Here is a 72,089-nt window from a genome sequence, read left to right as displayed (position 1 = left end):
TAATATTTCACCAATGTTTTTGTTTTTTCAAAAACAGGAACCTCAATTATACATTTCAATTTTAAAAGGTGTGTGTGTGTGTGTGTGTGTGTGTGTGCATGCACTCATGTGTGTTTCTTGGTATAAACTGGGAATCCAGCACATCATATGCAAGTGCTTTCCTGCAAGTTATTCCAGCCTTGTGTTGTTTTCTGATTGCTCTTTTTTTCTTATACTACATAATTCTTTCTTTATGGAGACAAGAATCACTTCAATTTCTTTGATAATGTTAATTATATATGTAATATATAATTAATATATAACATATATTAGTTGTTTTATCCCTCAAACAGTGTTTTATTAGGCCTAATATTGCAACACCAGTTAAGCACATACAGTTGTCTTTGAGCAGCTCACAAAATGTGCTAACTATCCTACTTACCTGTCCAGAATGTTTGTACCAATTGCAGCAAAACTTCATGCAGATGAAAGATTGTGTTCATAGCAAACACAACATTGTTCTCTTTGTAATAGTTGTAGTAATCCCAGTGCTGACGTACAAAGAGAACTGTGTTTCTTATGGTCTTGGTAGAAGTAATTGCAGTATCGTCCTAATTTCACCAAGGCTTGTGATAGTATGATAGTAAGAAGTCTGGTATGTGTTGTTTGAAATAGTCACAGCTGAGGCTATGGCTTTGGGAGCTAGAGTTATTGCTTGTCAGCAAGCAGCTGTGCTCGCTATGTAGCTGTCTGTGAGTGTTTCAAGCATCTGTGAGTGTTTAAAGCAGCCAGTCCTTACTCAAGGGTAATCTCTTTGGTTTCCTGGTTGGTTATCCTTTGCTCAAGGCATCCAGGCACAAGTGAGGGTGCAACAATTGCCACTTACAGAGTCAAATCATCCCACACCCTGATATCTTACCTTTTTGGATGGGAAAAATTACGTGTCATTCAGTATGGACACATTACTAATATTAGCCATTTTAATATCGAATAAAATTGACTTTCAACCTAATGCTATATCTTTTGTTATATATTTCTGCTTAATTTGAGTCATCTCCCTGTGCTGTTGCTTTTCTTGGGTTTTCCTGAAAACTACCAGGCTGGCTCATTATATTTAAGGAAGAAAGATTAAAAAGAGTAATACAAATCCAGACATCACAAACAGGATAGTGATTGGAGTAGGTTATGTTTAACATCATTGATTTTTCAATATGTGAACAATCAATAGATGTTTTGTTTCTCCCACTAAGGAAATGCCTATTTCCTTTATTTATGAAACATCATATGTATCAAAAGTACCCAGTGAGCCCTACGACTCCTGGAAGAAACAAGAAGTGAAATAGACCACTAGTAGGCTCTCAGAGAGACTGATACAACTAGGTAGGTAAGGAGTTCAGCTTACTAGTCTCATGTCTAATAACTATTATTTACTTAAAAGAAGGTATAAAACCGGGAATAAACCAGTCAATTTTTCTTGAAAGTATAGCAACTCTATCTCATTAAAACTCATATTGTTTTTAATGTAAATTGTGTCATTATTATATTTTTTAAATTTCACCAAGAAAATATTTCTGCTAATTGCATGGTAGCACAGATCTCTCTCTCATCACTTAGACTTCTTAGGCTAGGCTAGTCAATCATATAACTCTAAGTCTAATAGAGTCAAGTTGAAGTTTGGTCTGTTGCTATGTATTGTAATGCTAACTCCTGACCCCCAAGGTCTGAATGCCCCCAGGGGTGAGGCGATCCTCTTGTACTTCAAGTGATGCTATGTAGCCTTGCCCCTCAAATTATCCTTTATTAATCAATAAAGATGCCTAAAGCCTGTAGCTAGGCAGAAGAGCGGTAGATGGGGCTTTGTTCTTGAGCTTTGAGTCTGAAGCAGAGACCACAGGAGGAAAGAAAGGAGAGTAAAGAGAGAAGACTAGACCATAGTGTAAGATACTGTGAGAACTGGCCATTGAGGGCCGGACAATCAGTCTAAGAGTGGCCCAGGCAGAACATGGCAAGTCATATCTCAGGGTTCTTGACAGGTAAGTAGGCAAAAAAACTTACAGGGTTGATATCTGCCCAGCTGTAATGAAGTCTTAGGCTTGTTACAAATATAAAGGTTTTGTGTCTTTTATCTGGGAACTAAAAAGTCAAAAGCAGGACAGAAGCCCTCAATTAATATTAAACATTTACCACAACGTAGTCATGCACAGAACGTGTAAGTAAATCCACTGATTATGGTACAAGTCTAGCTTCAAATTCTGAGGCCATGTTCTTTGAATTACTTCACTGGATGCCATCAAGTCTGTTTTCTTCCAAATTGGTGATGTTGTCAAGGTTGTTGGTGAAGCAGCTTTCCCCGAAGTGTAGCCTTGAAACTATCTGTTTTTTTTTTTTTGTTTTTTTTTTTTTTTTAATCTTAGTCACTGATAGCTCTCCTGAAAGTCCTGTCAATGATGTGTTTGCAATTTTGGCAGCAGGCATGGAAGAAATAAAAAGATAAATAGACCACTAGTAGGCTCTCAGAGAGACTGGAACAACTAGTTAGGTAAGGAGACCAGCTAATTAGTCTCATGTCTAATAACGATTATTTACTTAAAAGAAGTAAAAAATTTCAGGTGATTAGAGATCCCATAGTCTCTCTTCAGAACACTCTGGGATTTGAACTCAGATTTTTCTGCTTTCCATAAGGAGCTCCTACACACTTAGACATTCTACCAGTCCAGTATTCTACACATTTCATTTGAAGTGTTTCTGAAACACTAAGCACCCCCAATGGAGTGTTTACATAGCCCTTCCTTACATAAATGCTACAACCTTTGCCCTCTGCTTAACAGGAAGAGGGGAGGCTTAACAAATGACCAGACCACATAAAGTCCTCTAAATTCATCTCCCTACGTTACAGCTTTGCCATGTCTTGGTGTTTCCTATTCTGTTCCCTCTGTCCTGGTACTCAATAGGACACTTGACTGCTCCCACCTCTGATAGTCTTCTGTAGCCTTTGAATCTGGACGCTTCATCTTCTCTGTAGCTCCATGATGCCCTGTGTGCTGATCGCTTTCACTTCCAGTCTTAGGATGGCGAAACACTTAGTTCCTTTTGTTCTTGTTTATGGTTCTTTAGTATGATTTTAGATAGGAAGATAATAGATGTTTAGTGTCCCCTGTTGAGTGAGTTACAAGAAAGATTTAAAAAAGATGAATTCTATTGTACTTTCAGAGACATTATGCTAATTTTAACAGGTTAGATGCACCTTAATTTTATGATATATGTTATCTATTGAATCTTTGCATATGCATTATATTTTGGAATTATATTTAGTCTGTGAACTCATATCACACTGCGTTGGTTGGTGCATGTATCAGTTTTGTAAAAAAAAAAAATAATTCCATAGTTTTCTCTCTAGGTAGTCCAAATATAGTTTGAGATATCCCAGTTGTGTATCTCAAATTTAGAACAAGCTAGAGTTCCTAAAGAACAGATTATGTTTTAATTATTGCATTTCAGAGTCACAAAATATTCCAAGTCATTTTTATCACTAGGATATGTTCCATGAGGAAATAAACTCTAAAGCAAAGTACCACCTTCTGTCACTAAGAGGAAATGTTCTTAAGTGGCTCACGGTGTAGACGCGCATCTACAGACTCCTTTTCAAGCAGCTCACTCACAGCCTTCGTTGACTTCCACAACTTAATATAAAGGAAATTGGTTTCTTCATAGAGTGTGGCTGTAAGATTTATTAGTGACTAAACATGCAACCCTCATAAATAATCCAGTCTGAGTGAGAGGTTTCAAGGCCAAGGCCTCATGTGACATTTTTCATCTGGGTACAGAATGACCATTGGGATTTACAGGATCATTGAGTCTACCATATCTGGCAATTGATATAGATCAATTCAATGTCTATAAAATATAGCAAATGCCTTGGATAGATTAAAACTTTGGGATAAATAATTTAGGCATTATATATATATATATATATATATATATATATATATCCTGTAGACTATGAGGTATAGTAGGGCACACTTGGTCAGTACATAAACAGCAAATAGTCAAATATAAACTGAAGCTAATAGGTTGGTAATTTCTTTCTCTATTTCTATTTTCATTGTATTAATGAAGGAATTTCTAATATGAAATTAATATTGTTCTGTTTTGAGGAGTATTTTAGTTCTTAGACCACGATGATAGTACAAATTTTGGCTGCTTTGGAGCAAACTAATCTTTGCCTAGGAGAGCCCGTAGGAAGTTCGGGGAAATATTTCTTTCTTTTTTGTTTGTTTGTTTTGAGACAGGGTTTCTCTGTGTAGCCCTGGCTGTCCTAGAATTCACTCTGTAGACCAGGCTGGCCTCGAACTCAGAAATTCCCCTGACTCTGCCTCCCAAGTGCTGGGATTAAAGCCGTGTGCCACCATACCACTGCCCGGCTTCAGGGAAACATTTCTAAATATTAAACAGAATGTCATATTGTCATAATTTTTATTTAAATATATGCAGTCTTTGTTTTCTTTTACTTTACTCAAACAGATGAGTTACAGGTAGATTAATTCATATTCCTAACGTTTAAAATATGAAAATTGCTATTTGAATGGACTACTTACTTAAATATTTGTATATAATATGTATTTATATATAGATTACATAGAAGCTGAAGAGATGGCTCAGTGGTTAAGAGCACATAGAGCTCTTACAGAGGACCTGTGTTTAGTTCCCAGCAGCCCTGTTAGGTGGCTCACAATAGCCTGGGGATCTGACACTTTCTTCTGGCTTCTGAGGGCATTGTGCTCTTATGCACATGACGCCCCAACACATACACAAAATTAAAGGAAAAAGAAAGAAATGTATAATTACAAGATACTGTGAGCAAAGAAGGGAAAGCTCATGAGGCCTCAGCCCTAGACAAAGAGCCACATGCACGTGGAAGAAACAGTCTTCCTTAGGGAATTGGTTATAAAATACCAAGTGACCAGATCTGAACACATACATCGTACTAAGTCATATGGACTGACCATTATAGTGCATTGTATGTATGTATATATGTATGCATGTACGTATATATTACACACACACACACACACACACACACACACACAAATATATATATATACATACAAATATATACACACATACAAATATATATGTGTGTATGTATGTATATATGCACATAAAACAACAAAAATAAAAGAGGGCACTAATTTGAAAGAGAGTCAATGGCAGAGGGGAGGGAGAGACGGACATGGGAGGACTTGGAGGTAGAAAAGGAAAGGGAAAATGATGTAATTCTGTTGTAATCTGAAAAATAAAAACATTAAATAATAAAATATGGAAAATTACATGTAATTATATATAAGTAGAGTTCTTCAACATCTGAGTAAAATTTTAATGAGTTTCAGAATATAGTGTTTATTTATTCATAGAATTTAGAATGCCTCCAATTGCTTTTGCAAGTTGAGGCACATAGAGGAATCCACACAGTAATATCAGGGCTCTCCTTAGTGGGGTATCACAGTGCAGGAGAGCAGTTCTGCATGGGTTCTTCCATACTAGGGAGAGAAAAGCAACAGCAACTCCTTCCATTGTTACACTGCCATTGTAACCACAGGCTACAGGAATGATAATGGTTGATTTTCATCACTGTTTTTGGAAATTATCATTACTTCGAACAGTTGGAGAGATGTTGAGTGGGCAAAGTGCTTGTGGGGCAATTATGAGGGCCTGAGTGTGATCTTCTGCACCCATTCATAACATCCAGGTGCGGCAGTGTATTGATGCAGCACCCATTCATAACACCCAGATATGGCAGTGTGTGGCTGCAGCATTCATTCATAACACCAAGATATGCCAGTGTGTAGCTAGAGTTCCAACAAGGAGGATCTCTGGAGCTAGCTGGCTCACCAGACCAACCTAGTTGTTGAGCTTCTGTCTCTGTCTCTCTGTCTCTGTATACACACACACACACACACACAGCATTATTGAGGAAGACATCTGATGTTGACGTCAGGCTTACATGCATGTAGACACACCACACATCCTGCACATGCATGCACACATATAAAATAAATGATTAAAAATATAACTCATCATTACTACAGTAACTTTATGTGTTCTTTAATCATTTATGTATCAATTTTAGAGTCATAAGATCATCAAATAAATATCAGGCGCTTTGCAATGAATTTGGCCATATAGTGGCTCACGTTAGATTTTCATTCATTCTTGTGGATTGAGTTGTGAATTGACAGACCTCAGTGTAGGACTAAGTGTAGGGAATCTGTGCCATTCCCACTGAGCTTCAGGTTTATGTTTCCATTCATTGTTCTACTCCAAACTATGTACTCACTGCGGGGTCCAGATAACCTAAAAGTGTTTGGTAAATATGACACTGGTGTACCAAGACGGGAAGGAGCCTGGGTGTGAAGACAGAGCCGGTCTCAACCACTGAGTTTCATCTTCAGTTTAGTAAATTGTTTCATTTTTTTTCTATTTCTCCCAAAGTTAGAAGTCTTGAATAAGTCATTGAACTTTCTCCTCATTCTAAAATTATTCAGGATTAGAAACTGGCTCTCACTAGTTCTTCTGTAGTCCTATTTCTTGTTACCGCACGTGTTGCTGTGCTTGAGGGCCCCCCCCCCCCGCCTGTATGAGCTCTGTCCACTTTGCTTTCCCCCATACTGCTGAAAGTGCTGTATTACTCAAAACTAATCTCGCTGCACTGATTTTAGGAAAAGATCTCATGGCTCACAAAGTGTAGAACTCAAACAAACTAAGTTTGAAGTCCGATGCCTGTCTTAATCTGGCTCATATCAGGGCCTCAATCACATGCCACCGCACACATGTATTTCACAACACAGCTCTGGTTATTTCTAACATGTTTTATGCCCATTTGAATCTTAATGCTTTTTTCCCTATGAGCAATACTCACACCCCTTTGTAGCCTGTGTCCTATTTTTTTAAATGCTTTTTTGAATGAAGCTGACACCATATTTGGCAGGTGCTTGGAAGAATGTATACTCTGGTAGTAATTGGCACAGTACCTCAGACATTTTATTTTATTTTAATTTTTTAAAGGTGTTTTCCCCCTAAGATTTATTTATTATGCATACAGCATTCTCCCTGCACACCAGAAGAGGGCAGCAGATCTCATTATAGATGGTCAAGAGTTATCATGTGGTTTTTGACGATTTGGGTCACTAATCTGACCACAGATTTAGATTAGAAGTTGCTATGCTTACTCTTCCTGTTGGGAACGTCAGCATTAAATTATATTTTAACTGCTTTCTATGTATAGTGAAGATTTTCTGCAGAAACATTATCTTGCTAATATTGGAAATATTGAAACTTAGAAGTATCCAGACAAAGTTGAAGCTCTACAGATCATAAGCACTTATTTTGTAAGAACTCTAGAAAAAGAACATAAAATCGCAACATCTTTTCTCTCTTCTTATTTTTTGTGGTTACAGTACGTGACAAATGCTGCACTTGTTCCCAAACCTCAGAAAGTTGACTAAATCCATGAAATTGTGCTTGGGTTTGCTCTAGCGGAATCTGCACCGTGGTTAGTGGGGATTTTTAGGTCCTCCATCATGTGGTTTCTCATCCGACTCTTTGACACACTGCTGCATTTAAGGGGTGCGAAGGCTGTTACTCATGTCAGATTCCGTCTTCCCAGATCTGTAAGTCTGCTTTTGTCTTTCCCTTTCGTCTCATTAAAACATGACTTGTTTCTGAGTAGATTTCCAGAATGAAGGCATGCTTGGAAAACATCCCATTATCACAAAACATGGTTGCTTATAAACTCTATTCCTTGTGTAATACCCACTCATTTGAGCTCCTTTTCAATGTCTGGCATTTCAGTTTGTATACATTTACATATTTGTATAAAAATCATCCTGTGCAACTGCATATGCTAGGAGAAACTAATACGGGGGTGGGAAACATGTTACATAATCATCATTTTTACAATTTCAAATATTCTTTTTTTCTTGTGATTCAAAGCAGTGGACTTATAGCTTATATAGCAGTGACGTTGACGCTTCCTCAGTGCAGAACCCTGCATTCAAGTAATATTTTATTCTCGAATAATGGAGATTCATTGTAATTGGAGATTTTTTTTTTGTAAATGGAACTGGCCATGTTTCTGCAGTCTCCTTAGCTTGTCCTTTCAATTGACGAGATACGGCTTTCAAACTTCTCTGAAAGAAGTGCACCTAATAGTGTGTGATTGAAGTTAATATGGAATTACATATTTATACCCAGGGAGAATAATCTATGATGGCACTTATGTATGGAAATGAAAATTCCAAACTCTGCTCACTGTTCAATCACATTATACCATTGCTTTAAACTGTGAATGGCATTGGGTGTCTGAAAGGTGATCTCAGATTCCCACACAGGACGATATAACCAGCTGATTGTGCTCCACAGTGCAAATCCCACTGGCAGGTTCCTGGTTCTCAGATGGTTGTACCCATTGTCAAGTGTTTGTCCTGTTCCCTCTGCTCGGCTGTCCCAGAAAAGCTCTGGTTTGGGCATAAGTGCAGTGTCATACTTGGCAGAGCCTTTGTCATCCTCTCTCCTTTGCTCCTGGTGTACTTCTTCCACATGCCTGTCATTGTGATTTTACCATTCACATTTGTTGAGTTGAAATATTAATGCAGTTGACGAAGAGCTGGGGAAAGTTTTTCTATCCTTTCACACTGAGTCCAGGAGAAGTATATGCTTGTTTCCCCCTCACAACTGGAGGAAGCACAAGTCACTGTGCAGTAAAGACTCTCCCAAGTGTAGAACTTTCCTAAGACTTGCCACAAGCACATACCATAAATTACAGATTTCTTGGTCTGGGTCCGTTAGCCTGTTCCATATTCATTTACAGGTACTACTCATAAAGGAATATTTTACTTTACCTCGTAATATAGACCCACAGAATAAACTCTATTTGTCTGCATGTATGTTCAAGGGCTTGATGTAAGGCAAACTCATCTGTGAGGTGGTTGAAGCAGGCTCTGGAAACAGTGTGGGACTCTACCCCAACAGCTGTCTCCACGACAACTAGTCACTGAAGCACTGAGCATCTCTCCTTCCTTTATAACTGGAGAGCACTCAGATCTACTGTCTTCTTGTTGATATGAGGATTGGTACGTGCACGTACCATCTTGTCCATTTGTGTCTCCTATGGCTCATCCCCCAGTCTGCCTAGTCCTACCTGATTCAATGAACACAAATGTTACCTCTTTCAGCAAACCCACAACAGCACACTAGAAAATGTTAGGTATAGCATTAAATGGATCTGATAAAACCCGAACTATTCCTGAGTGCTATTGGCTAGATGAAAATGCTTATAAGGAGTCAATTCACCGGCAATGGAAAAGGTGTTTCTCAAGATAAAGAGCCAAACTATGAAGGTCTTCTGATTATGTTCTTTCTCACATCTTCAGTTGGTTTGAATGGTTTGTAGAGAAAATGAGTGGAACATTGAATAGACATCACACATTGCGAGCTAGGCTGAAAGTCTGGCCTGATGTAGTGCTCGAAAGGAGAGTAAAGCCTCCTAGTTTTCAGCAGGTGTCTGCCAATACCATCTTTGTCTCCATTTCCACTCCTTTAAGACACAGGGTCCTGGTTAGAGAGAGAAACGAGTCCTCATTGCTGTAAGAATTCATAGTTCTCATCTCCACATCTTTTACCCATCCTTTGCCCCTTTGCTTGTGGGGTCAGATAGCTTGTATTTTCATGTTAACCCCATTAATATGCAGCAGAATATTCAAGCCTACATTAAGTCAATGAATTCTGAATGGTTGAGTTTTAGTTCATGGTTCCCTTTAAGGAAAACTATAAACTTTATTGGCCTATTGGCATGCTTATTTGCATCTAATTTATGACCCCATGAACTTGGCTCTCTGTGTATATCCCTATTTAAACATATCCTCCTGTAGTTTTTGTTTTAAGATCCCCCTTGAAGTTGTAAACTGACAAGATTAAGGTAGGAGTCTGAGAACCACCATTTCAGCATTCATTTATTTTAGAAGAAGAGGAAACTTCCTTTCCTCACCTCCCACAGCCTGAAGAAAGTTTCCATTTTGAGAACAAAATTACCATTTGTTTCAAGACTTCTCTTCAATTATAGCAATTTCCACATGTTTTGAAACTATTCTCAGCAAAAGAAAAAAAATCAACATTATGTGCTTTTGAAACACAGGCCGATCTGGCAGGCACAGGTTTGAAGGAATCATGGCTAAAATGAGTGCTTTGGAAGTGTTTTCGCCTTTGCTCTTGGCTATTGTCCAGGCGTCTGTTATCTCAGAAGCAGGACCAACTGAACTCAGAGCCACGTTTCATCACTGAACAAAGTGGATCTTGCAACGTGATATCACACAGTTCACCCTCTTCAGGGCAAAGCAGCAAGCCAGTCAGCTAAAGCTTGCCCTGTGTACTCTTTATGTTCACAGGCTTTGGCTGGGAGGACAATCACAAAGCATTCACTGCTGTCAGCCAGCCGGGGCCTGCCAACTCAGTTCCTTGACAGGTAGCAAGCTGGCTTCTTGGCTGGGAAGCATCTTGTGGCATGGATCTGTTCTCGGGAGGGCAACTGTTGAGCCTGTGCAATTCAAAGACGCGTAATTGTGCTTCACAGCACACAGAAAGTCACCACATCTGTTTCATATTTTTGGCTTTTTAGGACTGAACTAGAACAGAGAAATAAACATACAGCTTTGAATATAGAGTAAAAACAAGTTCATGGTGACAGATGAGCATATTGTATGTAACTCAGTGAAAATTCCCTTAATGAGGGTTTCTTTTGGCAAAGTGAGAAATATTTCTGGTGTTAATCAAGGTTTTTTTTTTTTTAAGATCTAATAGAAAAGATTATTTAAATGCTCAAGGACTTGATGCAAGGCAAAATCATCTGTGAGGTGATGATCCTTCCTTCTTAAACCTATTATACCAATTGTTGAGCTGCTGTAGTGGTGTCACGTGACCTATTGCAAATATTTGGGGTATCATCTGCACTGCATTAGCCTTTCTAGTGGTAGTTATTTAAAAAATAATTTGGATGTAGTAGGCTAAAAAAAATTCAAGGCTATGAATTAGAACTTCATTAACCACTTTCATCTTTTATTTTGGTTCAAATGTAAATGCAGTCATTTGATATCTAAGTGTATATAATATGTGATGACGGTCTTTTAAAAATGTAATCTAGGAGAAAATACGTCTTAATTTGAGTGTAATACTGCTTTAAATATAATTTCAATATTCTTCAGCATCTGGCGTCTCAAAGCATGAGGTCATTTGAGGTTAAGAAAAGTTTTCTCTACAAATACTAACGACAACAATAAGCTCCAGACAAATTCCAACCAAGCAAACTGCATTCAAGATGATTGGGGTAATGGAAAAAAGGAAAGAACTGACATACAGAGATCACTCTCTAGGTGTCTGGACTTGGGGATGTGTTATTTGATTGAGCAGTATAGAGATAGCAGTTTTGAGACTGTGGATGGAGAGCCCGACATGAAGTAAGTAGTTCAGAAATCTCATGCCGGTTGATTATGCTCAGGTTTCTCCCAGTTCCTTTCCTGTAATTTCTAGTTAAGGACTTTTACGTATGTATTTCAAAGTTTGTGGCTCAGTAGGATATAAACCTTGTGGGGTCAGGCCCCTATTATACCCCTAGGGTCAAGTTCATATGTAAATGGCAGATACTTGCTTTTTAGGGAACACTTACAGCTACCTGGGCCTCTTCTAAGTTTAGGGATGTTGACTCATTTCCTACCCATAAAAACACTGCTGGTGGATTACTGTTGCACCCACTTTAAAGATTAGTAAGAAGAAACATAGAGAAGTTGACCACCTTGCCAGAGTCATGTAGGGGGACAGGGAAACAAAGATTAAACTAGGTAGTCTGCCTCTATCTAGGTACATACTTTTCATTGCTAAATGAATTGTTAGCAAATTAGGAATACTTTATACTAATCAAGACTGAAAGATTGTCATCATTAGATATCAAGGCCGACTGTCATTAATTATCCTTTGCTATTATCCTTATTAAACAAAAGTGTGTCAGCTATTCCTTATGCACTATTGGATGACCATATCAACCAAAGCTCACAATCCAGTGTGCATGAATTTGTGTGTGCGTGCGTGTGTGCTTGAGTGTGTGTGAATGTGTGTGCCTGCATATCTTTGTGTCTTTATTTTAAGAGATGAGAAAACTATAATGGTTAAGTAATTTGGAGGTTCATCTTGTTAACACACTCAGGACTGGAAGTGAGGCGTACACAGCTGCATCACATTGGTTTGTCCATGGAGCGCAGACCTCTGTTATTTGGCTGTTAATGCAGCAGAAAGAGATGGGGTTGGGCAATACATGATCACTCTTGGAAAGATCCCGATCTCCTTGGTATTTTTCTCACTTCGTGATGGGCTTTGTGAGTAACATGGATCTGCTGCTCCTTCACCTTGAGAGGAAAGCAAGGCAGGGCAGGTACCCATCTTTGTAGCTGATTTTGGTTGACAGCAGTTTAGTGTAGCCCTGGAGTTATGGATTCCAAGGTTTCATGATTTCGTGCTGGAAGCCAGAAAGAATAATTTATTCTCTTTCCTTCTCCTGTCATTTTAAATCTGCAGGGAAATTGTGTGCTATAAAAACTTAAAACCAGCTCCTCTATTGTTAACATATGAATTTTTTTTATATCTGTCAGAGATTTAAAAGGGGGTCTGCACAGTTCAAGTGTTATTTTTAATCAGTTACCTATAATTCATTTTATATCGGAGACCTGACGAGTATTTGTTAATTAGAGCAATCATATAATTTTTCAAATGCAAATAGTCTGACTGAGAGTTCAGTTTGTTTGGTACCCAGTGATGATTAAAGAATAGTATAACTTTATGGTTGTTTTACTTCCATCTGTGTGCAGCAGGCAATCACCACTTACAGATGGTTGTGATTCTGAGACAGGTTGCTACATGCAGAAAAAGTATGTTTCAGTTATCTTAATAAGATTTATTGCAGTAGTCAGAGCTAAATGCTTAAACCTTAATGATAATTACTGCTAATCTTTCAAGAAAATGATTAGAGTTAATAAACCTCAAGAAGGTAGTTTTCTAGTGAACTTCAACAGAATTGCAAAGGTAAATTTGATTTTTATTTTCACATCTAATACACTGGAAAACTGTGTATACTCTTAACCACTTTCAGAAACTATATTTCATGCACAAAAACATACACATGGATTATAAGACTTGTAGGTGCTATGCAAAAACATAAGGGGCCAAATTGCACTGAGCCATTTTTGTAGAAATATACTAAATCCATTGTATTAGTCTCAAGGTTTAGTTTGTAATAAAATATGCATAATAAATATCCAGCCGTACCTCATGTACTTGTAATTAAATGTATTTTGCAGATTGGGACAGTAAGATTATGGTCTCTATTGGACAACATATCGAGAATATGTCTACAAAAATATGTATGTACTATGGAAATTATTGTTTATTAATTTTTTTATGTATATGAGTACGCTGTCACTGTCTTTAGACACACCAGAAGAGAGCATCAGATCCCATTACAGATGGTTGTGAGCCACCATGTGGTTGCTGGGAATTGAACTCAGGACCTCTGGAAGAATAGCTGGCACTCTTAACCTTTGAGCCATCTCTCCAGCTCTGAAAATTATTATGTTAACCACTTTAGTCATACAGTACAAGTTTCAGGGGCTTCAGTGATGGCTCAGTGGTTAAGAGCATGTATTGTCCTTGAAGAGGACCTGAGTTCGATTCTCAGCACCCACATTAGAAAGCTCACAACAACTTGTAACTCTAATTCCAGGGCATGGTCACCCCATGACATCGTCAGGCATATACACATAAGGACAGATCATGGTTTAGAAGCGTTTCATTTGGTCTACACAGGAATCTTAGATAAACAGGGACTCCATGTTTTCCCATATTAGTGTAGCCTTAGCCACACTAATCTGTGGTACCTTTATGAACTTATGTACTCCTGTTTGTTTGTTTTCTAACAACTTCATATTTGTGTTAAGAGGAGTACAGATATATTTGCACATATGTGCATATTGAAAGACCCACAACGTGAGGACTCCCCCACGTTCTGACTCAGGAGAGGCGACACCCCAAAATCACCAACGAGAAAACGGTCTTGTTGCAAATTGCAAGAGGATTTTTATTCAAGAGCGCTCTCGGGCCCACGGTCATACACCACGCAGGGGTAGAGGACTGTGGCGCCCCGAGTAGCTGAGTAAGGGGGTATTTAAAGGAGAAAACCCACAACTCAAGGAGGTGGGAAGGGCGTTGTTGGAAAATACCAAAAAATACCAGATAAGAGTCACAAGGAAGTACAAAGTCACAGGTGTCACAAGGAATACCTGGTAATTGTTAACTCTCAAGACAGTTTCTAAGAGCCCCTAACAATAGCACATTTGCATTGCAGCTTCCGGTAATGGCCAGGGTGACTTTCTTTGAATGAATACTCCTTGAACTCAGGAAGTGGGTGGGTGGAGGAATGTCACTATCTGTTTTATGATTAGCATACCTTGGAGCACTGAGTTTACTACTCTTTCATTCCCCCCTTCTTCTTGTTAGTAGTTCTAATCTTAGAACTAGATACTATCTTTTTCCTGACATACTTGATCCTTTATGGCATGGTACTGTTGTCTCAAAACTAAAGGCCGCACTGCACTAATTTTTGTTCTAATAAGGGTGACTTGCCTATTTAACACACATGGACCTATAATTAAAAGCAGAACCAAAATCAAAAGGGGTCCCATAAAGGTAGAAAGTAGGGTGGTTAAGAGTACAAGATAAGGGCCTTTCCACCAGAGTCTCAAGGTTTTTTGCATGGAGATGTCTAATGTAGCAGGTCTTCTTCTCTTGAGTAGGCCTTCTGGAGCTGCTTTTTGCTCGCTGTCTCACTCACTGGAGCACCTTGAGCCTAGAGAACAAAGGCTGGGAAAGCAGCATGTCAGCACTATGTACAGAGGCTATTTTTACCAGTGGAGAGGGGTCAGTCTAAACTGTCCAGGGGTGTTTCTATCCCTAAAGAGCACAAAGGGTAGGAGAGCTATCCAATCATTAGCGCCAGTCTCCGCTGTCAATTTGGTAAGGGTCTCTTAATGGTTCTATTCGTTCTCTCTACCTGTCCTGAGCTTTGGGGCCTGCGTGTACAATGTAACTTCTAACCGATCTCTAATATCTTGGCCAGTCCCTGATTTACCTGGGCAACAAAGACAGGTCCTTTATTGGATCCAATTACCTTGGGAAGGTTTCTTTTAGAAATTCTACCTCGTCATAGCACAGTCCTTGCAGCTTTTGACTATTTCTTCTGCCAAGTCAGAGAGTCCTGTAACATAGTAGTCAAAGGACCTAACCACACCTTTGAATTTCTTGGCCCCCAGGCCAAGTCAAATACTGTCCATAGCTTGATAGTGCTCAGCGGTGTATCTAAAGCTGGTCTCTCTGATGTCATAATAATCTTTAGGCTCCTTGACTGCCAGGATCATTGCTCCTTGGGCCACCTGATTGGCGGTTAGATCTGCCACCTGATTTTTTTTAGCCACAGCATCTTAGGTCTTTTTCTGCAGATGTCAACAGCCCTCTTTGTATATTGCCCCGTACAGTGGCAAAAGCATACCTGTTGTCAGTGTAGACTTTTCTTTGCCATTCATAGAGCTTGTCTTAAAGTCACAAGTTCAGCTTTCTGGGCCGACGTCCCTCAGGAAGGCTGCTGGCCTAGATCACTTGCTTTCTGTTCACCACCATACTGCTGTCCCCGCCTTCTGCTTACCTTTAACCTCGAGGCTACTGTCCTCAGGCCAAGGCTGATCTGATCCTTCAGATCATTTCTTCTGCCAGAATGTCAGCGCAGTGATGAGTAGGTGCAGTCTCACGCAGTGGGACAGCAGGTGGAATGAAGCGAAGATCACTCATTTAGACAACAAAAAGCTCTGATGTGTCACAGGAGCGTTGGTAATGCTTTCAAGAGTGTGGGATGCCACTACAGTTATTTGCTGTCCCAGAGTGAGCTCATCAGCATCCTTGACAAGCAGATTATGGCAGCAATAGCTTTCAGGCAAGAAAACCACCCGCTGGCAACAGGGTGTAACTTCTTGGATAGGTAAGTCACTGGCCTTTTTCAAAGTCACAAAGTCTGAGTAAGGACTCCTCTGGTGACCCCTGCTCTCTCTTTTACATAAAGAGTGAAAGGCTTGGTTAGGTCAGGCATAGGCTGGCCATCAGTAGGGCCTTTTTAATCTCTTTAAAGGCTTTCTGGTGATCTGGGGTCCACACAAACACCTCCCTTCCTTGGTTAGGGGGTACAACTGGGCAGCTAAGGTCACCAACCCAGGTATCTAGAGTCTGTAGAAGCCAGCAGTACCTAAGAATTTTCTTACTTGCCTTGGTGTAGTTGGGGTGGGGATCTGAGTTACAGTCTTTTTCTGACTTCTTTTAGCCACTGCTTTCCACCTCGAAGGGTGTATCCCAAATAAGTCACTTCAGTCTGACACAGCTGAGCCTCTTTAGCTGAGGCTCGGTCTTCAGTTGCCCAGGTTTCCTGTCTAGATCATGTCTTTTCTTTTTCTCCTACCACTGTGGCAAATTTCTTTCTTGTCTACTATCCCTCCCGTTTTCTCTTTCTTTTGCCTCCTGCCTCTCTCTCTCTCACACACACACTTTCTCTGCCTCTTTTACTAGATCGCATAACTGTCTCCTTCTTGTAATACACCTTTTAATCTCTGAAGTTTCTTTCTGATCTCGGGAGCTGACTGCCTTATGAAAGGCCATGGCCACTGAGGCCTTTTGGGCTTCCGAGGTAAGATCAAAGGGAGTGAACCGCCTGAAGGCTTCCATAAGCCTTTCAAGGAACACAGAGGAAGGTTCGATCGGCCCCTGCATTACCTCTTACCTTAGCCAAATTAGTGGGCCCGTTTTGAGGCACCTTGGAGACCGGAGCCTGGTGATAGATTTTTAAGCTCTCCCTACCTTTAGCCATGTTGCAGTTTCAACTGGGGCGAGTCAAAGGGAATCCCATGTCGATCTCATTTTGTAGCTGTGTAGACCGCCCGTTGGCTCCCAGGCTATTTTTCTAGCCTCTAACAGAATTCTCTCTTGCTCTTCGGTTGTTAAAAGCATCTGTAACCGCTGTTGACAGTAATCCCAAGTAGGCTGATGAGAGAACATAAGGAACTCCGCCAACCCTGTGAGGCGTTGGGGATCCTGAGAAAGGGGGTGGTTAGTTTTCCAGTTATAAATACCAGCAGAGGAAAATGACCAGTACTGAAGGGTTTAAAGTTTGGGCGGGTCCACCAGAGTCAGCCCGGACTCTGCTCTGTGGGTCGCTGTGGCTCCATGTACTCACAGCGGTCCTCCTCTCAACGCCCCGAGGGGTTTGGGGTTCCCTCGGCGGCTGGGGTCGAGGCTGTGGATAAGGGGAAGGTTGTGGACTAGGCCACTCAGGAGGCTTTATAGATTTTAGAGGAGCCGATTTAGCTGGTGGCTCCAATTCAGGAGAAGCCTTCAATTTCTCTTGTAACATGAGAGCACAACCACAATTTTGAGAAGCAAAACCCAATTTTAACAGTGCAAACAATCTATTTTCTTTAAAAATGAACTCCAAAAACATTACTTGCTACAAAGTTTGGCTGTCCGTTCCTGCACACAAACACAAGAAGGTGTAGCCGCCAATATATCTCAAAGACACTACCCTAAATCTTATCTTTTATAAATCAGATTTCTAGGATAAGAATTACACAGAATATTACCCAATTCAGGCGTATCTTTAGAGACCTGTTCCCATGGGTTGTCTCATGCTGCATGTTGCCCATTTAAACCAAACAAAATTCTTAATTTTTTTCTAGCTGTAATTTCAAGAGAGGAGCACCTTGTCACCTGATGAATCCAATTTTTGTAGGAAAAACAGCCATCTGTTCCCTTACCATAGAACTTTGAGAAGCTGCTGGTCCCTATAAGAACAGCATTTATAATCAGTGCCTAGCAGGGCTTCTCTAGCCACACTAGATTCCTAACTACAGGTGCAGGGTTCCAAAGACCAATTAATACTGTTTATTTTATTTTATTTTTTTATTACCAAATTATCTCCAGATAGTCGGAGAGTACTGCTTTTCTCAAAACCCATTTTCTCACATCTCAGGTGTAAACTATCTCTAGTCAGGGTATAAAGCACCTATGAGAATTACCTTTGTTTCTCTAGATTTTCACATAGCTCTAAACACGTACACAAAAACACATAAAACAGAAACCAACAAATCCAGACACACTCGACCCTTTCTTGTCCTCCACAAGCAGGCAAAAGAATTAGACGATGTTGGAGGGGGAAGCTTCCGCTTCAACAGAACTCGGTCCCTCTGACCGATCTGGAGACGGCCAGGCATCCCTGGCTCTCCTTACCTCCCAGGGCGTCCCCCAGGGCCACAGCCTGTGGTCCTCCTAGCACGTCTGCCGACCACAGTCCTCCGGTCCTTACGGCCCAAAAGGACAGCTGCAAATACAGACGCGCGCATTTCAGAAAACCCCATCACCCCATCGTCTACAAACACCGTCGTCCACTTCTACCTAGACGACCAAAACCAGAGAAGCACACTTGTTCCTCACTCTGCCAGGTGTAAAACCAAGGCACAAGGTGGGACTCGAACCCACGATCTCGTAACCCTGAAACCAAAGCACGAGGTGGGACTGGAACCCACGATCTCGCAACCCTGAAACCAAGACACAAATTCAATAAACTCAGATGGATCCAAACTCAGACTTTGCCGTGCTTCAGAAACATAGGACAAGACACAAACAACCCAACATAACAAGCACATGTTCCAATGTTCGTTTCAGAAAACAGACACTCAAAACAGATACACCGGCTGGCACACACACAAGAGGGGATCCCCATACCTCCAAGTCGGTTCTCGGGTGTGAGGGGTGGTCGCGTTTCCCGGCCAATGCACCAAATGAAAGACCCACAACGTGAGGACTCCCCCACGTTCTGACTCAGGAGAGGCGACACCCCAAAATCACCAACGAGAAAACGGTCTTGTTGCAAATTGCAAGAGGATTTTTATTCAAGAGCGCTCTCGGGCCCACGGTCATACACCACGCAGGGGTAGAGGACTGTGGCGCCCCGAGTAGCTGAGTAAGGGGGTATTTAAAGGAGAAAAACCACAACTCAAGGAGGTGGGAAGGGCGTTGTTGGAAAATACCAAAAAATACCAGATAAGAGTCACAAGGAAGTACAAAGTCACAGGTGTCACAAGGAATACCTGGTAATTGTTAACTCTCAAGACAGTTTCTAAGAGCCCCTAACAATAGCACATTTGCATTGCAGCTTCCGGTAATGGCCAGGGTGACTTTCTTTGAATGAATACTCCTTGAACTCAGGAAGTGGGTGGGTGGAGGAATGTCACTATCTGTTTTATGATTAGCATACCTTGGAGCACTGAGTTTACTACTCTTTCAATATCATACACATATACATGGATGGGATTCATGTCCATATGAAAAGACGTGTGTGGGACACTTCATTCTTTTTTTGCCCTTTGACCGTTTGCACATGCAGCAAGAACATGACATCTCTGAAACAAAGACCGCTTCCTCACTGGACACCAAATCTGCATTCATCTTGATCTTATTCTTTATATCCTCAAGAGCTTTGAAAAGTAAATTTCCATTACTTATAAACTACCCAGTCTAAAGTAAAAGATATCTTAAATTGGGTAGGAGGGAACTAAAATACTCATGTAAGTGGAATCTGAATATAGTTGTTCTTTCATGTCTTATTTAGCATAATTTTTGTTTCATTTAACATGTTTTCTGAATTCATCTATGCATAGAACTTCATTCAGTTTTGTGGCTGAATCATATTTCAGCAGGGCTCATGGATTGTTTATTCACTAATTTACTGGGAGGCATTAACATGGACAGCATGAGTGCTGTGTTGTGACTCTTTAGAGACTGGATAATGCTCTTATGAACATGTTTATATTGGCATCTGTTTGTGCTTTTGCTTTCAGTTTTGGACATTATTTCAGTTTTATTTCTGTTGCTGCTTAATTCCCTGAAAAAGGCCTTTTAGTGCCGAGAAGGTTGATTTTACTCCAATCATCCTATCATGGAGAGGAAGCCATGGTAGGAACTCAACCAAATTGCTGCATCCACAGTTTAGAGCAGAGCATTGGTACATGACTCCTTGGCTCATTTCCCCAGGTTTGTACAGTTCAGAAAGAAAACTTGAGGAATTGTGTTACCCACAAAGGCCTAAGTTCTTTAGTATTAATTAACAAGATCATGCCAAGCACCCACAAACATGCCCACAGGCCAACCTGATCTAGACAACCCCCATTGAAACTGTCTTCCCAAATGACTCTAGATTGTGCCAAATTGACAATGAAAACTACATATATACCAAAGAATAACTTGGGTGATCATATACTACTGCTCAGTGTAACTTTGGGAAGCAAAAAATCTTTTCTACAATGACTGTATCATTTTACATTTGTGCCCCGACAACTTTGGCTTCTCAAAACCTTTGACAATACTTGGTATTTTCCTTTGATAATAACCTCTTCCCTCTTTAGCTTTGTAAGTAAAATCAAACTGATACTTCCAGTAATCATGTAAACATATTTATTTTTAATAATGTGTAAATGTCACAAAGTTGTAATTTTGAAGGAGCTAAAATTGGATCATCTCATTATGTTTATTTGGCTAAGCTCCCTAAGAGGAAAAGTTCTTTTACTTAAAGGAATAGCAAATGCCTCAAATTGATGCTTAACCCTGTTCACTTGATGGCTAATGAGGTTTGAGTCCTTTCAGGTCTGAAAGGAGAGGTAAATGTTGTTAATGCATAAAATACTTAAGGTCAGCAGCAAAACTTACAACCACATGAGGAGAGATGAAATAATATAGGTTACAGTTCTGGCAAGTCTATTGTTGGGTGTATTTGCCAAGCACGTTAAAGTAGGCTGCACATATATGTATAGATGTGTTCACAGGCACACAAGTACACTTATGACACATACATACCACTCTCACAGGGCCTTATAAATGAGAAGGTTATTCTGAATACATATGTGTAGGGGTATGTACATAGGCTCAGTTGATTCTTAAGGATGCAGTGTCAGGATCTTGGGCATTGGTCCACAGGCACATCAGCTCCACTAGCACCCCTTGGTTACTCTATTTTCTTTGTAAACCAGGACCTTACTTGAATCAATTCGATAGAATTTGTACCTTTAAAAGATTTCCCTGTGCTAAGTGCATGCATTTGGTCAGGGGAAAAGAACAGATGCTAGGCAAGGCTTCATAGAGAGGCTCCTCAGAGAGCTAGACTGCCTGTTTGGGGAACAAGATCAATGAGCTCTGTGCTTTGATTGAGGATCGCTACAAAGTATGTCATAGACACATTTGGAGGTTCATGTTTCATTTCTTGCACTGGGCGCTGACCTTTTATCACCATATAATTCCAGGTTTATGTGATAGTGAACTTTAACATCATGGTTCATGTCTGAAACACAAGTCCTTAAATTACTTACAGTTTTAAGATGAAATAACTTAGCTGTAGTTTTGTTTTCAGATTCTTGTTCAACGCGGTTTATAGAGCTTCCAGTCCCCCAAATAACCAACAACAACAACAACAACAAAAAACCAGTCAACTGCCCAAAAGCCCACTTAAGAAAGTAAGATACAGATGAAATAATACTTCTCTGAGAAAAGATTAGTTATAAATAAATTTGTTTATAATTTCATTTAATATTGGTGTAAAAAAGTTTTGTTCACTATGAAATATAATAAATAAATTATGTCTATTTTTCTTATGAGTTTTATTTGAAACAGCAATGAACTGCAGATTGGAATGTTGACCACACATTTAAAATACAACTCAAAATGAGAGATCACCTTGTCAAGAATAGTCTACTTTCCTACTGCACTAAAGGACCCTGTAGGCAGCATGTTTGCCTGTGGAACGAAAGTCATTAACTCTCTTCCGTGATTGACTCATGGATGCTGATTGGAGGTGAGATATTTTTTAAGTACTCCTTTTTCTTTTTGAGTGATGGAGAAAATTTCATTATTTTATATGTTATTCAATATCTTTGTCATGATTCCTATTGACAAACAGTATGAAAAATGATCCTTTATCAATTAAAATCAATTGAAAATATTTACAATGCATACTTTCCTTCTACAGATTAAAAAATGTGCTTTTGCCAAATCAATTAATTTATACAATAAACTGTGTAAAATTACTGTGAGGTGTGTATTATCACCATTTTATGGACACATTTAAAGCTTGGAAAGTTAATTAAGTCATTGCAGAGTCCAGAGGCCTGGAGTGGCAGTGAAAAAATAGACTGAGCACCAACTTCAAGCCCAGAAACTCTCCTTTTAGCATGGATTTTAATCGATTTAGATGGCTTTATCTAATCCAAAAAGTACATGCAATATTTCTGAGTTACAAGACAGCAATATAACGTGGTTAAAGTAATTAAAATTCTGCTATCCTTTATAAGTATGAATTATTGTTCCATAGTCTAGCCTTAGACCGCTAATCAAACCAAGGGACTCTGTAGCACAGGTGACCAATGTGTAAATTAACTGTTAAGCGGGAGTTCAATCCTGTGTGTCTCCTCCTGAGGTATCGAGACTCCTTGGTCAGATTGGTCATCTATGTGAGTGGTGCAGTTTGCTCTGCTCTGCTTAATGTGCTTGCTTCAATTCTTCAATACCCTCCCCACAGCAGCTCATGTTACACAGGTGGATCATGATCAGAATATTACGCTGGGTGTCCTTGATTCTGTCAGCAAAGCTTCTGTTTCTCTTTGGAGAGGGACTGTAGAGACTACCTAACATTATGCGAGTATCCAAAAGAACAGTTGGCTTTATTTAAAGTTTTAATTCCTGTCCTGATAGATGCTTATCCAGGGCCATATCATTCGGGGTTATATAACTTTGAGCTTGTTTGGTGCTTCACTCTTATTGAATATACTGAGGGAAAAATCAAAATACTGACAGTTCATACCTTGTTTCATTGTAAGTTTCCCCTTAACCATTTGATTATAGAAGTTGTTGGAAACATCACATTTCCATTATGAAGACCCAACTTTTAATGATTTTACTCGTCTAAGTAAAGGGCTGCAAGGGCGAGTGTGAGCCGTGGAGCTAGATAGGTGACCATGAGATGAGAATGAGGGTTAGTGAGAAAGGTGCGTGGAAATCACATGATGTGACAGCAGAAAGGGCTTTGCTAGGGATTGATTAGAAGATACCAGGGTGAGAAGAGAAGGATGACACAGGGCAGAGAAAAACAGCAGCATGAACTGTGAAAAATCCCATAACAAAAATCTAATGTTTTGGCAAGTTAATGAAAGCAAATGAAAAGCAAAAGTCATTGCTAGAGAGGCCAAAATCCCAACCAGTTCACCCAAGAATGTGTCCATGGGACGGAGGCCAAACGCAAGGACAAGCACAATTTCATTTGAAGGCATTGTGAACGCAAAATGAGGTTTTTCCAAAGATTTTTTAATTTATTAATGTGTAGCTGATGAGAATTCCTTCCATGAAGACAACTTTTAAGTAGTTCATTCCAGAACCATCCATGTGAAGCACTTGCCACAGAGCACAGTGGTAGCTGCTGTGACAGGCAGAGGCTGAGAGCCTGTTTTCTGTCACTGTCAGTTGGGGAACTATCATTGTGCCATGCTGTGAATGATTTTGTAATCACAAAAGAATATTGTGTTTGGCTAAATGGTTGTAAGAAGACACACCACACCCACAAAAAAAAAAAGATTTTTTTCTGAGATTATTGTTTAAAATTATTTATCCTATTACTATATTATATTGTATTAATTTCCATATTTTGAATTTATTTTGTGTTCCTTAAATAAGCCCTTTAACTCACAGTGTGTAGTACTTTACATAAATTTCTAGATTTGGCATCATGGTGTTCTGTTGAAGACTTTTGTGCTGATATTCATGAAAAGATCTGCCTAGTAATTTTCTGAACTTTAATGTCTTCCTGTTTTAATACTAGGTAGTTCTAACATCATATAATGAACTGAGACATATAGTAGTTTTTCTTAGCTGTGAAACAAATAACTGAAAAAGTCAACTTAAAGAAGAAAGGATTATCTTGTTTCATGGTTTAGTAAGTTTCAGCCCACTGTCTCCTTTCTCCATTGTTTTGACACCTGTGATGGAGCAGAACTGCACACTGCAGAGTGGTCAGAAAAGAGGGAGGAGCATAGAGAGAGGAAACAGGAAGAGTCAGGGTCAAGAGATACACTTCATACTCTGCCCATAGGGATTCCCTGTTCCACCTTCTAGTTTCTCTTAAGGTAATATCAAAATGTGAATGCATTAATTCATGGATAATTGGTTCACCACTGTAGGATTGACCAATGGTCCATACAATCCATTAATTAGGCCATCACCTCCCATGATCCAGTAACTGCTCAGTGACAGGTTATTTTCCACCAGTAAAATGAGCCAATTTAAACCAGATTAGATTACATTAAAGACAGGTTTATTGGGAAGTTGCTCTATGGAGGATGAGTTCACTGGCACCAAGAACCAAGGTCAGGGAAATATCCATGAAAAGAAGTGGAGGGGGAGGGAGACGAAGAGAGAAGGGACACAAGAGAGAGGAAGAAGAGAGAGAGGGAGAAGGGAAAGATGGGGGAGGGGAGGGAGTGCAGAATGCCTGGATTATATAAGGCAGAGTTTCGGTGAGGGGTAGCCCATCCCCTGGACTGGAAAAATTCAAGATTGGAGGCAGGATATGCCAGATAGGGACTGAAGGATGCTGGCAGGACCTGGAGGCCATGTCTGCTTTGATGTTTAAAATATGCAGTCTCTTGTCCCAGGGTAGTAGCACCACAGGAGACCAAGCCTTCCAACACATATCCACAGGGGATATTTTGTATTCAATCTGTATTTTTTCTTGTGTGGTGGTGGTAAGATTTGTAAAGACTTTATTATTGGTGATTTATTTATTTGTTTATTAGTGTGTGTGTGTGTGTGTTGTACATACACAGGTGCATAGTATATGCAGTACCATTCTTTGTGCATTGGCCTATGGCAGCAAGTTATCAGTGTCGAAAGCAAGCCACTTGTGTGTGGATGTAGTGTAGGTGGCTGAGCTGTGTTCTGGGAATGAAGACCTGGAAACACTCAGCCCTGTGACTGCACTTGTATTTGTAACAGTTTTAATACCTATCTTTAGGTTTAGTTGGTTTAAGTTCTGATCAAATATTTTATTTCCAGTTGAACATTTATATCAATGTCCTATGCATATTTTGTAAGTATTATATTGAAAACTTACTGATGTTGGATTTTTCATTTTTCTTCAATTCTATCATTCTTTTTGCTTCCACAATTTAGGGTTCTATTACCAGGAGCTTGCATACTCATAACTGTTACATATTTTTGATGGACATTTTTATAATTAAAACATGTTCTTTTGTTTCTAGTATTATTTTGTATTAAAGTCTATTTTTCTGATGTAAAATGGTGTCTTTATTTTATCCTCTTTGACAATGTTTTCAACTTTTATTGCACAATGTGTTTACTGTGATAAAACACTTTTTAATTAAATCTACTTTATATATTATGTCTGTTTAATCACTTTGGCTTTCTAGGTAGTTCTATTTTGATCTATTTTAGCTTATATCTTGTTTTATTCTTTCATTTTACTTAACATCTAATTAGATTAAGATTTTTAATCATTACTTCTGCTATTCTGTAATTTTAAGTAGAAAGGTTATATAATTCCTTAAAAGGGCAGAATCACATTGGCTAATTATTTCTTATATGTTCTTACATCTTTGTTTCTTTCTTCCTCCATTACTGCTTTTGTGTGTGTGTGTTGAGCAGCTATTGTGTGTTGGACCATTTTAATTCTCACATGTCTTTAGTTATATGTTTGGTGTCTTGCTACTAACCTAGATTCCAATGAATATCTTAACTTACTGCAATCTGGCTCAAATTAATAAAATTCAGTTAAAATAATACAAGCATTACATGCATTGTCATTTTTCCTTTGGCCTGCTATTGTAAAATTCCATATCAATAAGTTGTAGCTATGAATATGAACCAATAAGCATTGCTTTATGGTGTCATCTTTTACATTTCAGAGAATAACAGCTATAATTAAAGTGAAACTATGTTTTTATATTCGAAATTTTGACCATGAGCAACATATTCTTAAACCTCCAGTATCTCAAGTGTATGTGTTGCCATTTATCACTGTGGTATATTTTGTGTACAATTTATATGATGTATCAATGTTTCTTAATAGTCCAAATTTCTCTAACTAGCACTATACATAATTTTTCATTTTAAAAGTATAATTTTGGGTGACATGTTATATTTATATTATAATTCACTCAAGTTGTCCTCAACAATCCAAGTTTCTTCTATGATAGTGCTCCATGAAATAATTAGAGTTATAGCTTTAGTGCCTTTAATAATGACTGTTAACTTCTGTTCCTGTTGTAAAATTTATCACATGTTTTTGCATGTATTTGCAAAGTTGTACTGAATTGTTAAATTAGGAAGATATGCATTTTTCTGATTCCCTATAGACTGAAAACTATCTATGAATTAGCACAGAAGATTTAATATTCAAAGGATTTCTATAGTTTCTTTTAATCTTTGAATGGTAAAAACAATTTTTAAAGATGTGAGGTTAAATTGATGTAGATCTGTCAGATAAATTAGCTTTTAAATTGTATGAAAGCAAAGTTTTTCTTTTTCAGATTATTCTTATTTATCTATTTGCTAATGTTTAACTGCTATGGAAAGAAATGGCTTCCAAATGAATGACCAAGAGGGTGGGGCTGCAAAGAAGACAGATGACAACGACAGAGTCTCTCTCAGGCCCCAAAATCTAGTGCAGTGCTGGATTTTGAACTTGTTTGTGAGCTGTGCCCCCTCATCTTTCTTTCCTCCCTGTTGGGAAAAGGAGAGCTCTTCTATGCTTGTCCATCACTGGATTTGGATTGTTGATAACAATCTTTCTAGGTCTTACTGGTTTACACATGCAAGTGGATTTTATGTGAAGAGAGACTATGCCCAGAAGATTAATCATACTTAATTTTGATGACCTGGTTTGGATCATTTATGGTTACATTTTGATGAAGGAAACATGTTTTATATGTGGGCTGTGTGTTTGTTTTAGTTGGCAATAGACATATACCACACACACACACACACACACACACACACACACACACACACACTATACACAGGTGGAAGCAGAAATAGCATGATACAATGTAAAACAAGGAATGTCAAGGAGTAGTAGAAACCAAGCCATATCTGAAGGAAGTACAGGATGCTTTCCCCTGTTATGAGTTGTAATGCATGTTAGGACTTGATACTAAAGCCAGAGATCTCGAGTTTGATCCCAAAAAACTCATAGCAAAAGGTGAAAGCAGAGAGTGAGTCCAGAAAGTTGTCTTTTGACCTCCACAAGTTTACTGTGGCACAAGTGCAATCTCTGACCAGACAGCATATAGACAATGCACTAATAAATATATAAAACCTTCTAAAGAAAAAATAAGTGTATATGTGAAAAATACACATGCTATTGATACCTTCTGTAGAATGAAACTGTAGTGAAAGAGTTTTTTGTAAAAGCTTCCTTTCTTTCTTTAGAACTGTCTACAAGTTTATTAAGTAGGGATATGCAACAACACATTCTTTAGACATAGGCCTGGATGTTTTATTGAGAATATGAAGCCAACCTTCAGATGCTAATTTCTAGAGAGCTCATTTTTCTTTTCTGTTAGTCGATTTACCTCTAAAGATAAATCTGAGACATCTTATCATTTGCAATGTTTCTTTTCAGCTCTAATTTAGATAGCTACCACACAGTTGGCTCATTCCCCGGTGCTCTTTCAATGATTGTACTGCAGTGTAGACATTTGTGTTTGTTATTATACTCTATTGCAGCTCTTAAAGAAGGTCATTGAACTACAAGGCAGGCTTTTACCCTTGCCATAATTGTTATTCTTTAAAATAACTACTCTAGCAGTGTAGTTGGCATACAATAGGCTCATTTATTTTAAGCACACCATTTGATGAGTCTTGACATATGTGCATACCCATTGGTGTGGACCTTCATCATGACAGAAGATTGGACATCTCTACCACTTCCAAATGTTTCCTCATATAGATGGGCTAGATTTAAATGAAACTTTTGCAAAGAGGTTGATTCTAGAGAACATTCTTGTCAAAAATGTCAGTGGGTGGGTGGATATGTTTGAAATTTGTAGCAGCCAAATCAGAAGCACCAGGTGGGATACAAGACTCATTCTGGCCTGTTGAATCTTCTCCCTGTACCACATCTATTAAAGAAATCATGGTTTGGATTTGATATTAACTATAGATAATTTGAAATTCAGAAAGTATAAAGCCAGTGCTGAAGTTAATTAATTCTACCTTGCATATTTTTGTTTCCATTTCAGCTTCCTGAAATGAAGATACATCTTTTAACCAACTACATGCTATAACTAGGATTTTCTTGTTTAGTTTATAAAGTAGAATATTAATTTTGACAATATTCCAATTTTTGACTTAGTAAATTAGAAATACAATGCTTTCTATATTTCTATGAGTATCCAGTTCCTTCACCAGCCATTCCTGGTTTGCTATTATTAGTCATTCTTAAGAGTTTTTATCACTGGGAGCAGTGGTGGTATGTTGGAAAGACAGAAAACATGCAGAACTATTTGATGGTAAAATGGCACAATATACATATCAGATTATTGTCTCAAAAAAAATTAAAATCATGACTGTAGTCCTTCCAAACATTCTATATTCAAAGAAAGACACATTCTAAGGCACTTTAACCAAAGGTGGGAAGTGAGAGCACAGAAAACAAATCTTTTAAAATCTTAGTACAGAGTGACTATAAGATCAGTAACTTTACCTTCCTGCTATTGTTCAGTGTGTATGTTGGGGAGGCTGCTCATTAGTGTGTGCTGGCTTGTCGACTGTCAAGTGATACATGCTATTGTAATTAAAAGGAAACACTGGCAGGAAGGAAGTGACATTAATCACATGGACGGTGATCTAGGTGATTCCAAGATCCTGTGTTGCATCAATCAAGAGGATTCTGGCTTGATCTTTGGGCCAGACACTTGTTTTGTTGGACATTTTGAACATGTCTCAGGAGCAGAGTTTTGTTAATCAAGCACATAGTATTAAATTTTCAATGTCCATTGAGAAGTGCCACTGTCAAATGGGAAGAAATGTTTGTGTTGGTCTGATAAACACATTACCTCATTTTAGCTGCATGGGAAACTATAATCAGAAGCCACTTGATGAGGGCAGAATCATTTCATGTCGATTGTGTGGATCAGAGCACTCTCACTTCCCATGCAGTGTAACACAAAACCAACCTCCTCTGTCTGCGGCTCTCTTCCTATGCTTCCTAGTTGGCCATTGAAGTGTGATGTCTTTTCTTAGTCTTTCTTATGTTTCTGTGTAATTGGTTATGTTTCAAGCTGACACACTTGTCATCACATGCCTCTCTGAATTGGTATTTTTGTATCTAAACTCTGTGATGATATATCTAAGACACTACCTTGGTCTGCCATTCAACTTCCATAGTCCTTTCACTCTCTACTCCATGTGGGAAATTGTGTAGCTTTGAGGTTCACATACACTGAAATGCTTTAAATGTTTCTCTTTCCAATCAGGATCTAATTCTTGAGACACAGTTGTTGCTCTCATGCACCATCATAAAGACAGCATGTTACATCATTTTGCTGTGTATTTCAGATCCTCGGAAATGTTTTAAGAACTAGGCAGACCATGTGAAAAAAGTCTAAGATTTAAGAAGGTCAAAAACACTTGTTTGACAGCTTTCTTGGAGGGAGTTTTCACAGAATTGAATTCAGAGCAAGGCGAAAGCATCAAGGCATTTCTGAATATCCATGTTTCCACTATTACAGTTACTCACACAGAATTATTAGTCTCTTTTGCTTCCTTTTTTGTTTCACTGTTTTCTTTTATCAATAGTGGAAAATGATTCTCAATTCATGCAAATGACTATTACTATACAGATAAATGTAGCTGACATTCATTGAATGCTAATTTTATTATTCAGATTTAACATGTGCATAAATTAAGTTGTGTTGTTCAAGTCTCTTTAGCTGATTGTTATGGAATGAATAGCCCCAAAGCTGAAGCAATTCTTTACTAACTTTGTTTTCACACTTCTTTATAAATATACCTATGAAGATTACTTCAATTTCCCATTTTTTACAAAGGAAGAATTACAAGTAGAAAGTTAACAATGGGAAGAATCTGAGTTCATTTCCATGGAATTATTGTTAAAGAGCAAATTATTATACAGTATTGTAATGTTCAGATTGTATGCAGTACATAATAATTATGTTGTTATTCTTTAAAATTTTTTCTGTTATTGGTCAAAATGTGTAATGTCTCAAAGGAAGATTAGAGGAGCATTAAGCTCAGGTAGGTGAGAGAGGGTAGAATCATGTGGAATTTTTTTTTTTTTTTTCTGTTGCATAATTTTTTTTTCCATTTTTTATTAGGTATTTAACTCATTTACATTTCCAATGCTATACCAAAAGTCCCCCATATCCACCCACCCCCACTCCCCTGCCCACCCACTCCCCCTTTTTGGCCCTGGTATTCCCCTGTACTGGGGCATATAAAGTTTGCAAGTCCAATGGGCCTCTCTTTCCAGTGATGGCCGACTAGGCCATCTTTTGATATATATGCAGCTAGAGTCAAGAGCTCCGGGGTACTGGTTAGCTCATAATGTTGTTCCACCTATAGGGTTGCAGATCCCTTTAGCTCCTTGGCTACTTTCTCTAGCTCCTCCATTGGGAGCCCTATGATCCATCCATTAGCTGACTGTGAGCATCCACTTCTGTGTTTGCTGGGCCCCGGCATAGTCTCACAAGAGACAGCTACATCTGCGTCCTTTCAATAAAATCTTGCTAGTGTATGCAATGGTGTCAGCGTTTGGATGCTGATTATGGGGTGGATCCCTGGCTATGGCAGTCTCTACATGGTCCATCCTTTCATCTCAGCTCCAAACTCCGTCTCTGTAACTCCTTCCATGGGTGTTTTGTTCCCAAATCTAAGGAGGGGCATAGTGTCCACACTTCAGTCTTCATTCTCCTTGAGTTTCATGTGTTTAGCAAATTATATCTTATATCTTGGGTATCCTAGGTTTGGGGCTAATATCCACTTATCAGTGAATACATATTGTGTGAGTTTCTTTGTGAATGTGTTACCTCACTCAGGATGATGCCCTCCAGGTCCATCCATTTGGCTAGGAATTTCATAAATTCATTCTTTTTAATAGCTGAGTAGTACTCCATTGTGTAGATGTACCACATTTTCTGTATCCATTCCTCTGTTGAGGGGCATCTAGGTTCTTTCCAGCTTCTGGCTATTATAAATAAGGCTGCTATGAACATAGTGGAGCATGTGTCCTTCTTACCTGTTGGGGCATCTTCTGGATATATGCCCAGGAGAGGTATTGCTGGATCCTCCGGTAGTACTATGTCCAGTTTTCTGAGGAACCGCCAGACTGATTTCCAGAGTGGTTGTACAAGCCTGCACTCCCACCAACAATGGAGGAGTGTTCCTCTTTCTCCACATCCTCGCCAGCATCTGCTGTCACCTGAATTTTTGATCTTAGCCATTCTGACTGGTGTGAGGTGGAATCTCAGGGTTGTTTTGATTTGCATTTCCCTGATGATTAAGGATGTTGAACATTTTTTCAAGTGCTTCTCTGCCATTCGGTATTCCTCAGGTGAGAATTCTTTGTTCAGTTCTGAGCCCCATTTTTTAATGGGGTTATTTGATTTTCTGAAGTCCACCTTCTTGAGTTCTTTATATATGTTGGATATTAGTCCCCTATCTGATTTAGGATAGGTAAAGATCCTTTCCCAATCTGTTGGTGGTCTTTTTGTCTTATTGACGGTGTCTTTTGCCTTGCAGAAACTTTGGAGTTTCATTAGGTCCCATTTGTCGATTCTCGATCTTACAGCACAAGCCATTGCTGTTCTGTTCAGGAATTTTTCCCCTGTGCCCATATCTTCAAGGCTTTTCCCCACTTTCTCCTCTATAAGTTTCAGTGTCTCTGGTTTTATGTGAAGTTCCTTGATCCACTTAGATTTGACCTTAGTACAAGGAGATAAGTATGGATCGATTCGCATTCTTCTACACGATAACAACCAGTTGTGCCAGCACCAATTGTTGAAAATGCTGTCTTTCTTCCACTGGATGGTTTTAGCTCCCTTGTCGAAGATCAAGTGACCATAGGTGTGTGGGTTCATTTCTGGATCTTCAATTCTATTCCATTGGTCTACTTGTCTGTCTCTATACCAGTACCATGCAGTTTTTATCACAATTGCTCTGTAGTAAAGCTTTAGGTCTGGCATGGTGATTCCGCCAGAAGTTCTTTTATCCTTGAGAAGACTTTTTGCTATCCTAGGTTTTTTGTTATTCCAGACAAATTTGCAAATTGCTCCTTCCAATTCGTTGAAGAATTGAGTTGGAATTTTGAGGGGATTGCATTGAATCTGTAGATTGCTTTTGGCAAGATAGCCATTTTTACAATGTTGATCCTGCCAATCCATGAGCATGGGAGATCTTTCCATCTTCTGAGATCTTCTTTAATTTCTTTCTTCAGAGATTTGAAGTTTTTATCATACAGATCTTTCACCTCCTTAGTTAGAGTCACGCCAAGATATTTTATATTATTTGTGACTATTGAGAAGGGTGTTGTTTCCCTAATTTCTTTCTCAGCCTGTTTATTCTTTGTATAGAGAAAGGCCATTGACTTGTTTGAGTTTATTTTATATCCAGCTACTTCACCGAAGCTCTTTATCAGGTTTAGGAGTTCTCTGGTAGAATTTTTAGGGTCACTTATATATACTATCATATCATCTGCAAAAAGTGATATTTTGACTTCCTCTTTTCCAATTTGTATCCCCTTGATCTCCTTTTGTTGTCGAATTGCTCTGGCTAATACTTCAAGTACTATGTTGAAAAGGTAGGGAGAAAGTGGGCAGCCTTGTCTAGTCCCTGATTTTAGTGGGATTGCTTCCAGCTTCTCTCCATTTACTTTGATGTTGGCTACTGGTTTGCTGTAGATTGCTTTTATCATGTTTAGGTATGGGCCTTGAATTCCTGATCTTTCCAAAACTTTTATCATGAATGGGTGTTGGATCTTGTCAAATGCTTTTTCTGCATCTAACGAGATGATCATGTGGTTTTTGTCTTTGAGTTTGTTTATATAATGGATTACATTGATGGATTTTCGTATATTAAACCATCCCTGCATCTCTGGAATAAAACCTACTTGGTCAGGATGGATGATTGCTTTAATGTGTTCTTGGATTCGGTTAGCGAGAATTTTATTGAGGATTTTTGCATCGATATTCATAAGAGAAATTGGTCTGAAGTTCTCTATCTTTGTTGGATCTTTCTGTGGTTTAGGTATCAGAGTAATAGTGGCTTCATAAAATGAGTTGGGTAGAGTACCTTCTACTTCTATTTTGTGAAATAGTTTGTGCAGAATTGGAATTAGATCTTCTTTGAAGGTCTGATAGAACTCTGCACTAAACCCATCTGGTCCTGGGCTTTTTTTGGTTGGGAGACTATTAATAACTGCTTCTATTTCTTTAGGTGATATGGGACTGTTTAGATGGTCAACTTGATCCTGATTCAACTTTGGTACCTGGTATCTGTCCAGAAATTTGTCCATTTCGTCCAGGTTTTCCAGTTTTGTTGAGTATAGCCTTTTGTAGAAGGATCTGATGGTGTTTTGGATTTCTTCAGGATCTGTTGTTATGTCTCCCTTTTCATTTCTGATTTTGTTAATTAGGATTTTGTCCCTGTGCCCTTTAGTGAGTCTAGCTAAGGGTTTATCTATCTTGTTGATTTTCTCAAAGAACCAACTCCTCGTTTGGTTAATTCTTTGAATAGTTCTTCTTGTTTCCACTTGGTTGATTTCACCCCTGAGTTTGATTATTTCCTGCCGTCTACTCCTCTTGGGTGAATTTGCTTCCTTTTTTTCTAGGGCTTTTAGATGTGTTGTCAAGCTGCTAGTATGTGCTGTCTCCCGTTTCTTCTTGGAGGCACTCAGCGCTATGAGTTTCCCTCTTAGAAATGCTTTCATTGTGTCCCATAGGTTTGGGTACGTTGTGGCTTCATTTTCATTAAACTCTAAAAAGTCTTTAATTTCTTTCTTTATTCCTTCCTTGACCAAGGTATCATTGAGAAGAGTGTTATTCAGTTTCCACGTGAATGTTGGCTTTCCATTATTTATGTTGTTATTGAAGATCAGTCTTAGGCCATGGTGGTCTGATAGGATACATGGGACAATTTCAATATTTTTGTATCTATTGAGGCCTGTTTTGTGACCAATTATATGGTCAATTTTGGAGAAGGTCCCGTGAGGTGCTGAGAAGAAGGTATATCCTTTTGTTTTAGGATAAAATGTTCTGTAGATATCTGTCAGGTCCATTTGTTTCATAACTTCTGTTAGTTTCACTGTGTCCCTGTTTAGTTTCTGTTTCCACGATCTGTCCTTTGAAGAAAGTGGTGTGTTGAAGTCTCCCACTATTATTGTGTGAGGTGCAATGTATGCTTTGAGCTTTACTAAAGTGTCTCTAATGAATGTGGCTGCCCTTGCATTTGGTGCGTAGATATTCAGAATTGAGAGTTCCTCTTGGAGGATTTTACCTTTGATGAGTATAAAGTGTCCCTCCTTGTCTTTTTTGATAACTTTGGGTTGGAAGTCGATTTTATCCGATATTAAAATGGCTACTCCAGCTTGTTTCTTCAGTCCATTTGCTTGGAAAATTGTTTTCCAGCCTTTCACTCTGAGGTAGTGTCTGTCTTTTTCCCTGAGATGGGTTTCCTGTAAGCAGCAGAATGTTGGGTCCTGTTTGTGTAGCCAGTCTGTTAGTCTATGTCTTTTTATTGGGGAATTGAGTCCATTGATATTAAGAGATATTAAGGAAAAGTAATTGTTGCTCCCTTTTATTTTTGTTGTTAGAGTTGGCATTCTGTTCTTGTGGCTGTCTTCTTTTTGGTTTGTTGAATGATTACTTTCTTGGTTGTTCTAGGGCGTGATTTCCGTCCTTGTATTGCTTCTTTTCTGTTATTATCCTTTGAAGGGCTGGATTCGTGGAAAGATATTGTGTGAACTTGGTTTTGTCGTGGAATACTTTGGTTTCTCCATCTATGGTAATTGAGAGTTTGGCCGGGTATAGTAGCCTGGGCTGGCATTTGTGTTCTCTTAGTGTCTGTATAACATCTGTCCAGGCTCTTCTGGCTTTCATAGTCTCTGGTGAAAAGTCTGGTGTAATTCTGATAGGCCTTCCTTTATATGTTACTTGACCTTTCTCCCTTACTGCTTTTAATATTCTATCTTTATTTAGTGCATTTGTTGTTCTGATTATTATGTGTCGGGAGGAATTTCTTTTCTGGTCCAGTCTATTTGGAGTTCTGTATGCTTCTTGTATGATCATGGGCATCTCTTTTTTTATGTTTGGGAAGTTTTCTTCTATTATTTTGTTGAAGATATTAGCTGGCCCTTTAAGTTGAAAATCTTCATTCTCATCAATTCCTATTATCCGTAGGTTTGGTCTTCTCATTGTGTCCTGGATTACCTGGATGTTTTGAGTTAGGATCCTTTTGCATTTTGTATTTTCTTTGACTGTTGTGTCGATGTTCTCTATGGAATCTTCTGCACCTGAGATTCTCTCTTCCATTTCTTGTATTCTGTTGCTGATGCTCGCATCTATGGTTCCAGATCTCTTTCCTAGGGTTTCTATCTCCAGCGTTGCCTCGCTTTGGGTTTTCTTTATTGTGTCTACTTCCCCTTTTAGTTCTAGTATGGTTTTGTTCATTTCCATCACCTGTTTGGCTGTGTTTTCCTGCTTTTCTTTAAGAGCCTGTAACTCTTTAGCAGTGCTCTCCTGTAAATCTTTAAGTGACTTATGAAAGTCCTTCTTGATGTCCTCTATCATCATCATGAGAAATGTTTTTAAATCTGGGTCTAGATTTTCGGTTGTGTTGGGGTGCCCAGGACTAGGTGGGGTGGGAGTGCTGCGTTCTGATGATGGTGAGTGGTCTTGATTTCTGTTAGTAGGATTCTTACGTTTGCCTTTCGCCATCTGGTAATCTCTGAAGCTAGCTGTTTTAGTTGTCACTGTTAAGAGCTTGTTCTTCAGGTGACTCTGTTAGCCTCTATGAGCAGACCTGGAGGGTAGCACTCTCCTTAGTTTCAGTGGGCAGAGTATTCTCTGCAGGCAAGCTCTCTTCTTGCAAGGCAGGTACCCAGATATCTGGTGTTCGAACCAGACTCCTGGCAGAAGTTGTGTTCCACTCACTAGAGGTCTTAGGATCACGTGTGGAATCCTGTGTGGGCCCTTGCGGGTGTCAGGCAACTCAGCTGGCAAGGTAGCCGGGGCTCGAGTGGAGTGGAAGGGGTTTGTGCCCCAGATCAAGCCCGGGTAGCCTGCTTCCCTATGTACCGCAGTCTCAAGTTCCACGCGATTGGATTGGGGCAGGCACTGTGATCCACTCACCAGAGGTCTTAGGGTCCCGTGGGGAGTCCCGTGTGGACCCTTGCGGGTGTTGGGCAAGACTCTGCTGGCGAGGTAGCCCGGGGCTCGAGTCTCGAGTTGAGCGGAAGGGACTTGTGCCCCAGATCAGGCCCGGGTAGCCTGCTTCCCTATGTACCGCAGTCTCAAGTTCCACGCGATTGGATTGGGGCAGGCACTGTGATCCACTCACCAGAGGTCTTAGGGTCCCGTGGGGAGTCCCGTGTGGACCCTTGCGGGTGTTGGGCAAGACTCTGCTGGCGAGGTAGCCCAGGGCTCGAGTCTCGAGTCGAGCGGAAGGGACTTGTGCCCCAGATCAGGCCCGGGTAGCCTGCTTCCCTATGTACAAGTTCCCTATGTCTCAAGTTCCGCGCGATTGGATTGGGGCAGGCACTGTGGTCCACTCACCAGAGGTCTTAGGGTCCTGTGGGGAGTCCCGTGTGGACCCTTGCGGGTGTTGGGCAAGACTCTGCTGGCGAGGTAGCCCAGGGCTCGAGTCTCGAGTCGAGCGGAAGGGACTTGTGCCCCAGATCTCATGTGGAATTTTACTGTGAATGAGCAATTGGTAGAGGATGGATAGCTTCTGGCCAAACAGTATGTGTTCTTTTTTTTTTTTTCTTTTTCCAATTTTTATTAGGTATTTTCTTCATTTACATTTCAAATGCTATCCTGAAAGTCACCTATATCCTCCTCCCCCCGCTCCCCTACCTACCCACTTCCAATTCTTGGCTCTGGTGTTCCCCTATACTGGGGCATATAAAGTTTGCAAGACCAAGGGGCCTCTCTTCCCGATGATGGCCAACTAGGCCATTTTCTGCTACATGTGCAGCTAGAGACATGAGCTCTGGGGGTACTGATTAGTTCATATTGTTGTTCCACCTATAGGGTTGCAGACCCTTTCAGCTCCTTGGGTACTTTCTCTAGCTCCTCCTTTGGGGGCCCTGTGTTTTGTCCAATAGCTGACTGTGAGCATCAACCTCTGTGTTTTCCAGGCACTGGCATATCCTCAAAAGAGACTGCTATATCAGGGTCCTTTCAGCAAAATCTTGCTGGTGTATGCAATAGTGTCTGGATTTGGTGGCCGATTATGGGATGGATCCCCGGGTGGGGCAGTCTCTGGATGGCCCATCCTTTCATCTCAGCTCCAAACTTTGTCTCTGTAACTCCTTCCATGGGTGTTTTGTTTCCAGTTCTAAGAAGGGGCGAAGTGTCCACACTTTGGTCTTTGTTCTTCTTGAGTTTCATGTGTTTTTTCAATTTGTATCTTGGGTATTCTAAGTTTCTGGGCTAATATCCACGTATCAGTGAATACAAATCATGTGAGTTATTTTGTGATTGGGTTACCTCACTCAGATGATATCCTCCAGATCCATCCATTTGCCTAGGAATTTCATAAATTCACTGTTTTTAATAGCTGAGTAGTACTCCATTGTGTAAATGTGCCACATTTTCTGTATCCATTCCTCTGTTGAGGGACATCTGGGTTCTTTCCAGTTTCTGGCTATTATAAATAAGGCTACTATGAACATAGTGGAGCATGTGTTCTTATTGCCAGTTGGAACATCTTCTGGGTATATGCCCAGGAGAGCTATTGCTGGATTCTCCAGTAGTATCATTGATGCCAGTCCCATTGCCTCTTTCTCTTGTGCTCAGATATAGCAGTATGCTGGAGTTTTTGTCATACTCAGGTGAACATGAAAGAAAGATAAAATTTCAAGACCTGTAAGTCATATAAAGTACTCAGAAATTGCTGCTTGTTTGTGAGCCTAGAGGCTGCCTGGGGCTGAGAAAAAAGAAAAACAAACCTGGGTATGCCCCCTAGTTAAAACATTCCTGGGAACATCTTGACCATAAGATAAAGAGGAATGTGAAGACATAGCAGGGCTATCTAAACTGAGTCAACAACTCACAGAACTCTGACACCCTGCACGTACATGTAATTTTTCTGCTGATGTTTGAATAAGCCAATAGTGTGCCGCTGTGCTGAATTCCACACCCCTAAGCCCCTTACTCAATAAAACCCCCTAGCTTTTGAGCCTCATGGCCAACATCTGTTATCTCCTGCGTGGGATGCATGTCTTTCCGGAGCTCCGTAATTAAACGACCTCATGTAATTACATCAAGATGGTCCTTTGTGATTTTTTGGGTGCACGCTGATTCGGGAATTGAGTGGGGGTTTCCCCACTAGGTTCTATCAAACACAAGTGACACAGTCTTCCATGTTTTACTTGTTGAACTCTAACATACATCCTCTGGCCTTTTTTCTTAATTTACCAACCAGGATACAGAGCTAAACGAAGAATACTCAACTGAGGAATACTGAATGCCTGAGATGCACCTGAAAAAATGTTCAAAATCTTTAATCATCAGGGAAATGCAAATCAAATGTAAATCAAAACAACCCTGACATTCTACCTCACACCAGTCAGAATGTCTAAGATCAAAAATTCAGGTGACAGCAGATACTGGCAAGGATGTAGAGAAAGAGGAACACTCCTCCATTGTTGGAGGGATTGCAAGCTGGTACAACCACTCTGGAAATCAGAAAATTGGACATAGTACTACCAGAAGATCCAGCAATACCTCTCCTGGGCATATACCCAGAAGATGTTCCAACTGGTAATAAGAACACATGCTCCAACACGTTCATAGCAGCTTTATTTATAATAGCCAGAAGCTGGAAAGAACCCAGATGTCCCTCAACAGAGGAATGGATACAGAAAATGTGCTATATTTACACAATGGAGTATTTCTCAGCAATTAAAAACAATGAATTTATGAAATTCTTATGCAAATGGATGGATCTGGAGGATATCATCCTGAGTGAGGTAATCCAATCACAAAAGAACACACATGATATGCACTCACTGATAAGTGGATGTACAGGCTGGTTTTGTGTGTCTACTTGACACAAGCTGGAGTTATCACAGAGAAAGGAGCTTCAGTTGGGGAAGTGCCTCCATGAGATCCAGCTCTGGGGCATTTTATCAATTAGCGATCAAGGGGGAAGCGCCCCTTGTGGGTGGGACCATCCCTAGGCTGGTAGTCCTTGGGTTCTATAAGAGAGCAGGCTTAGCAAGCCAGGGGAAGCAAGTCAGTAAAGAACATCACTCCATGGCCTCTGCATTAGCTCCTGCTTTCTGACCTGCTTGAGTTCCAGTCCTGACTTCTTGGTGATGAACAGCAGTATGGAAGTGTAAGCTGAATAAACCCTTTCCTCCCCAACTTGCTTCTTGGTCCTGATGTTTGTGCAGCAATAGAAACCCTGACTAAGACAGTGGATATTAACCCAGAAACTTAGACTACCCAAGATACAATTTGCAAAACACATGAAACTCAAGAACAAGGAAGATCAAAGTGTGGATACTTCGTTCCTTCTTAGAATGGGGAATAAAATACCCATGGAAGGAGTTACAGAGACAAAGTTTGGAGCTGAGATGGAAGAAAGGACCTTCCAGAGACTGCCCCACCCAGAGATCCATCCCATATACAACCACCAAACCCAGACACTATTGCATATGCCAGCAAGATTTTGCTGACAGGACCCTGATATAGCTATCTCTTGTGAGGTTATGCCAGTGCCTGGCAAATACAGAAGTGGATGCTCACAATCATCTATTGGATAGAACACAGGGTCCCTAATAAAGGAGCTAGAAGTGTCTGAAACCCTATAGGAGGATCAACAATATGAACTAACCAGTACCCTTAGAACTGTGTCTCTAGCTGCATATGTAGTAGAGGATGGCCTAGTTGGACATCAATGGGAGGAGAGTCCCTTGGTCTTGCAAAGATCATATGCCCCAGTACAGAGGAATGCCAGGAAGCAGGAGTGGGTGGGTTGGGAATCAGGGTGGGGGTAGGGTATAGGGGACTTTCAGGATAGCATTTGAAATGTAAATGAAGTAAATATCTAATATAAATAAATAAATAAATAAATAAATAAATAAATAAATATTTATCTAGCAGCTGGGCCCAGTGGCCTTGGACAGCTTATGTTAGGGAACAGAGTCACGGAAAAGAAGGTTCTTTACAGTGGAACTGCTACTTAAATAAACATCACTTGCTACTCAGAGGAAAGGTAACTTGAATTTTTTGTTGTTAGGGGGCAGTGCTTTATTTGTGTCTCAGCTTATAGAAAAGGATGTTGTTTTAGGGGTTTATTGCTGTGAAAGACACCATGACCACCACAAATCTTCATAAAGAACAACATTTAATTGGGGATGGTTTACAGTTTCAAAGGTTTAGCCCATTGTCATCATGGTGAGAAGCATCATAAAGGGAGAAATGGTGCTGGAGAAGAAGCTAGCATTCTATGTCTTGATCCTCAGGCAGCACAAAAGAGATTATGTGCCACACTGGCTAGACCTGAACTTCTTAGACCTCAAAGCTCAACCCTGATAACCCACACCTATGCTAAGAAGGTCATACTTCTCAATATTGCCATTGCCTGTTACCTAACATTCAAACACATGAGTCTGGGAGGTGGGGGTGTGTGTGCATTCTTATTCATGCCACCCAGGAGTGCTCTCATCTTTTACAGTGTTTTAAGAACCCCAATATAGTTACTACTAAAAACATTACTTGTTTCAGGCCAGAGAGCTGGCTCAAGTAGGTAAAGGTGCTTGCTAAGCCTGACGGTCTGAGTTTGACCCATGGGGTGGAAGAAGAGAACTGACTCCTGCAAGGTGTCCTCTGATTCCTGCAAGTTGTTTTCTGATCTCCACACATGTGCTGTGGCATATGAACACAGAATGTACTAAAATATAAACTAAATGAACATACAAGGATAATTAAAAATACCCATCATTCTGTTCTTAATTGTAAAAATGGATTGTGGTCCATAGTTTTCTCTTCTAAACTTTTGAGATAGGATGGTGATTTGTAGAACTGACTATGCTCAAACTCACAAGTCTACTGCCTTCTCCTCCCAAACACTGGGGTTTGTGCACCAGCCTTTTGGATAGATTGCATGGATTTTTGGAAGTCCTTACTATTTACTTATATATTTATCCCCACCCCACCATTTGTGCGTATTTGTGTTTGTGTGTGCATTTGAGGTCGCAGGACAACCTCAGTCACCATTCCATGCCTTCCATTTTGTTTGAGACAGGACCTCTTGTCTGCTACTACAAGCATTATTATGGAGGCCTGCAGGGTTCTGGGGTTCTCTGGTCTTCACTTTCTGTTTCTGCATAATATCACAGGGCTATAGACACATGTGACTATGTCTGGTTTTATGTAGTTCTGGCAGATCTGAATTCAGGTCGTCATGCTTGCACAGTAAGTCTACTGAGCCATCTCCCAATCACCTAAGTCTAAATTTTTAATAAACACAGTCACTTAATCTTTTTATACATCACAGAATAGCTGGTTACTTTTTAAATTGTAGTCTGGGACAATGATGTAGTTTAATGAGGGATAAACATACATGTAGTATATTCTTAGCTTTAGAACATGTTGGAAATAATATGTGATCTATAATGACAACACCCTGTTAATCCATGTAATGTATACCTTCATCCTTAGAGTAAATATTTTTCCAAGCTGTAAGCCATAGTATATAGTAAAATCAGAAAGCTCCAATGTCCTATACCCTAGGGAATGACTACTGGACTGCATCATATATACACACACAGACATGGTTCTTTTAGACAAAGCTTGTAGGGCAAAGCCTCTTACTGCACATCTCAGTCTCTCCGCGAATTGTCCTGCGATAGGGGATTTTAGCTGTAAACTACCACGCCTTGTCCTTCTTGTCTTATCCCTCATGGGTTTTTCTTGTTCCTATGATCTGGGACTGATCTTCCTATATTTCAAATGCAGTAGATCCCACCGTCCTCTATGAAGGCAGGTCCCTATCTCAGTGGCGTTTTTCATGGCCTTAATGCTACACCAAATAGTATTTTATTGTCCCATAGGAAAAAAAGGTGTTCTTTAAAACTTGATAGAGGCACAACGGGAATGTATCTTCATTGTGATAGATTTGGTCAAGCTGTTTTTAAGCTTAGAGACTTGTTGATACCTGAGACATTCTTGTATAGCTTGGATTTTATACATAGAAGAATGAGCTTCTGTTGCATTTGATATGTTATATTTTGGGGGCAATGTTTTTGTGGTTTATTGATACTTCAATACAAAAATTTCTTAATAAGCCTTACTAAGTTCTTTGTATATTGATACCACTTCATCCAAAATGTATGTACTTAGAATATCATGATATGGGGTTGAAAATATAGGTCAACTCTTTCAGAGAATCTGAACTTGGTTTCCAGTACCCACATGGCAAGTTGCAATTGTACGTAACTCCAGTTCCCGGGGATTTGATAACCTTCTTCGGCCTCCATGAGATCTGTGTGCATTCAGTGTATATAAACCTGTGTAGATATGTTCACACATTAACGTAAAATAATGAATAAAAACTAAAGTAATATGATACTTTTGAGAGGTAGTCACAACGGTTTTTGCTTCAATATCACATTCAACTTTTGTTAATATGAATCTTCAATATTAACTAATAATATAAAATCAAGAAATATAGTAGGGTTTAGGTGTTATGATGAAGAAATGGGGAGAAAGTGTAAGGGAAGTTTTAGCTGGGAAAAGATGAAGGAGAGAGAGGGATAAATAACACTACAGATGTTTGAAAAAAACATAGGGCATCATATTTTATGTTTACTTAAAATTACACAATTTGCACATACATAATAAATATGTGTATAAAACGAAGTTATATAACTTGGAATTACAATGGTCCCCGCTAAGAGTTATCAATTCTCAAACAAAACCCCTAGTATCAGACATGGAAAACCTCTTTTGAGTTGTTTGTTAGGGAAGTCCAAGAGACTCTCCAAACAACATAGGCTATTTCTTGCCTCCCATAAACTGAAGACCCTGTTGTTGGAGACAGCACACACTTTAGACTCAGGACCTGGAGGAATTGCATCTGACCTGGAAGCCTCTTCCTTGAGGACTAGCTTGTATAGTATCAGAAGGAGTTATGTGAGCTATCAAAGCAGAAAGGCAAAATGCTAGTCTTACCTAGCTGTAATGCCTTTGAACCATAACAAAACACAAAACAATCAAGAGATCTTTAACAGTGCAACAGTGGAACTTACATTCTCATGGTAACCAGTAGCTGTTTAGTTGAACTTCTCAATATGAGAAAATCCATGTATGGTACTATATACTTGACCCTCTATTAGTGAGTTCATGGACCCAAAAGGAGAACCCATTACTGCTGTTTTCCTAAGCCAATAAATTTACAATTGCATTTAAATGTTTACTCCTATACCACAGGCACTTGTAGCTCTCATCCCTTGTCATAGAGGATTCTTCATTGCAGCACAATGGAGTCTATTACATACTGTAGAGCACAATGCACTATGGGGTACTCAGCCACAAATGTTACATCTATAGCAAGTCATCTACAATTATAGCTCAAGAAACATGAGGAGAAGAGGCAGAACAATTGTAAGAGCTATGGGCCCAGGAGGTCTGCTGTGAAATGTGTTCTTTCATGTGATGAGAAAGCTGCAGCCATGGAATCTCAGCAATCTGACCGCCTAGACTAGCCTGAGAAGCGAAGCCACCAGTTGCTGTGCTAATGCACATGGGGGATCTATAGGCTGATGGCTGTGTGGAGAGTGAAAATTATTCTCAGTCCAATTCCAAGTCAACCCTATACACGTAATGTATCACCTACATATGTATGCATTATGCATGTATGTACATATGTATGTAAGTGTGTATCATTGATCTAATCTATTTTATATAATTTACTTTCTGCTGCAGTAATAAACACCAGGACCAAAAGAAACTTGGGGATGGAGGAAAGGATTTGTTTCATCTTAGGACTGACAGTCCATCATGAGGGGAAGGCAGGCAGGAGTTCAGTGCTGTAATGGTTTATATATTCTTGGACCAGGGAGTGGCACCATCTGGAAGTGTGGCCTGGTTGGAGTAGGTGTGTCACTGTGGATGTGGGCTTAATACTCTCACCCTAGTTGCCTGGAAGTCAGTCTTCCACTAGCAGCCTTTGGATGAAGATGTAGAAGTCTCAGCTCTGCCTGGGCCATGCCTGCCTGGATGCTGTCATGCTCCCACCTTGATGATAATGGACTGAACCTCTGAACCTGTAAGCCAGCCCCAGTGAAATGTTGTTTTTTTTTATAAGACTTGCCTTGGTCATGGTGTCTGTTCACAGCAGTAAAATCCTGACAAAGACAAGTGCAGGTGCCCGGAGGCACGAGATGAAACAGACCATGTTGGAGTGCTGTTTACTGTCTTGCTCCTCATGGCTTACTCAGCACCATGTCTTAATACCACAAGGACAACCTGTCTAGGGCTGGGAAAGGGTTCACATCCTGATAGTCTTAATCCAGTCTTTTCTTTCCTCTCAAATAACACAAGCCAGGCCTCCTCCTGTCTGCCTTACTCTCGGTATTATAAATTCCAACAACAGCTCATTAAGCTTTAAACACTAACTGCCCTTTCTATCTCAAAGTGTTTTTTTTCCACGTAAAAGTTTTAAATACTTCTAAAAATCCTCCCTCAAACACTTTGTTCAAGTCAATCACAGCAGTATTTCACAGTCTTGACAATAATTCCAGTCTTAGTTACATTTCTATTGCTGTGATAAAATACCATGACCGAAAGCAACTTTGGAAAGAAAGAGCTTAATTGATCACATAGCTTATGGTTCATTGCTGAGAAAAGTAAAGGCAGGAACTCAAAGCAGAAACTTGGAAGCTGGAACTGAAGCAGCATCCGAGAAGTAATTTTGCTTCCTGGCTTTTCCTGTGTGGCGTACTCAGTTTGTTTTTTTTTTTTTTTTTTTTTTTTTTTGAGACAGGGTTTTTCTGTGTAGCCCTGGCTGTCCTGGAACTCACTTTGTAGACCAGGCTCGACTTGAACTCAGAAATCCGCCTGCTTCTGCCTCCCAAGTGCTGGGATTAAAGGCGTGTGCCACCACCACCCGGCTCAGTTTGCTTTTTTAAACAACACTGGATACTCATATAGAGGTAGCCTTCCCTTTCTTCCATATCTGTCATTAGCCAAGAAGATGCCCCACAGACTTGCATACAGGCCAATCTGATGGGAATGTTTTCTCAATTCAGGATCCTTCTTCCTAGTTCATCATTGCTTTTGTGAATTTTAGAATTTGCTACATGTTGAAGCTGACAAAGAAAACTAATGATTCTCTGGTAGTTTATGCAACCTCAAATGATCTCTCTCTCTCTCTCTCTCTCTCTCTCTCTCTCTCTCTCTCTCTCTCAGTCACACAAACACACACATACACACACAGACACACACACACACACACACTCCACTAAAGAGTCACAGCAGGTTATATTTATAAATTATATGTAAATTATACACAGATGCACAGATATATAAAACAATAAGTGAAGAATAAGAGGGCATGAATTTGAAAGAAGCTGGAGGAAACATGAGAAGAATTGAAGGGAGGAGAGGGAAGGAAGAAGTGATATAAATCCAGCACTCATATATGAAATTCATATATAAAATTTTAAAATAAATAAATTAAATTTAAATGGAGAGATGTGAATGTGTGGAAGGGGAACATGACATGTGGCCAAACTAGTTTAGTTAATGAAAACTCCAGTGCTAGGTCAGACGGGATCTGAAGCCCAGAAACAATGCAGGCTATTGCTACTACTCTTTGATGCCTAGGTAAACTAGGCAATAAACCAACTGCTGAAGACATCATATATATTAGTCCCAGTATGTAGAGAGATCAAGTTAGAGCTGTCTGGAAGTTTTCATCCCCCTGGCCAGCTATCATAGCATCAGAAAGTACTATGAACACTGCTTGGTGAGGAACTGTCACCAACAGTGTTACCCAGCTGGCTAGATAAGCCACTAAGGAGTATGACAAAATAGTAACAAGTTTGTTTTGGGGGCAATCAATTGCTTTTTAATTGGGTTTGAGTTCTAATCTACAGGCGCAATTCATGTTTGGCACTACAAATGTGGTTTAAGAATACCCAAAGCCTGTAGCTTTAGAGGTCATAGATTCTAGTGTGGATGCTCTTGGTGTTGTCTTGATCACTGGACATGGTATGTTTATCAAATTTTCTTCTAATTATAGATTAGTGTTGCAGCTAATACTACAAACACTCATAACTGGTAAACATATTGAGAATAACTGACTATTGAAAGCTGAGCCTAAATAGAACATGTATATTACTTCCACCAAGGCTGAGAGACTATTGCAGAAGAAGGAGCAGATAGAATTAAAGAGATGAAGGAATGGGAAAAGGATTGGGAACTCTTTTCTCAACATTACATGGGTGTCACATTCTTGACCGCTCACCAGCTGTGATTGTCTACATGAACCATGCAGAGATGGAGCCTGTTAGTATTGGTCATGGATGGGGGCACTGGAGAATCAGAAAGTCCATTCTTCTCTAAGGATATAAAAGTAGAGTTCTGGTTGCTAGGGCAGAGAAAGATATGTTATTCAATGATATAGCTACTGAGATATTGCCTGTGCACCTCTAAAATACCCCTCACTCAAGCTCCTCCAACTCATGAAACACACACACACATAGACACACACAAACACACACACATGAACACACACATACACACATGCACACACACACAGGACTTAATAGGCTTTTATGGTTCTCATGGCTCAGAATACAAAGGAAAACTTAATGATAATGAACTTGAAAATGAAGAAAAAAAGTGAACTCCATCAGAAACACTATGGCTTCTTCATTGTTGGTTCTGCATTTAGACTGTATATCTTTTAAGTAGTTTGTAAAAACTCTTTCGCTCTAGTCTGGCTATGCATTCACCCACCATCTATGCCTCCATGCATGAATCCTTTATTCCACCCATCCATGCATGCATCCATGCATGCATCTTTCCATGTATTCACCCATCCATGCATCTATCCTTCCTCACTATATCTACCCATCTATCCATCCATCCATCCATCCATCCATCCATCCATCCATCCATCCGTGCATCTATCCTTCCTCCCGATATACATCCATCCATCCATCCATGCATGCATCCATCCATCTATCCATCCATGCATCTGTCCTTCCTCCCTATATCCATCCATCCATCCATGCATCCATGGATGCATCAATTCATGCATTGATACATCCATCTAGCCCTCCACCTATCCATCCACCTTTTCATCCTTCCTTCCATGTATTACACACCAGCACAAGATAGAGAATAGGTCTTTTGAGACAAATGCATTTTTATTATTTGCCTACAAAGTATATATATAAACAATCTTAGCATTAATAATTATATTTGTTACATACTGCATAAAATAGCTATAATCATGAAAATATAGAACAAGAGATGCTATATGGAAAGAGCTGATTAAAATAGGGAAATTTTATATGAGAAACTAACAGAGATACAAAAAGTGAAGAATTAGATATTAATGTGCAAAATCTATATCTTTTTAAAATATTTCCTTGAATTCAAACAAAGAAAATAAATTGTTCAATATTCAGAATGGATGGTTGGTCTTTGTGTATCGAAGCTGAAGAATTTTAAAGAGCCAATCATTTATATTGTAACATAACTAGAATTTAGAGATTTTCAACATAAATAAAACATTTATGTGTGTATGCGCGTGTTTGTGTGTGTGTTTATGATCACATGCCAAGGCAGATGTGTGGAGTTCAGAGAACAACTTTTGGGAGTAGGGATTTTCTTTAATCTTATGGGTCTTGGGGATCATCTGAGGTCATCAGGGTTGGGAACAAGTCCCTTTATCTGCTATGCCACCTTGCTGGCCTGGTATCAACCTTGAATCCATTTAAAACTGATATGTTGTTCCATGAAATCACACAGATGATCGCATAAAATATGGTGTCAGGTAATGACATGCTCCATTTAAATTTATTATATATTTTTTTTCTTTAAAAAATATTGTATTGAGATTTTCACATGTGAGCACTACATCTTCATCGTTCCTGTCCTCTTTTCCTGATGCCAGCTGCTCATACATCCCTCTTCATACCAAAGTAATGATATCTTTTTTAATTACTGTTGTTAGATGTTTATATATTAATTCATATCCACATATCCACATGAGTATATACAACTTACTGAGTCCATTTAGTATTGTTTGTATCTATTTTATGGTAATATGGAAGTCAGACAGAACATTATGAATTGGGCTATCATGTGACAGTTTTCATTACAGTGGGCTTATGTGGTGTTTTAAAGTGAATGCCAATGGTACTGGGAGCAAGGATTATGTGGAGCCGACTATCAAGACCATTTCACTATTGTTATCATGCTTCAGCCTACACATACCCTATATCCCACTAGTTGCCTCCTGGGAATATACCCAAAAGATGACCCACCATACCACAAAGACACATGTTCCACCATGATCACAGCAGCTTTATTTGTAATAGCCAGAAACTGGAACAATCCAGATGTCCCTAAACTGAAGAATGGATCGAGAAAATGTGGTTCTTTACAAAATGGAATACTATTCAACTATTAAACATGAGGACATCATGAGTTTTGCAGGCAAATGGATGGAAGTAGAAAATATCATCCTGAGTGAGGTAACCCAGAGTCCATAGGACATGCATGATATGTACTCACTGATAAGTAGATATTAGCCTAAAAGTACAGAATACCCAGGATACAACTCCAGTGGCACTATCAGTTAGCACATGGTCCTTATAGAACTCACAGATCATAGAAGGTGTAACAAGAAGGAAGGCCCAAGTGTGGATACCTGAAACCCACTGAGAAGGGGAATAAAATAATCACAGGAGGGAGAGGGAAGGTGCATGAGGGGAGGGGAAGGAGAAAAGGAGGGCAGAGTTAGTTATGAGGAGAGACAGGAGCGATGCCCCTTGGTCCAGGAGAATGAATTAAAATATGCAGCAGTAGTTGTTAGGGGGCAGAGGGAAGGTCTAGAAAGTCCTAGAGATCTGGTGTGCGAGAGACTCCCAGGACTGGGGATAACATTAGCTGAAATCCCAACAGTGGGGAGATGGAACTGGAAGATACCACCTGCAGTAGATAAGCGTGGCCTTCATTTGAGCCAGGGGCCCACCTATCCATCTTCAAAATTTTTAACCCAGAATTGTTCCTGTCTAAAGGAAATGCAGGGACAAAAATAGAGCAGAGAGTGAAGGAAAGGCCAGCCAGTGACCGGCCCAACTTAGGATCCATCCTATGTGCTCATACCAAATCCTGATACTATTACTGAGGCAGCATTGTGCAGGAGCCTGCATGGCTGTCCTTAAAGAGGCTCTACCAGCAACTGACTGTGACAAATGCAAATACTCACAGCCAACCATTGAATTGAGATCCAGGGCCTATAAGGAAGAACTAGAGAAAGGCCTGAAGGAGCTGAAGGGGATTGCAACCCCATAGAAAAGATCAACAGTACCAACTGATCTGGACCCCTCAGAGCTCCCAGAGACTAAGCCAAAAACCAAGGAGCATACACAGGCTGGTTCTTGGCTCTCAGCACATGGGTAGAGGGATGATGGTTGAGTGACTATAGCCCAACCCTAGCATATGGGCTCAAACACAAGTATTATTTTGTAGTGGTGTATATTGTTTCTTTTCAACTGAAAACTTTTTGAAGCCGGGAGTGGTGGCGCACGCCTTTAATCCCAGCACTCGGGAGGCAGAGTCAGGTGGATTTCTGAGTTCGAGGTCCCTGGTCTACAAAGTGATTTCCAGAACAGCCAGGGATATACAGAGAAACTCTGCCTCGAAAAACAAAAAACAAACAAACAAATAAAACTTTTTGAATAAGTACTTTAGTTTTGCTTCTGTAATTGATAATTGTGTCATTTGCAATATATTGGGCTCATCTTACAACAGAGATCTTTTTTCTTATATAGACAAAGTTCTTTGACAGTGTTAAGTATGTTACTTTAGTATATTAAATTTAGGTTCATGTTTATTATATATGAAAATGGTCCAAAAAGTCATTAAGAGTTTATGGGTTTTCCCATCAATTAGGCACTCAGAAACTATTGATTAACTTTTTAAAAAGCTAATGAATCAAAGAATTGTTTAAGGCACAGGAAGCAAACTATGTCTGTGACCTTTCTGGCAGAAACTCTACTCATCAATAGAATTACACATTTACTGTTCTGTATAAATAATAGATCACCATGGGTGGCAAGCCCAGAGGGAGAAACGAGGCAGAGGGTAAAGGGTTCTGCAGGTTCTGCGTGCATTATCTTCGACACATTGGGTACAGTGCGGTTCTTTGAGGTTTAGCCTTGCAGAGTGGGGCATGCTAATGGATAGTAACTAAAAGGTGAGCAAGCTGCCTATCACTTGCTGTGGTCAGAGAAGGAAAGGATGTTTGTTAAATGGTTTGGCACACATCCGGTAGTCAACTGATTGTCTAATGTGGGGTTATCGGAAGGAGTTGATTTGTCTCCTGCTAGATGTGCGTTTTAAGCATGTACTGAAATTGTTTTGAAAGGTGAATAGTAGGTGGTAAGAGGAAGTATCATGGAGATGATAATAATGTGGGCATTGGATTTTACAAAGAATCTGGACTTAAATGCCAGTTTGTAATACATTTACCTTGGGAAAAACAACAATTTCCAGGTGGTTTATGCAGATGTAAAATGTGGGCAGTATTTTCTCCTTGAAGAATTCTTCTGGGAACAAGCTGTGGTAATGGCTACAGAAAACAAGGCTTCTTCTTGACTTCTTCTCTTCTTCTTTCCCTTTTTTCTTCCTTCTAAAAGCCATGTGTAAAATCTGACTATAACATACTGATATTCTTCGACAAAAATAGAAAACAACATTGTATCTAGAGCTGACTATTCATGAGTTTTCATAATTTTTGTAAAATTAAAAGACATGCATAGCAATATGTCTCATTCTTATAATAATACTAAATTACATTTAATTGTCAGAATCATCCCATTAGACTAACTCAATCAGTGAACATCAGTTTCTTCTCATTGCTTTGTACATTGGTTATCTTAGTTTTGATTTTGGAAGCTTCCTCAATGGGAGTCACAGTAGTGTTCTGCAGGTCAATGCCATCGATATTTGTAAATAGTTCTTGTGAGGATTGAGCATAAGAAATTCTAGGGAGTATAAGCCTTTAACATTACTTTTGAGTCTTCTGTCCAATTATTCTGCAGGAAAAATGTATTATCAGGATTTTTACAGTGTCCAACAAATAAATACCTTTCAATTGTGTGTATGGGCATATTACTTACTACCTTTTGATTTCATTACCTTTTCCATCCATCTACGTATTTCTATTTATCTATCAATCTTCCTTCCTTCCTTCCTTCCTTCCTTCCTTCCTTCCTTCCTTCCCTCCCTCCCTCCCCCTCCCCCTCCCCTCCTCCTCCCTCTCTCTTTTTTTTCCCCCATTTTGGACTTATCTATTGTTTCTTTAGATGGTATTCAATCTTCTTTGGCTAAATTGACATTTCATAAGGTCCAGAAATAATGCTTAATTGTCAGAGAAAAATATCTCAGGAAATCAAATTCTAGTGAAAAAAATTCCAAATCTGCATCTTTATTAAGAGCAAATGATGAAAAATATTCAGAGATATAGATGCTACATAAAATGCATTGTATAGTCCACTTATGTATAACAAGTACTCCTTGTTTTTACTTATTAAAAACATGGTACAGTCATTGAATGATTTAATTTTCAAGGACAAAGTATGTAGTAAAGGTAGAATATACTAGAAGATTAAGTATACATATGAACTTCAGTGTGTGTCTTCTGTTAGGAAAACTTTACTAAAATACAAGATAATTAAATAATGATTTATAATAAAATAATCTAGAAACATTCTGGATGCTTTGTATTGCATTTTTTCAACGTAATATTTTTATTATTATGAAATTTTCACATAATATACCCTAATACACTCACTTCCCAGTTCCATCAGGTCTGCCGCTCTACCCTTGTGACCCTCTTCCTCTAAAAAAAACGAAGAATAGTGAATAAAACAAAAATCTATGCAAATTCAACTGTGTTGCCAATATACATGCTGGAGTATGGTAAAACTGCCAGTGGGCAGCTCCTTAAAGAAAACCGAGTCCTTCTCTACCTGTTCCCCTGCCAGAAGCCATCAATGTGGAGGAGAGCTCACCATCCTTATCACAATCCTTAAGACTTCTCTTGGTTGGCTTTCTGTCTAGACTATTACCTTTTGGGAGTGAGGAAGTGGGATGGGCATGGGGTAGCCATAGAAGCCTTCTATGACTCTCTTTCTCAGTCGGGAGTGTTCAGTTATTGACAGCCCTGCAAAAGTAGGTTCATTCCTCTTTATAATCATCCAGAGCATGGAGCATGGACTTCTACTTGGTGTCTGTTGATAGCATAGACCATACACATTTTACATGGCCTCCAGAGTAAGCAGGTGCCATGGATCTTAGCATGGTCTCCAGGGGCAGTGAAGATCAGGGACATCAACATGGCCTTCAGCACAGAACATGAACACAAACAGCCCCAGCACAGAAAGGCCCATGATCATCAATAAGGCTTCAGGCAATGACTTGATCCACAGACATCCACATGGTCTTCAGTGTTGTATTCCATTTTTAGGATTAGCCATGTTGAACAGCATTAATCGATCTTATTTTACTCATGACAATTGATATTTTACATACTCAACTCTGATATATGTGTAAATTTTCCTTGAGCTCAATGCCTTCTGTCCATTGTTTCTCTCTCTATTCCTCAGAAACTGACAAGTGGTGCAACAGGAAATGGCCACTTATGTTAAATAATAGCATTTTTAAAGAAAAATTCTACATCTATAAGACAAGTTGAGAGGTGCCTTCAGTGACTTAGTTCTCTCTTATTTCTTCTTGTAATTTTTGAGAATGACTGCAGCACATGCTGTGCATGTAGCACCCTGAGATAGAGGGAAACTGCTGTGAATAGGCCTCTTTCTGTTATTCCTTTTGGAGTAGCATGCTCTGGAATGCCTTAGCCCATTATGTCTAGCTTTTCTCTGGGCCTAAAATACAGAGTGGAGTGCCTTTGGGGAGCGCTAAGCTGTCATGGTATGTGGGGTTTGTGGAGACACCATCAACTCTGAGCAGCTTTCCTGAGCCTTAGGGACCTCCTTACATGAATCCACCTCCTTTATTTCTCTTTACTGCCCATCTGTGAGCAATAAATTTGCTTTGCTTAACTGGTGTAAATCTGCCATTCACTGGACTCGTGTAAGAGAGCCAATACTCATGCATGGTACTGGGGAGTTGTTTAGAGCACTCCCGAGAGACAGTGTACAAGAATAACCTGCTGCATATGGTCTTTTAAAAAAAATAAGAGATGACTTGCACACAGCTCAGTACAAAAACTCTGCCTACCATGTGTGAGGGTCTGGATTCAACCTTCAGAAAAAATTAAAACAAACAAACAAAAAGCAACAATAAACAACAAAATCAACAATAAAAAGTCAAAGCCAAACAAAATAAACCAAAAGAGCAATTAAAAATAGAGTTCCATTATTATCTTTTTGTCAGTGCATTTAATATTTTAGTAATAAGGTATTTGATGTTGTAATTTACAAAGATGTTCAGTGTTTGAAACCACTTCCTTAGAAGGTAAGGAGAAATTTAATTATTGAGCAAAGAAATTGCCATAGATTCCTAGCACTAAGTTCACTGTGTTCACAGCTGCACATCCACTGTAGTCTGCTTTATGTTTTATGTTTATGTTTCCTGTGCTTCTCTCCAGAGCAGGCAGCATGAACTGAGCATACTCTAAATTTAACCGGGATCTATCACTCTAAAGAAAAAGTTTATTTAGCAAAATAAAGGTGGAATTTGTTTTTCTTTTTCAATAAAACTGCTTTACTGAAATTCTATATGTAACAGATTTGAGAATTGAAGCACATTTTATTTTTAGAGGCATTTAGGGTTCTTAAGATGTGTGAGGGTGATCAGGAATCCTCCCAGCACTCGGGCCCACACTCCAATAACTTCTCCAGTATGGAGGTCTCCCACTAAGAATGACCCAAAGGTGAAAACTGATAAGAGCATTCTCATCTAAAGGCTTACGGAGGGAGGGGGATGGGGCTGGGATAAAGCAGTTGCCTAACATTTGTTAGGCCCTGGGGTTGATCCTTAGAATGATAAAATGAACAAACAAACTGACAGACAGATAAACAACACACCCTAAAACAAATCAAACAACATTACACTGAGTAGATGCTTGACACATGATACACGCTCTTGATCCCAGCCATTAGTAGATTGAGGGAGGAACATCTCAAGTTCAAAGTTAGACTGGGATACTTAGTAAGGTCTTGACTCATAAACCAACACAAAGCATAGCTGGGTTCATCCTTTACTGTTTGTTAAAGCTCATTGTCATCTGTTTTTTATTTTTTGATGGTTTAAAATATTTAAAACATTTCACTTTGATCTGAGATTTTTGTATGAACCGTAGCAGCCACTTTCTCTGTTTGGTCAGATTGTGGAAAGTGAAGAGTTTGAACAATTGCTTTTCCAAAACTGGTCTAATTGTGTGTGTGTGGTATATGTATGTGGTCATGTGGGTGTGTGCACATGTGTGTATATGTATAAAGGCCAGGAGCAGTGGTAAAAGTAACTTCTTTAATGATTCTCTACCTTAGCTTTTGAGACAAGGTCAGCAGTAACCCCAGATAATGTTGATTTTGTTAGATAGGCTGGCAAATGAACTTTTAGGGATATTGCTGCCCCATTCCCTCCTCCATACAATGGTGAGGTTACCACAGGAGATACCATGTCCAACTTTTATATGAGTGTTAGGGATCCAACTAAGGTCCTTACGCTTCTACAATAGACACTTTATCAACTTCTTCAGACCCTCCCATTCTAATGGATTTTCACCACTTTTGAGCTACAGAAGTAATTATAAATATAGCTAGTGTTCACTTTCTTGGTTAGTGTCATACTAAGCTGTTTCAAGTCCCTGAAGAAAGAAGTTGAAGAAGATCTCAAACGACGGAAAAATCTCCCATGCTCATGGATTGGCAACATTAATATAGTAAAAATGGCTATCTTGCCAAAAGCAATCTATAGACTCAATGCAATCCCCATCAAAAGTCCAACTCATTTCTTCATAGAGTTAGAAAGAGCAGTTTGCAAATTCATTTGGAATAACCAAAAATCCAGGATAAGGAAAACTATTCTCAACAATAAAAGAACTGGGATGAATCACCATCTCTGACCTCAAGCTGTACTACAGAGCAATCATGATAAAAACTGCATGGTCTTGGTAAAGTGACAGACGGGTAGATCAATGGAATAGAATTGAAGACCCAGAAATGAACCCACACATCTATGGTCACTTGATCTTTGACAAAGGAGCTAACACCATCCAGTGGAAAACCTCATTCTTACAACAATATCAACAAACCAGATTCCGCAGAGCAACCAGGGATTAAACCACCAACCAAAGAGTACACATTGAGGAACCCATGGCTCCAGCTGCATATGTAGCAGAGGATGGCATTGTCTGGTATCAATAGGAGGAGAAGCCTTTGGTCCCGAGAAGGCTCAATTCTCCAGTAAATGGAGATGCCAGGGCGGTGAGGTGGAAGTGGGTGTGTGGGAAGTGAAACATTCTCATAGAAGCAGAGGGGAGGGTACATGGAAGTTATGGAGGGGAAACTGGAACAAAAATTTGAAGAGCAAATACATAAAATACCCAGTTTAAAAAAAAAGGAAAAAATATAGGTAGTGTTCTAAAATAGCAACATTCATTTGAAAACTAAAGAAAAATATTTAGATTGTATTATTCCTTGGTTTATATAAAGAAAGAAGATCTATATATTCTAATCAAATTGGAATAATATGTATTTGATGCTTGAAATTCAGAGTTACTAAACTAAATAATAAATGTAATTTTCTTTTGATAGTTTTCATGCATACTCTAAGCTTAACACTTTGTTAAGAACTTGTTCCAAAAAATAAAAGCTAGATCAAATGAACAAAACTAAAGATAAAGGCTATGATGTATTAGAATGCTCAAGCATGGGTAAAGCCCTTGCACCCATTGTCCACACATGAACGATTGATATTTCCATTGAGGGTGCATTACTGTTATACTTCTTAGTGATGTCTATGACCGGTTACTACGGATGACTTCCCCCATCACTCCTTTTCAGTCTTTCTGCTCTTTGTCTCTCTCTTTTTTTGTGAACTGTGTGCTTCTGTGGTATGTTTACGTTTAGTTGGTCTTTCCCTTTTTCTTGATTTTTAAAAGTCGTTTGAGAAAGGATGGACCATCTAGAGACTGCCATATCCAGGGATCCACCCCATAATCAGCTTCCAAATGCTGACAACATTGCATACACTAGCAAGATTTTGCTGAAAGGACCCAGATATAGCTGTCTCTTGTGAGACTATGCCGGGGCCTAGCAAACACAGAAGTGGATGCTCACAGTCAGCTATTAGATGGATCACAGGGCTCCCAATGGAGGAGCTAGAGAAAGTACCCAAGGAGCTAAAGGTATCTGTGACCCTATAGGTGGAACAACATTATGAACTAACCAGTACTCCGGAGCTCTTGACTCTAGCTACGTATGTATCAAAAGATGGGCTGGCCAGCCATCACTGGAAAGAGAGGCCCATTGGACACACAAACTTTGTATGTCCCAGTACAGGGGAATGCCAGGGCCAAAAAAATGGGAATGGGTGGGTAGAGATGTAGGGGGGAGGGTATGGGGGACTTTTGGGATAGAATTGGAAATGTAATTGAGGAAAATACGTAATAAAAATATTAAAAATTAACAAAAATAAAAAATAAATTATAAAATAGAAAAAAAAGTCGTTTAAATCTTTTAGATTTTTTTTTAATTAGATATTTTCTTTATTTACATTTCAAATGTTGTCTCATTTCCTGGTTTCCATTTGGCTCATTTCTCAATTGAGATTTCTTTGTTTAGCTCTGTATCCCATTTTTAAATAGGGTTATTTGGTTATTCTCTGGAGTTTAACTTCGTGTGTTCTTTGTTTATATTGAATACTACCCCTCTATTGGATGTAGGATTGTTAAAGATCTTTTCACAATCTGTTGGTTGCTATTTTGTCCTATTGACAGTGTCCTTTGCCTTACAGAAGCTTTGCAATTTTATGAGGTCCCATTTGTCAATTCTTGGTCTTAGAGCATAAGCTATTGGTGTTCTGTCCAGGAATTTTCCCCTGTGCCCATGTGCTTGAGGCTCTTCCCCCCTTTCTTTTCTATTAGATCCAGTGTATCTGGTTTTATGTGGAGGACCTTGATTCACTTGGACTTGAGCTTTGTACAAGGAGATAAGAATGGATCAATTCGCATTCTTCTACATGCTAACTGCCAGTTGAGCCAGCACCATTTGTTAAAAATGCTGTCTCCCCCTCCCCACCACTGGATGGTTTTAGCTCCCTTGTCAAAGATCAAGTGACCATAGGTGTGTGGGTTCAACTATATTCCATCAATCTACCTGTCTGTCACTGTATGAATACCATGAGGTTTTTTTTTTTTTTTTTTTTTTTTTTTTTTTTTTTTTTTTTTAAATCACAATTGCTCTGTAGTACAGCTTGAGGTTAAGGATGGTGATTCTACCAGAAGTTCTTTTATTGTTGAGAAGAGTTTTGCTATCCTAGATTTTTTGTTATTCCAGATGAATTTGCAAATTGCCCTTTCTAACTCTGTGAAGAACTGAGTTGGAATTTTATGAGAATTGCATTGAATCTGTAGATTGCTTTTGGCAATCTGGCCATCCATGAACATGGGAGATCTTTCCATCTTCTGAGATCTTCAATTTCTTTCTTCAGATACTTGAAGTTTTTATCACACAGATCTTTCACTTGCTTAGAGTCACACCAAGATATTCTATATTATTTATGACTATTGCTTCCCTAATTTCTTTCTCAGCTTGTTTATCCTTTGTGTGGAGGAAGGCCACTGATTTGTTTGAGTTAATTTTATATCCAGGTACATTGCTGAAGTTGTTTAATCAGGTTTAGGAGTTCTCTGGTGGAATTTTTGTGGTCACTTATGTATACTATCATATCATCTGAAAATAGTGATATTCTGACTTCTTCCTTTCCAATTTGTATCTTTTTGACCTCCTATTGTTGTCTAATTGCTCTGATTATGAATTCAAGTACTATATTCAATAGGTAGGCAGAGAGTGGGCAGCCTTGTCTAGTCCCTGATTTTAGTGGGATTGCTTCAAGTTTCACTCCATTTAGTTTGATGTTGGCTACAGGTTAGTTGTATATTGCTTTTACTATGTTTAGGTTTGGGCCTTGAATTTCTGATTTTTCTAAGACTTTTATCACAAAGGGGTATTAGATTTTGTCAAATGCTTTTTCAGCATCTAATGAGATTATCATATTTTCTTTCCTTTGAGTTTGCTTATATAATGAATTACGTTGATGTATTTCCATATAGTAAACCATCCCTGCAACTCTGAGATGAAGTGTACTTGATCGAGATGTATGATCATTTTGATGTGTTCTTGGATTCTGTTTTCTAGAATTTTATTGAGTATTTTTGCATTGATATTCATAAAGGAAATTGGTCTGAAGTACTTTTTCTTTGTTGGATCTTTGTGTGGTTTAGGTATCAGAGTAATTGTGGCTTCATAGAATGAATTGAGTAGAGTACCTTCTATTTCTATTTTGTGGAATAGTTTGAGGAATTATAGATATTAGGTCTTCTTAGAAGGTTTGATAGAACTAAGTACTAAACCCATCTGATCCTGGGCTTTTATTTGGTTGGGAGACTATTAATGACTTCTTTGTCTTTAGGGGATATGGGACTGTTTAGATCATTAATCTGATCCTGATTTAACTTTGGTATCTGGTATCTGTCTAAAACATTGTCCATTTCATCGAGATTTTCCAGTTTTGTTGAGTATAGGCATTTGTAGTAGGATCCGATGATATTTTGGGTTTCCTTGGTTTCTGTTATGTCTCCCTTTTCTTTTCTGATTTTCTTAATTAGGATACTGTCTTTCTGCCCTCTAGTTATTGTGGCTAAGGATTCATCTATTTTTTTGATTTTCTCAAAGAACGATCTCCTAGTATGGTTGATTCTTTGTGTAGTTCTTTTGTTTCTATATGGTTGATTTCAGCCCCGAGTTTGATTATTTCTTCTTGGGTGTATTTGCTTCTTTTTGTTCTAAAGGTTTCAGATGTGTCATCAAGCTGCTAGTGTATACTCTCTCCAGTTTCTTTTTTGGAAGTACACAGAGCTATGAGTTTTCATCTTAGAACTGCTTTCATTGTGTCCCATACGTTTGAATATGTTGTGGCTTCATTTTATTTATTTATTTATTTATTTATTTATTTATTTATTTGGTATTTTCTTCATTTACATTTCCAGTGCTATCCCAAAAGTCCCCCATACCCTTCCCCTTTCCCCCTGCTCTCCTACCCACCCATTCCCACTTCTTGGCCCTGGTGTTCCCCTGTACTGAGGCATATAAAGTTTGCATGACCAATGGGCCTCTCTTTCCACTGATGGCCAACTAGGCCATCTTCTGATACAGATGTAGCTAGAGACACGAGCTCCTGTGGTTACTGGTTAGTTCATATTGTTGTTCCACCTATAGGGTTGCAGACCTTTTTAGCTCCTTGGTTACTTTCTCTAGCTCCTCCATTGGGGGCCCTGTGATCCATCCAATAGCTGACTGTGAGCATCCACTTCTGTGTTTGCTAGGCCCCAGCATAGTCTCACAAGAGACAGCTATATCAGGGTCCTTTCAGCAAAATCTTGCTAATGTATGCAATGGTGTCAGCATTTGGAGGCTGATTATGGAATGGATTCCCAGATATGGCAGTCTCTAGATGGTCCATTCTTTCGTCTCAGCTCCAAACTTTGTCTCTGTAACTCCTTTCATGGGTGTTTTGTTCCCAATTCTAAAAAGGGGCAAAGTGTCCACACTTTGGTCTTTGTTCTTCTTGAGTTTCATGTGTTTCTCAAATTGTATCTTATATCTTGCATATTTTAATTTTCTGGGCTAGTATCCACTTATCAGTGAGTACATATCATGTGAGTTCTTTTGTGATTGGGTTACCTCACTCAGGATGATGCCCTCCAGGTCCATTCATTTGCCTAGGAATTTCATAAATTCATTCTTTTTAATAGCTGAGTAGTACTCCATTGTGTAAATGTACCACATTTTCTGTATCCATTAAACTCTAAAAGTCTTTAATTTCTTTATTTCTTTCTTGAAAAAGTTATCATTGAATAGAGTTTTGTTCAGCTTCCACATGTATGTGGGCTTTCCATTATATATGTTGATATTGAAGATCAGCCATCATCACTGGTGATCTGATAGGATGCATGGGATATTTCAAACTTCTTGTATCTGTTGAGGCCTGTTATTTGACTGATTATATGGTAAATTTTGGAGAAGGTACAATGAGGTGCTGAGAAGAAGGTGTATTATTTTGTTTTAGGATACAATGTTCTATAGATATCTGTTAAATCCATTTTGTTCATAACTTCTGTTAGTTTTACTGTGTCTCTTATTTAGTTTGTGTTTCCATGATCTGTCCATTGCTGAGAGTAGGGTGTTGAAGTTTCCCACTATTATTGTGTGAGGTGCAATGTCTGCTTTGTGCTTCAGTAAAGTTTATTTTGTGAATGTGAGTGCCCTTGCACTAGGAGCATAATTGTTCAGAATAGAGTAATCTTCTTGGTAGATTTTTCCTTTGATGAGTATGAAGTGTCCTTCCTTATCTTTTTTGATGACTTTAGGTTGAAAGTTGATTTTATTCCATATTAGAATGGCTGCTCCAGCTTGTTTCTTGGGATCATTTGTTTGAAAAGTTGTTTTCCATGCTTTTACTCTGAGGTAGTGTCTGTCTTTGTCACTGAGGTGAGTTTCCTGTATACAGCAAAATGTTAGGTCCTGTTTACATTCCCAGTATGTTAGTCTATGCCTTTTTAATGGGGAATTGAGTTCATTGGTATTAAGATATATTAAGGAAAAAAGATTGTTGCTCCCTGTTATTCTTGTTTTTAGAGGTGGAATTATGTTTTTTTGTTTGTTTGTTTGGTTTTTTGGCTATCTTCTTTTTGGTTTGTTAAAAGAAGTTTATTTTCTTGATTTTTCTATGGTGTACTTTCTCTCTTTGTATTGAAGTTTTCCCTTTATTATCCTTTGAAGGGCTGGATTTGTAGAGACATATTGTGTAAATTTGTTTTTGTCATGGACTATTTTGTTTTCTCTATCTATGGTCAATGAGAGTTTTGTTGGTACAGTAGCTTGGGCTGGCCTTTGTGTTCTCTTAGGGTCTGTATGACATCTGCCCAGGATCTTCTGGCTTTCATAGTTTCTGGTGACAAGTCTGGTGTAATTCTGATAAGACTGTCTTTATATGTTACTTGACCTTTTTCCCTTACTGCTTTTAATATTTTTTCTTTGTTTTGTGCATTTAGTGTTTTGATTATTATGTGACAGGAGGAATTCTTCTTATGATCTCCCAACTCCAATCCATTTGGTGTTCTGTAGGCATCTTGTATGTTCATGGACATTTCTTTCTTTAGGTTAGGAAAGTTTTCTTCTATAATTTTGTTGAAGATATTTACTGGCCCTTTTAGTTGGGAATCTTCACTCTCTTCTATACCTACTAACCTTAGGTTTGGTCTTCTCACTTTGTCCTGGATTTCCTGGGTATTTTGGGCTAGGAGCTTTTTGCTTTTCACATTTTCTTGTACAGTTGTGTCAATGCTTTCTATGGTATCTTCTGCACCTGAGATTCTCTCTTCTATCTCTTGTATTCTGTTGGTGATGCTCGCATCTATGACCCCTGATCTCTTTCCTAGGTTTTCGAACTCCAGGGTTGTCTCCCTTTGTGATTTCTTTATTGTTTCTACTTCCACTTTTAGATCCTGGATGGCTTTGTTCAATTCTTTCACCTGTTTATGTTTTCTTCTAATTCATTAAGGGATTTTTGTGTTTCCTTTTTAAGGGCTTCTACATGTTTCCCTGTTTTCTCCTGTATTTCTTTATAGGAGCTATTTATGTCCTTCTTAAAATCCTCTGTCAGCATCATGAATTATGATTTTAAATCCAAATCTTGCTTTTCCAGTGTTTTGGGGCACCAACGTTCTGTGGTACGATAAATGATAAATGGGTTCTGATGATGCCAAGTAGTCTTGGTTTCTGTTGGTAAGATTCTTGCATTTGCCTTTTGCCATCTGGTTATCTCTGGTGTTAGATGTTCTTGCTGTCTTTGGCTGGAGCTTGTTCCTCCTGTGGATCTGTAAGCCTTTGTCAGCACTCCTGGGAGCCAGTTGTTTCCTGGTGGAGCTCGGGTACAGAGGGCTCTGGAACTGCCCAGGCTCTGGGTGCAGACGGCTATCAGGAGGATCCTGTCTGATCTGCTCCACTGTCCTTGTGTCCCATGTGCTCCTTGTTGCCCAGCTCCAGACAGTTATTGGAGTGAAAGTGGCTATCTCACCTCTTAGCCTAGGAGTAAAAACACTCCGGGGGGGAACAGGTTTCTCCTGGGGGGACCCGTACACAGTGGGCTGTGGATCAGGCTCATCTCACAGGTGCAGATGGCAGACCACAGATGTTTGTTGTTGTTGTTTTAATCAGATGGGGTTTTAGCAAATATTTTTTTCTGAGTCTTAGCTTGCTTACTCTTTCTCAAAAGTATCTTTTGTACATAAGAAACTTTTATTTTTGGTGAGGTCTACCCAGGTTTCTTTGTAACTATGCCTTAAGTGTTGTATCTAAACCGTCATCATCATAGCAAACATGACCTAGGTGTTTTTCTCCAGCTGTCAGTAGTTCCTAGTTCTGTTTTATACCTTGTCTGTGAATCACTTTGAGTTATTTATTGTGATAGGCCTCAGGGCCATTTGCTTATTATTATTATTTATTTGTTTTTGTTTTCTATTCTCTTTTAGATTACTGAAGTATTTATTATTTATTTATTCATTAGATTGTGTAAAACATATCTGCTTTTCTATTTTAGTGGTTGCTTTCTTCTTAATTATATTTTCTTTCTTCAAATAATCTTATACTCCCTCATGTTTAGTGAAATAACTTTATGGAAGTCTGTTTTCCTACCTTTTGGGCTATTTGGTCATGTACTTTAATTTTTAATGTATTTTATAATTTGCTAGTCTTAGCTTTCTGCTAGTATAACAAATCCCTGAGATAACCAACTTGTAAAGAGAGAACACTTATTTACTTTCATGAGTCCGCAGTTTGTCTGGACAGTTCCCCGAGGCCCATGGTGGGCATCAGATCACAAGTCATGGAAAAGGGGTGAGGTAGAAACAGTCAGTTCACATCATTGCTGGGAAGCAAAAGAATGAGAGGAAGAGATGGAGACTTTATGCTTAGTGGGACTACTCATTTTCTGTTGATTCTAAGAGTCATTCAAATCCTTTAAATGGTGTCTTATCCAGTGACAACAGATCCCTCTTTTTTTATTTATTTAAAAACCTACTTATTTCTGCCCTTAGGTTGGATACTAGCTTTACCCAATATAGAGTCTAAGCCTTAATTTTCTTTTGGTAACTATGCTACCCTAAATGGCATCTGAGAAGTATATTTCCATTCATACCTTTGATATTTTGTACATAATAACCCTCAAAGTGCTTTAATCTATTTTAGCAATTCAGTTATGCTAAATACTATTTAATCTATTTTAGCAATTCAGTTATGCTATTTACTGTTTTAGCAATTCAGTTATGCTAAATAAAACTACATTTGTAAATAAGTACCTATTCTTTCTTTAGTTATGTTTCTCTCTTCTGCTGCCTATTTGTTGCAATTATATATTGAAAATACCAAATGATACTGATTAAAAAAATTTTTTTCTTGATCCTGCTGTGGGCTTTACATGTGATGGTTTGTGTTGCAATGCTGTCAGATTTATTGTTTTTTTCTTTCTGTAGTGTACAATTTAATTATATATATATATATATATATTTGTCTTAGATACTATACTTTTATTTGTATATATTATTTTTGAGGGTTGTTTTGATTTCATTGCATCTTCTGGGTCTTTCTTTATTTTCTTGAAATAGGTACACGCACATGGGTTTGTGGATTCATAGGTGCAAGTCCATGTGAAGGTCAGGGGTCAATATTGATTGTCATCTTTCCTTGCTTTCCAGCTTAGTTTATGAGAGAAGTTCTCTCACTGAACCTATAGGACATGGATTTTGATAGACTGGGTTTCCAGTGAACTCTAGGAAATCCCCCTGTATCTGCCTTATTAGAGCTGGGGTTATACACACAAATGTGCATTCACACTTGCATGAATGTGCACAAGTACATACACACACAGAAACACACATTCTACATCTGGCACTTATGTGGATGTTGGGGATCCAAATTCAAGTTCCTACATTTGACAACAGTATTCTGGGAGTCAGGCTTATTTCTTGGAAGAAGTCTTTCACTGTGATTTCAACATGGTGGCATAGCTCCATTGGCATGCATTGAAGTAATATGGTAAGTGGTTATTTTTTTTTTTCCTCTAAAGCCTTTCTCTGTTCTATCTGCCTGACTGCCCTGTAGACATGATGATGTGTGTCATAACACATCAATGAGTTCCTTTGTCCTTAGGTTTCTGATTGAGCATGGTCAATGGGAACCATAGGCAGAGGATCAGTCCATGACCATCAGTGAGGTCAGGGTATTTATTCACCAGTTTTTGTTCTTTTTGGTTTCTAGAAAGACTCTCTTTCTTTACTGTGGCTCTTCTTGTTTCTTCACTACTTGAATAGTTGTAGTGTCAGTAAGTAACCCCAAGCCCTACAACATACCTGCACTTTCTTTTTCTCTAACCTGTACTGCTTAAACAAGTGCTGGGTTAGTTATCTGTTTCCTTCTGGGACCACCATTAGTATAGATGATGTATCAATTATCCAAATTCCTGTCCATCATGAATAACAATGAATTAGGATAGCTGCAACTGCATAGTGTCTGTGAGGCACAGTCATGTAAGCTGTGTCAATATCAATGCTTATTAGCAAATGTACAGCCAATAGTTAAGGTGTCAAAATTCACAAACTAAAAAGTTAAATTGACTAATAATTATTTTATCAAAGGAGAGAGAGAGAGAGAGAGAGAGAGAGAGAGAGAGAGAGAGAGAGAGAGAGAGAGAGCAATCAGGGAACCTAGAGTGGGGAACACCATGCCACCGTGTGGTGACAACACACACCAGGCATATTGCTGTTTTCTTCACTTCGTAAAACCTCAGATAAATTATATTTTATAGTTGTAGGTCATAAGAAAGTATTTCTTGTCTGTATTTTCTAACTGAAGATCGTAATTTTATTAATCAAGACATGATTTTCAGATGTAGTAATATATTACATTATTGTTAATGTAGTAAATGTTTCCAAACACAAGAGAATCACATAATTATACTTTCATAGACACTTCTGTTCCCCAGTAGATCTGCTGTATTTATTACCCAGCCCTATGCATCTTCATCCCTCAGTACAACGGTTTCCCCATTAGATTAATGCTTCCCATCAGATGGCATTCCATCTTCTCTGCTAGCGAACTGCTCTCAGCATCCAGCACAGCTATTGCCATGTCTGAGAACCTTTCCTGGAAACCTCCAGGCAGAATCGATCACTATTCTCTGTGCTTGAAAGCACTTCTCACTCTGTATTGTGATTAATAGTGTATGTTTCTGTCACCAGTGCTAGATTTTGATCTCCTTGAAAACAGGGATCAAATCTTTTTCATCTTTATAACCTTAGGGCTTATAGTGCTGTACATGATGGAACTCGATAAATGTCTGTTGGACTGAATTTAGTGAATTTGATTCCTGCAGGTTCAAGGGTGAGCACATCACAAGGCTGGAATCCAAACCCGGTTCTAACTTTGCTCCTTGGTCTGTGTTGTCGATGCTGCGCAACATGCTGACCTTCTTCACTGTTGCATAGCATTTGGCTTTGTTTTTGGTCCGATACATACGAGTTTATTTCTTCACTGTTAATCCTTCCACATCAATTGGGAAATTGATGGCTTTTTATGAGGATCATCAGATATAATTGACAAGCAAATACATTATAGTTTTGTATTCTTTGTTTCTTGTGTGTAAACCATAACGAGAGTTTCAAAGCATGTCACTGAAAACGCCAATTTTTCAAAGCTTTACTTCTGTTTCTTTTTTCATGGTAAGGAGCAGGAGTGAAGTGAGCAGCAGAAGTATATAAACTGTTCTTGTAATCCTGGAGAGGGCCTGATGTATAGTAATGGCTCCGGGATCGTAAACGTCTCTCTTGGCACCTTAACGCCCTCCGATTATTACTGTGTTCTCACATTCAGCTGGATGTGTTCAAGGATCTTCTTTGGTCTGAAAGGTCAGCTGCTTTTAGTTGTGCACCCATAGAATACTAATACATCCTTATTCAAATTACCTGCTACAGCACTTATTAAATTGATGGCCTTGTGCTCTAATTTAATACTGGTGTCGTGCTGAGGCAGGCTGCAGGAGCACTCTGTACTGAGCTGGGTGAAGACAAGGCAAAGTTCAAGCAGGAGCCAAGGTTTGGGGTTGCATTTCCCCACTAAATTAGCAGTCAGATGCAGTGTATAATTAATTAGCACAAACCAGGGAAAGCTTGTCATTTAATAAGGCTTTTTTATTTTCACATTACACAAACAGTGGGAATTGATCCATTAAGTGGCTGGCTATTAATGTGGCTTAATGTATGTCTGGTTGTTAAATTGAGATGTCTAGGTACATATATTCAGAGTTTCAGAGTGCCTCACAGTTTTCAGTATTTGCTGAGATTTTAGGCCATGTTCCACACAATCTATAATATTTTCCTCACTGAAGCTGAACCTGCTTAAAACCTGTATATAGATTTAAGATGACGGTCTTAGCATGGTCTCAGAAATATGTTTTCATATTGATCTTTATGTCTTGAAGTTCAACGTATGTCTTTCCCATAATTAAATATTGTATCACATTTTCAAACTTTTATCTTCATTAAGAACTATAATGATTGACTGAAATTGCTTGAGATGAGAATGATTTATCTTTGAGTTCTTCTGCATATTATCATGGAGTTGGGGAGTTGGAATGAACTTCTGCAGTACACAGAATGAGACTTCAGCTACCTCATCAAGGTACCGGGGAGGGCACCTTGTCTTATAAGCAGCTTAGGGAGCACGCAGAGAATTTTGTCTTTTTTTTTTTTTTTTCAGAATACTTGAGGATGTTTTGTCGTTTAGTGAACTGATTATTTATAGTATGAGGTGAAAAACTAATGTGCTCTTTAGAATAAGTCTTTCTCAGTTTATGTGCATAAAGGACAGCATTAAATACTTCCTCCTTTTTGGTTTACAAAAACAGGAAAACCAGGGTCCCAAGTGTGAAATTACCTTAAGAACAGGATAATGTATTTAAATATCACGTGAGAATGTTTTACCACATAAAGAAATTATTGTGTTTGCCAGTGCCAATCATATTTAAGTTAGAAAAATTGGTCCCTATATAAATTTAAAGTGTAAAAGTATTGAATGATTACATGAAAAATTTCCTTGAAGGTTTCCAAAGCATCAGCCACCATATACAACTGCAAGGTTATAAAACTTTTCTAATGTTTTTCTTATAAACAATCAAGAAAAGTTAACATAGAAAACGTTAGGACTATTTTTTATACTAAAAATGATTTTGTTTTATATACTATATTTTGGTCATATTCTTCTTTTCTTGCCTGTCCCAGCTCCTCTTAGATTCTCCCCACCTTCCTATTCACCTGACATCATGTACCTTTTATCCTTTTATCTTCCATAAATTAAACAAAATCTCCAATATATCTCCTTAAAACAGTAAAAAATATGAGAATCAAAACATGAAAATAAATATCTCCGGTTCTATCATTCTGTCTCATAAGTCTACACACACAGTTGACCCATTGGTTTCCTTATATCAGTGACAAGTGGTATTTACCCACGGGTGTCTTGTTTCAATAAACATAATATTCTTCAGTCCTACCATTTTCCTCTAAATTACAGTACACCATTCATTTTATGACTGAATGTTATTCTACCACGTAATTATATCATATTTCCTCTATTTATCCAATCAAGGGCATGGGAACAGCTTTAAGGAACATATGTTGCAAGTGTCTTTTGTAAAGATTTTGTTTCCTTTGAGGGCATACTCAGGAATGGATTTATTGAACCATCTGATAATACTACATTTCTCTTTACAGGAGTGAAAAAAATGCACTTAAAATGCCTATTCTAAAATATTTTATATGATGCCAGGTAATGTGGTGGTACACAGCTCCATTCTCAGCATTTGGGAAGGTAAGGGCATATAGATCTCTGTTAGTTTGAGGGTGGCCTGCTCTACACAGTGAGCCCTAGACCAGCCTGGTCCAATGGGGAACTCAGTATGAGCCAGGACTACAAAGCAAACTCTGAAAATGAGCAAACAAAAGCATGTTAGATGTATGCAAAAGCTTTGATGGAAGGGCTGTGGTGCTAGCACAGTCACGATAGTATAAGTTCTGATTAATTTACTGAGCATCTTTGGTATAAATGACATGTGAATAAAACATAATAAAAATTGAAAGTGAATTTTGAATGGAAGAGCATTGATGAACAGTTAAAGGATGTATGTGGCAATTTCACTGTGTGGAAAGGAAATAGTCCCCCATACATTCCCAGCTGTTTTGTGTTCAAATGTGGTAATAGTAAACTTTTATGTTTAATTCTCTTTCTGCGATTATTTTAATACACCTAAACAAAATTGACCTTTAAACATTGTACAACTAAGCAATAGATGATCATAGTAACAGAATCCCATTGTACCTCATAAATGAATATAGAATAAGTGTTCACACCACTTTAGAAAGGTATTTATTTGGTGCCTTATAACCAAGCCAACAGAGACAAGATTCATCAATTATTTTCTGTGAAATGGGTAGACTGTGTGGAGTATTGCCCAATGATATAACGTCTGGAACAAAACAGTTTGAGCTTAGTTATTGCGTTTGGGACTAAATAAAAAAGAATAAATATTTAGACTATACATGGAGTTTATTACAATGTTTTGGGAAATATGTGACTAACAAGTGAATTCTATATTTTAAGACGCTATCTTAAATAAAATATAAAATGAAAAAAATGAAAAAAACTAAAATTTCTATTTTTATGACGTTTGGGTTTTTTTTCTTAAATAAACACAATAGAATATGTCACTCTGACCCTAGTGGGAATATATGTTGAAATAAGTGTGTATACAAACTCATGATAATGCATTATACACATATATATTATATATTTACATATACATGTACATTATATGTCTTTGTAATTTTTACAAAATAATGAATGCATAAACCAATAGATAATATAATTAAATACTTTAAAAATTTTGATCATTTATAGTCTCTAAATTTGTTAACATGAACCTGTATTATCTTTGTATTGAGTAATAATATTTTATCATCAACCTGTCACCCTTAAATAATTGTTACAGAAGTTTTAGATAATCATCATCTGTCTAATTAATTACATGCTTGAATAAAGTTTTCATGAGAAATATGGAAGAGAAATGATTCTTTTTTTATTTTCTTATTTGGGTGTCTCAAATTATTAGAAACACAATCATAACAATTGAGTTGCAAACACATCATAATAATTACCCCTCCTCAAAATCAGTCCATTGAGCTTGCTGCCTTGACATATGTGGTGTATCTATTGAGAGTGCTGCACTCAGGATAATCTCATAGGAGGATTGACATTAGCAGTAAGGGATTTTGAATTACAACTGATAAGCATTCAGTGCTGAAAGAAGGCATTCATTTTTTAAAAATAAAATTCAGAATAGTATTTAGATTTCTAAGATAAGAGCTGAACTATTGGAAATTCATGTATCTCTTTCCCTCACATAAATAGAAACAAAAAAAAAGGGCAAAAAAATGTGACCACATATAACTTTACATATGCTTTGGCAGGACCTTAAAAAGATAATTACTATCACAAATTTTTAAAAAATGTAATCTTGAAAATATGTTTTTCTTTGTTTTACTAAGACATTAAACAAACATCTATATTTTATTTTTCATTGTGGTCAAAGGTAATATAGTACTTTTTTTCTGGCCATTGAGTATGTATTAAGCAATTCTTGTGCTCAGAGTTCTCAAATAATATTTTAGTGATTAAAAATGATCACATTAGCTGAAACTTATCTAATACATGTTGAAACAGAAAAGCAGGTATGCACCTGCGTTTATTTTAGATTTCTTGTTTTTTTTCCATATGTGAATTAATTGAGCTACATTTCCATATATATTGCCTGGAGAGCAGAGGATGTGGAGGTCATGTGGGCCCTTTTCTGGATAATTCTTGACACATCCAGCCTTATCTATTGTTAGCATTTCATCTTTAAAATACTAATATTGCAGATGCAGTTTTTGTTGTAAATAAGCCAATATATTGATGCATTTAATTGCTCTTCTAGTCTTAATATCATGAGCTTTGTACGTAAAGCTTCCTCATTCTTCTTCCTACAAAGCAACTTGACTCACAATTTGATCCCACTGGGAAGAACTTCAGAAGTCGTCATCCTTTCAGGGAACGGAAGCTAGAAGGGAGATTTTTCTTTCATGTATGGGGAATATGCTATTGTTGCATAGCAGAATTGTTTGCATCAAAGTTATTATTACCTGTTTTGTTTATGTCTGATATAAACTGTTCATTGATGACTATTGTATACAAATGTGTTTGGAATTACACAAATACACAGTTTCTTTTCAATTCCTATTCAGCCTTTCGTATGTTTTAAAATCATTTAGAATATTCATTTTACGGTAAAGAAATACTTGTGGACAAACCATTAGTTTCAAAATAGCAGATTAGATTCTGATCTCCAAAAAGAGATCGGAAGGCAGAACATTTTCTATTAGAATATTTTACATACTGAGAACCCAGAATGAGACGCAATAAATATTTCAAATGTCCTTCTATTTTTGGTGGTAGAATATTTTAATACTAATTTACAAAGTTAGTTGATTTTGCTACTTGATTAGTATATCCATCATGCACAAATGTGTGAGTGAAGCTGGAGTCTAAATCATTTCTCAATGATAAGCCGTAATTAACTCTTACATTCTTCTTCTCTGGTGACATTAGACCGTCCTTCACTATATAAGGCACAAGCACAATGAGTCAGTGCTGAATAATAGTCATGAATGAGAGCATGTTAAAGAGTGGGCCCCTGGCATAGCCAAATATGGTGTGTTAAAAAAATGAACCCAACCAGTGCTGAAGTTTGTGAAGCAGAGTAAAAATAATGTGTAGACATGTTTTCTTCTTTGACCTCTCTTATGCTTGGAAATGGTCAAAGCAAAATAAGTTAAATTACAAACTGTGTCTCTGGTAATAACGTAGAATACAATATATCAATTTTTTTTTGCTTTTTTGAAGCCTCTTTCTTCCTTTTATCTGATATTAAAATATTACAAGGAATAAACACTTTTAAAGGTCTGTATTAAAAGTATATTACTTTTGTATC

The sequence above is a fragment of the Mus musculus genome, chromosome 13 (assembly GCF_000001635.26).
Source record: "Mus musculus strain C57BL/6J chromosome 13, GRCm38.p6 C57BL/6J".
Taxonomy (NCBI): domain Eukaryota; kingdom Metazoa; phylum Chordata; class Mammalia; order Rodentia; family Muridae; genus Mus; species Mus musculus.
This window is presented reverse-complemented; position numbering follows the sequence as displayed.